This window comes from Phocoena phocoena, chromosome 5 (assembly GCF_963924675.1).
Source record: "Phocoena phocoena chromosome 5, mPhoPho1.1, whole genome shotgun sequence".
In the NCBI taxonomy this organism is placed as follows: domain Eukaryota; kingdom Metazoa; phylum Chordata; class Mammalia; order Artiodactyla; family Phocoenidae; genus Phocoena; species Phocoena phocoena.
In genome coordinates, this window is record NC_089223.1 from 111,417,931 (window position 1) to 111,490,019 (window position 72,089).

The window sequence follows — 72,089 nt, forward strand, 5'->3', positions numbered from 1 at the left end:
GTTCATTCCCTCCCCCACAATTAGGGTGAGAGTAGTATAAATTTTCATTGGGAGATCATTAGATTTGCACCCAATTACATAATTAAAACTAAAAATAATAAACATGTGCATGAAATGTATCTAATGGAACACCAAAGCTGGAGATAAACAGTCTTGTAAAATACATGAAAATATAGGTCCAGAACCAAGGGCAATATTGAACACAGGCCTGAAATCTTACTATATCAAAGGCAAAACTTGAAGGCTGTTTTAGCACTACTGCCCAGAAACTTAAAACCAGCTGGGCACAGAGAAAGCAGAGTGAGGTTTCTTCAAAACCACCTACACAGTGGCTGTCTTCCTGCTCCCACGTCTGCCTGTGGAGACAAGCTTCCAGCTCAAGCATGAGGAGCACATGCATATGGAAAACTGTGAAGTCAGCCAAACTCCCACCCACACCAGTTCCTCTCCTCAGCAGCACCCTGACAACCCAGAGAAACCAAATGGCTCAATGTGATGGCGAGATGAAAGCAGGACCCACTTCTCTTATAAACAGAAATGTTTAGGTACATTGCAGACACTAACCAACCCACAGAGCAGATGAATGAAGTATCAAGAGTTTTAAAAAGCAAAAGCTATAAAAAGATACATTTCATTATAAGTGGAGACTTTAAACATGAAGGAATGGTATTTACCTAATTATAAATGGAAAAAGTAGAAAAGATATTAAGTGATCACATAAAGAAAACTAATATGAGAAATAAAATCCATTTCAAAGGAGTTAGAAAAGGAAAAAAAACTTTGAGTAATGTTATCAAAAAGTAAAACCTTGTCTCTCCAGAATCACTAGTGAATGAATTATGGTGAGCAGAGATTTCTCAAGAGCTGGATGTTTATCCTTCAACTAACACATTTGAGAGAAGTTTAACTATCCTGAATGCAAATCTTTCTAAATCTATTATTTTATTATCTGTTATTATCTATTACTTTGACTCCTTTTTTTTTTGGCGGTACGCGGGCCTCTCACTCTTGTGGCCTCTCCCGTTGCGGAGCACAGGCTCGGGACGCGCAGGCTCAGCGGCCATGGCTCACGAGCCCAGCCACTCCGCGGCATGTGGCATCTTCCCGGACCGGGGCACGAACCCGTGTCCCCTGCCTCGGCAGGCAGACTCCCAACCACTGTGCCACCAGGGAAGCCCGCTTTGACTTCTTAAATTGTTTATTCTTAAAGGCTCATGATAAGAAACATTGTGCAATGATTAACAAACTCCAGCCTGAGATCAGGTTCCAGGTTAACTCATAAGAATCACCTGAGAAAACCTCATAAAAATATGGAGAAGATATTCTGATTTACTAGGGCAGGAGTGAAGCCCAGAAATCTGTGCTTTTAAAAACCTTCCCAGGTGATTCTGGTTCACAGCCAGTTTCACGAACCGAGAGTATGAGAGGAAGAACACTTGCCTGACCGTTAATATTCAGGTAGCTTTATTTCCAAGAACTGTGCATGCATTCAACCACAATGATTGGACATCTGATATGTCCTAAAATTGAGCACCTAATATGGTCTTCGGTATACAAAGATGGATAAAACAAGGTCTGTCAAAGAGTTCACATTCAAACAGGGTAGCCAAATACGTAATTATAGTATAAGTCAGTCCAATAATAGGATATAATGAAAATCCATCACTGGATAGGGAAGACCTCCTCTACCTTAACCTGGGCTTCCTGGAGGGGATGGCATATGAACTGACTCCTAAAGGTTGAGATTTTATCCAAGTGAATTTTGAGAGAGAGTGAGGAGGGAGAGGGGGACAGTGTGCCAAACCCCACCTCCCCTCCATTATATATATAGTATAAGGAGTGGTAGAAAGCAGGGAAGGGCTGGATAGGAGTTCGAAGTTCATCTTGCAGGCAATGGGAAGCTGTTGCAATAAAGTCAGTGAATGTTACCATCAGATTTGCATTTCAGCCAGATGTCTCTGGCTGGGTAAGTGGTATATAGATTTAAGAAGGATCAGAAATGGAAGGAGAAAGATGAGTTAGGAATCCATGGAAGAATTCCAGGCAAGAGATATCAAAGGTCTGATATAAGGCAGTGAAAACTGAAATGGAAAAGGGAATATAAATGTGAGGAAAATGGAGGCAAAAAGACAAGGTGATTGCCTAGGTGGAGATGGCAGGTGGGAAGAATGGGAAAGGTGAGGGAAAGAGTAAAAAGGAGTCAAGTATGAGCCCCTCACCCCCGCTAGACTGAGGCAAGTAACTTACCCTTTCTAAATGTCATTAATAAAATGTGGAGCCTAGACAAGCTTTAAGAGAACTTCTAATTCTAAAAGTCTATGAATCATTTTACAGCACTGATTATTGCATTATTCAATGATGTCCTCAAAGCCTCTAAAAGTTGACCTTACATTAAGTGGCTCCTGGATATTTTAAGTTCACATACCTGCTTTCTAGAATATTGCTAATTTACTTCTTGATGTTAACTTATCAGCTGTAATGGCAGTGGCTGACAGCATGCCTGCATATAGCAGTTCTTCCCTCTTCTAAATTTGCTATTTCAGATGTATACTGTTAAGGAAGTTAGGTAACTAAGTAATCTCCCTCTCTCCTGAACTACAAAGGACTTCGTTTGTAATTCCTTATGACACTTTCCTCATTCTACACTGCTTTATTCTTAGTTGTGTAAATGCTTTATAGGGCTTATTAAGGTTTAACCACCTGAGAATAAGAAGAGTCTCAATATTCTTTGTGCCCCTTCACATAAATCATTCCATACACAACCACCTTGCATACAGAATTTAAACAATATATAGGTGTCTTTTTGCACCAAGATTGTTAGAATGTGAATAGATTGTGAATAAACAGACCCTGAGTAAGGACCCAAGCAGCATTTTTTTCTGAGTAGAGGAACTATAATGCTCAGGAGTCTTTCAGAAGGTCTTTTGTTTGGTTCTTTATTCTCAGTTGTGTTCTCGACAGATAAGGTTATTAAGAGGCAGAAATAGAAAACAGCAAGACATCATTAAAGCAAGAAAAACTGAAGATATTCAAGTACAACTTGAGAAAAGAGGTAACTATCAAAGAAAATAAATATAGGCAGCCCGTACTTTTGCATATAATGGATTTCTGAAGAGCTATATGAAAGTAAGCTGTGTACATTCTCAGAAAACAAATACCGTATGCTAACACATATATATGGGATCTTAAAAAAAAAATGGTTCTGAAGAACCTAGGGGCAGGACAGGAATAAAGACGCAGATGTAGAGAATGGACTTCAGGACACAGGAAGGGGGAAGGGTAAGCTGGGAAGAAGTGAGAGAGTGGCATGGACTTACATATACTACCAAATGTAAAATAGATAGCTAGTGGGAAGCAGCTGCATAGCACAGGGAGATCAGCTCAGTGCTTTTTGACCACCTAGAGGAGTGGGATAGGGAGGGTGGGAGGGAGATGCAAGAGGCAGGGGATATGGGGATATATGTATATGGATAGCTGAGTCACTTTGTTATACAGCAGAAACTAACGCAACATTCTAAAGCAACTATACTCCAATAAAGATGTTAAAATAAAACAAAACTGTACATTCTCAGAAGGCTAAAGACTATAAAAAATGTAGGTACATCTAATTGTTGCAGTTTGAAAATATATGTCATGCAATTTGAAAATACATGTCTAGCAATTTGTATCAACACTTTATTTTTACGTTCCCTGATAAATGAATCTCACAGATAAACTGAACAGCTAAAGCTAGTGTTTTGTTAATGCCAAAATTGTGCCATGACGGACATGCCGGATGATTTTTACCTTTGCCCAACTGCAACTAAGTTTATGAGGCCTATACCTCTTACATTTCAACAGAACTTTTATTTTTCTAGAACACTGCCTCATATCTATAAAAATGTTATGTCAAGATTCAACTGAATACAAATGTAAGGTAGATAGCTAGTGGGAAGCAGCCGCATAGCACAGGGAGATCAGCTCGGTGCTTTGTGACCGCCTGGAGGGGTGGGATAGGGAGGGTGGGAGGGAGGGAGACGCAAGAGGGAAGAGATATTGTTATGGAGCAGAAACTAACACACCATTGTAAAGCAATTATACTCCAATAAAGATGTTAAAAAAAAAAAGATTCAACTGAATAAATTGTCACTGTTGTTCAGAAATAGGTGACAATGGGGCCAAAACTGAGCTATTGGTCCTCTTCCTCTAATGGCTCAGAATAATCATTCTCAGCTGCTGAATATAACAGTACCCATTTTATTTATGAGTGTCAATTAATGATGTGGAAATTAAAAGTTGGACAAAGTCTCAGAAATTATGACTTAAGGACTATCTACAATTTTAATATTTAGGAAGACAAAGAATCATAGAATTTTGATTTTGTTTTTTAGTTTTTAATAGATACTGTGTCTAATGGGTTGCAGAAGTAGAAAGGAGCTGGTTAGTATGCACAGAAGGCCTAAAATTTGCATCTCCAGGGTCTTCCATATCTCTATTCCCTACCTGAATTCTGTCATACATGAACTCTGCAAAAGGGTTTAGTAATCAGGGACTTACTGCTCCCTCTCTATTCTGATTAAAGTTTGGCAAACATCTTTTTGCTTTTAGTTTACTTGCTATAAGATGGAAATTTTCCAAAGATATTTTTAATAGGAAACTAAACAGAGCAGGAGGCTCCAAAATAAGCATAGAAACAGAATAAGCCTTACAGGATAAGGACTTTCAACCCAAAACTGATAAAAATTTAGATATAGCTGAATCAGCTCAAACGTTGACTATGTACCTCCTACATACTTAGCAGTTTGTAAAGCATGAAGGATAATAGTGGATCTTCCTTCTGGAAACTTATATTCCAGTTGGAGAGACAAACACATAAACAAAGGAATTACTATCAATATAATGTGGTAAATGCTAGGATAGACATATGCACATTTTACTGGTTTGCTAACAGCCTTGACGGAATACTTCATTTAAATCTGCTAATTTTTCTCTCTCCTCAGTCTTTATTTTTTTTTAGTGAATTACCATTTTATACCCATCATATTGGCAAAACAAATTTTTTTTAATACAGCAGGTTCTTATTAGTCATCAATTTTATACACATCAGTGTATACATGTCAATCCCAATTGCCCAATTCATCACACCACCACCACCACCCCCCCACCACTTTCCCCCATTGGTGCCCATACGCTTGTTCTCCACATCTGTGTCTCAATTTCTGCCCTGCAAACTGGTTCATCTGTACCATTTTTCTAGGTTCCACATATATGTGTTAATATACAATATTTGTTCTTCTCTTTCTGACTTACTTCACTCTGTATGACAGTCTCTAGATCCACCCACGTCTCTACAAATGACCCAATTTCATTCCTTTTTACGGCTGAGTAATATTCCATGGTATATATGTACCACATCTTCTTTATCGATTCGTCTGTCAATGGGCATTTAGGTTTCTTCCATGACCTGGCTATTGTAAATAGTGCTGCAATGAACATTGGGGTGCATGTGTCTTTCTGAATTATGGTTTTCCCTGGGTATATGCCCAGTAGTGGGATTGCTGGATCATATGGCAATTTTATTTTTAGTTTTTTAAGGAATCTCCATACTGTTCTCTATAGGCTGTATCAACGTACATTCCCACGAAAGTGCAAGAGGGTTTCCTTTTCTCCAAACCCTCTCCAGCATTTGTTGTTTATAGATGTTCTGATGATGCCCATTCTAACTGGTGTGAGGTGATACCTCATTGTAGTTTTGATTTGCATTTCTCTAATAATTAGTGATGTTGAGGAGCTTTTCATGTGCTTATTGGCCATCTGTATGTCTTCTTTGGAGAAATGTCTATTTAGGTCTTCTGTCCATTTTTGGATTGGGTTGTTTGTTTTTTTAATATTGAGCTGCATTAGCTGTTTATATATTTTGGAGATTAATCCTTTGTCTATTGATTCGTTTGTAAATATTTTCTCCCATTCTGAGAGTTGTCTTTTCGTCTCGTTTATGGTTTCCTTTGCTATGCAAAAGCTTTGAAGTTTCATTAGTCCCATTTGTTTATTTCTGTTTTTATTTCCATTACTCTAGGAGGTGCATGATAAAAGATCTTGCTGTGATTTATGTCAAAGAGTGTTCTTCCTATACTTTCCTCTAAGAGTTTTATAGTGTCCAGTCTTACATTTATGTCTCTAATCTATTTTGAGTTTATTTTTGTGTATAGTGTTAGTGTGTGTTCTAACTTCGTCCTTTTACATGTAGCTGTCCAGTTTCCACAGTACCACTTATTGAAGAGACTGTCTTTTCTCCATTATATATCTTTGCCTCCTTTGACATAGATCAGTTGACCAAAGGTGTGTAGGTTTATCTCTGGGCTTTCTATCTTGTTCCATTGATCTATGTTTTTGTTTTTGTGCCAGTACCATATTGTCTTGATTACTGTAGCTTTGTAGTATAGCCTGAAGTCAGGGAGTCTGAGTCCTCCAGCTCCGTTTTTCTCCCTCAAGACTGCTTGAGGCTATTCGGGGTCTTTTGTGTCCCCATACAAATTTTAAGATTTTCTGTTCTAGTTCCATAAAAAATGCCATTGGTAATTTGATAGGGATTGCACTGAATCTCTAGATTACTTTGGGTGGTATAGACATTTTCACAATATTGATTCTTCCAATCCAAGAACATGGTATATCTCTCCATCTGTTGGTATCATCTTTAATTTCTTTCATCATGTCTTATAGTTTTCTACATACAGGTCTTTCGTCTCCCTAGGTAGGTTTATTCCTAGATATTTAATTATTTTTGTTGTAATGGTAGATGGGAGTGTTTCCTTAATTTCTCTTTCAGATTTTTCATCATTAGTGTACAGGAATGCAAGAGATTTCTGTGCATTAACTTTGTATCCTGCAACTTTACCAAATTCATTGATTAGCTATAGTAGTTTTCTGGTAGCATCTTTAGGATTTTCTATGTATAGTATCATGTCATCTGCAAAGAGTGACAGTTTTACTTCTTCTTTTCCAATTTGTATTCCTTTTATTTCTCTTTCTTCTCTGATTGCTGTGGCTAGGACTTCCAAAACTATGTTGCATGATAGTGGTGAGAGTAGACATCCTTGTCTTTTTCCTGATCTTAGAGGAAATGCTTTCAGTTTTTCACCGTTGAGAATGATTTTTGCTGTAGGTTTGTTGTATGACTTTATTATGTTGAGGTAGGTTCCCTCTATGCCCACTTTCTGGAGAGTTTTTATCATAAATGGGTGTTGAATTTTGTCAAAAGATTTTTCTGCATCTATTGAGATGATCATATGGTTTTTCTTCTTCAACTTGTTAATATGGTGTATCACATTGATTGATTTGCATATACTGAAGAATCCTTGCAACTCTGGGATAAATCTCACTGGATTATGGTGTATGATCCTTTTAATGTGTTGTTGGATTCTGTTTGCTAGTATTTATTGAGGATTTTTGCATCTATATTCTTCAGTGATATTGGTCTGTAATTTTCTTTTTTTGTAGTATCTTTGTCTGGTTCTGGTATCAGCGTGGTGGTGGCCACATAGAATGAGTTTGGGAGTGTTCCTTCCTCTGCAATTTTTGGAAGAGTTTGAGAAGGATGGGTGTTAACTCTTCTCTAAATGTTTGATAGAATTCACCTGTGAAGCCATCTAATCCTGGGCTTTTGTTTGTTGGAAGATTTTTAATCACAGTCTCAATTTCAGTGCTTGTGATTGGTGTGTTTATATTTTCTATTTCTTCCTGGTTCAGTCTTGCAAGGCTATACCTTTCTAAGAATGTGTCCATTTCTTCCAGGTTGTCCATTTTATTGGCATAGAGTTGCTTGTAGTAGTCTCTTAGGATGCTTTGTATTTCTGCATTGTCTGTTGTAACTTCTCCTTTTTCATTTCTAATGTTACTGATTTGAGTCCTCTCCCTCTTTTTCTTGATGAGTCTGGCTAATGGTTTAGCAATTTTATTTATCTTCTCAAAGAACCAGCTTTTAGTTTTATTGATCTTTACTATTGTTTTTTTTTGTTTCTATTTCATTTATTTCTGCTCTGATCTTTATGATTTCTTTCCTTCCTCTAACTTTGGGTTTTGTTTGTTCTTCTTTCTCTAGCTCCTTTAGGTGTAAGCTTAGATTGTTTGTTTGAGATTTTTCTTGTTTCTTGAGGTAGGCTTGTATAGGTATAAACTTCCCTCTTAGAACTGCTTTTGCTGCATCGCATAGGTTATGGATAGTCGTGTTTTCATTGTTACTTGTCTTTAGGTATTTTTTGATTTCCTCTTTGATTTCTTCAGTGATCTCTTGGTTATTTAGTAACGTATTGTTTAGCCTCCATGTGTTTGTGTATTTAACGTTTTTTTCCCTGTAACTGATTTCTAATCTCATGGTGTTGTGGTCAGAAAAGATGCTTGATATGATTTCAATTTTCTTAAATTTACTGAGGCTTGATTTGTAACCCAAGATGTGATCTATCCTGGAGAATGTTCCGTGCACACTTGAGAAGAAAGTGTAATCTGCTGTTTTTGGATGGAATGTCCTATAAATATCAATTCAATCTATCAGGTCTATTGTGTCATTTAAAGCTTGTGTTTCCTTATTAATTTTCTGTTTGGATGATCTGTCCATTGGCGTAAGTGAGGTGTTAAAGTCTCCCACTATTATTGTGTTACTGTTGATTTCCTCTTTTATGGCTGTCAGCAGTTGCCTCATGTATTGAGGTGCTCCTATGTTGGGTGCATATATAATTGTTATATCTTCTTCTTGGATTGATCCCTTGATCGTTATGTAGTGTCCTTCCTTGTCTCTTGTAACATTCTTTATTTTAAAGTCTATTTTATCTGATATGAGTATTGCTACTTCAGCTTTCTTTTGATTTCCATTTGCATGGAATATCTTTTTCCATCCCTTCACTTTCAGTCTGAATGTGTCCCTAGGTCTGAAGTGGGTCTCTTGTAGACAGCATATAGATGGGTCTTGTTTTTGTATCCATTCAGCAAGTCTGTGTCTTTTGGTTGGAGTATTTAATCCATTCACGTTTAAGGTAATTATTGATATGTATGTTCCTATGACCATTTTCTTAATTGTTTTGGGTTTCTTTTTGTAGGTCCTTTTCTTCTCTTGTGTTTCCCACTTAGAGAAGTTCCGTTAGCATTTGTTGTAGAGCTGGTTTGGTGGTCCTGAATTCTCTTAGCTTTTGCTTGTCTGTAAAGCTTTTGATTTCTCCATCGAATCTGAATGAGATTCTTGCTGGTAGAGTAATCTTGGTTGTAGGTTTTTCCCTTTCATCACTTTAAGTATATCATGCCACTCCCTTCTGGCTTGTACAGTTTCTGCTGAGAAATCAGCTGTTAACCTTATGGGAGTTCCCATGTTTTTGTTTTTGTTTTTCCTTTTTAGAAATGAGCTTTATTTTCAATGCTCTTTAGTTCTAAGAGCCTGCATATTTATTTTTTCCTCCCAGCAGGTTAACTGCAAGTTAGGATTTCAAAAACCACAACAAACAAATCAAACACCTATAGGATCCAGGCACTGACCACCCAAGTGTCATGTTGGCAATTAAACCAGGACTCCCTTTCAAAGAAGCTTCTATGCAAAATGCTGTATTTCCTCCAATGAGGCTTGTTTTTCAAACTTGAAATCATCCACTTGAAAAGCAGTCCCCAAAACCCAAGCTTTCAGAACTGGGTCCCAATATCACCACATAAATCACTCTCATTCTAAAAACTATACAATTAATGGGCCCAAAAGTTACTTTAATAGAGGGCTTCAAGGCAAGCCAAAGTTTCTCATAAAACCCCCATCTACCCTGCCAACTGCTCTGCACCTCTGTTCCACAGGAACCCATAACACTTCACCCTTCAAGTCCTGGGGACAACCTCAGCAGCATGGAGTGGCCAAGCAGAGCCCATTGGGATAGGGAAGGAATTTGGACACAGACGCAACAACAATGAACTTGTTCATTCCTCACAAATGCAGTCCAATGAGAGGCTGCATCAAACTTAAAAGCCAACCTTTCTGCTTCAGATTCCTGGATACAAAAGATTTTTTTAAATCTGTATAATTTGAACCAAAAAAAGGATGGTTATTAAAAATAAACCAAGAAATACCCAGAAATGGGTTTCCTGTGAAAGTTTGGTAGAAGAGGGATTCTGATCTGATTAAACAATCTAGACACCACAGCCCCTCACATAAACACTCTTCAAACTCTTTTAAGTAGACAGCATTTCAAGGCAGAGGTCAAAATGAAAATATCTTTGAAAAGAAAACAGTGACGTGGCTGGGAAACTGTGTTCATCTTGGCGAACATTTTTTCCACCCACCACAAGCTTGGACTTTCTGGGAAGGTCACTGCTTTTCTGGTAAGAAACATTCTTGAAGTCGTCAGGATGGAGGAAGAGACACTCTGTGAAGGTGTGTTTCCGGTTCTGTACCTGGAGCTCAGGAGCCAAAGAGCACGATCATGCAGAACATCATGAAGACATTCCATAGGGTGATGAAGATTCGAAAATATCTGAGGCTCAGCAAGAACTCCTGGATGTTGTCACCTGTGCTGGGCTCCCTCGACTGCTCCTCAAAGCCTTGCGTGTCCTTCTTTTTCAGCTTAAAGTTGAGCATTGCCCCGGCATTCATCAACAGCGTCCCAAACAGCAGGATGTCCCCAATCATTGTTACTGCCAGAGCGTCCATCAGAACAGGAAGCCCTCTGTATGTTATTTGTCATTTTTCCCTTGCTGCTTTCAAGAATTTTTCTTTGTCTTTAATTTTTGGCAGTTTGATTTCTATGTGTCTCGGCGTGTTTCTCCTTGGGTTTATCCTGTATGGGACTCTCTGTGCTTCCTGGACTTGGGTGGCTATTTCCTTTCCCATGTTAGGGAAGTTTTCAACTATAATCTCTTCAAATATTTTCTCGGGTCCTTTCTCTCTTCTCCTTCTGCGACCCCTATAATGCGAATGTTGTTGCGTTTAATGTTGTCCTAGATGTCTCTCAGGCTGTCTTCATTTCTTTTCATTCTTTTTTCTTTATTCTGTTCCACAGCAGTGAATTCCACCATTCTGCCTTCCAGGTCACTTATCCATTCTTCTGCCTCAGTTATTCTGCTATTGATTCCTTCTAGTGTGGTTTTAATTTCAGTTATTGTAGTGTTCATCTCTGTTTGTTTGTTCTTTAATTCTTCTAGGTCTTTGTTAAACATTTCTTGCATCTTCTCGATCTTTGCCTCCATTCTTTGTCCAGGGTCTTGGATCATCTTCACTATCATTATTCTGAATTCCTTTTCTGGAAGGTTGCCTATCTCCATTTCATTTAGTTGTTTTTCTGGGGTTTTATCTTGTTCATTCATCTGGTACATAGACCTCTGCTTTTTCATCTTGTCTATCTTCCTGTGAATGTGGTTTTTGTTCCACAGGCTGCAGGACTGTAGTTCTTCTTGCTTCTGCTGTCTGCCCTCTGGTGGATGAGGCTATCTAAGAGGATTGAGCACGTTTCCTGATGGGAGGGACTGGTGGTGGGTGTTACTCTGGTGGGCAGAGCTCAGTAAAGCTTTAATCTGCTTGTCTGCTGATGGGTGGGGCTGGGTTCCCTCCCTGTTGGTTGTTTGGCCTGAGGCAACCCCACACTGGAGCCTAGCTGGGCTCTTTGGTTGGGCTAATGGTAGACACTGGGAGGGCTCACGCCAAGGAGTACTTCCCAGAACTTCTGCTGCCAGTGTCCTTGTCCTCACAGTGAGCCACAGTCACCCTCCACCTCTGCAGGAGACCCTCCAACACTAGCAGGTAGGTCTGGTTCAGTCTCCCCTGGGGTCACTGCTCCTTCCCCTGGGTCCCGATGCAAACATTACTTTGTGTGTGCCCTCCAAGAGTGGAGTCTCTGTTTCCCCCAGTCCTGTCAGAGTCCTGCAATCAATTCCCACTAGGCTTCAAAGTCTGATTCTCTAGGAATTCCTCCTCCCATTGCCGGACCCCCAGGTTAGAAATCCTGGCGTGGGGCTCAGAACCTTCACTCCAGTGGGTGGACTTCTGTGGTATAATTGTTCTCCAGTCTGTGAGTCACCCACCCACCAGTTATGGGATTTGATTTTACTGTGATTGCGCCCCTCCTACCATCTCATTGTGGCTTCTCCTTTGTCTTTGGATGTGGGGTAACTTTTTTGGTGAGTTCCAGTGTCTTCCTGTGGATGATTGTTCAACAGTTAGTTGTGATTCTGGTATTCTCGCAAGAGGGACTGAGAGCACGTCCTTCTACTCCGCCACCTTGGTTCTCCTCCAGGCTCAGGGTCTTCTAATGTGGGCCCCCAATTACTCAAGTCCTTACTCTGGGTTGACCTCCATCCCTGACAGAACAGACTGCCTTTGGAGACACAGCGCGGGTCCTTGCTTGGTGTCCAAACACTGATACTGCCCCCACACCCACAGGGAGGACAGGGTGGGAGGGCGGATGCTGCTTCTTGGAACAGGTTTCGTCCTAATAATTGGGGACTGTGGCACCAAGGTGGCACTGCACCAGCAAAGTCAAGGATGCAGTAGGATGTAATCTCTGCAGACCCCCCGCGAGCTCTGGTTAAGAGTGCAAACACTCCTCTGGGTGCAAGAGGAAAAGGGACAGGCTCTGGCTGCCAGCAACCTGGCTGGAGGGAAGCTTCCAGCTCACACGAACGGGCAGAAAATCTCCTCAGTCTTAAATGTATTTACTAGCCAGTTGTCAAGTTCACTTCGCATCCCTGAAACTTGCCTCCTTTGTCTTTCAGACCTAGATCGGAGGGGCAAATACATGGCACTTGTGCCAGTGCTCATATCTCCCGTGCCATGGCAGTTATTCTTTCCCCAAAAGTTCTCACAAGCTATCTTATACAGTGTACCAGGCAGCCATGAAGAGTAACTGGCACATAAGATAAAACCCATCTGCTACCCTTATCTAGTTTTACTTCCACTAGTACCTTGCTGGCAGGTGCTATTTGAAATTTTCAGCATGGGGTCTAATTTCTTGCCCAGCCAAAAACACATATTCTTTCATTTCTGTTTCAGCTCTTTGCATTCCCTTTTGAACCAACCACAAATTTATTTCCTATGTGAGGAAACTCAAGGTCCAACGTCATTAGCAGAGCACAGATAACTATGGTTTCCCACAAGCAATGAAAAATCACAAACATCTCATGTGAGCTCTACTCACGTTATAATACTAATCAATGTATTTAATATTAATACTAAATAATTAATACTAATTAATAGGTGCCAATAATATCCATATTTCACAAATATGAGAACTGAAGATTAGAGAGAGCCAGGATTGAAATTCAGGAAAAGTCAAGACTCTGAATTGTTAGTCCCTACCCTGTACCAACTCTACTTTTCCAGATCCTTCTAAATGGTTCCAGGAATCCTCTTAGAAGTCCTTACTTTTCTTAATACATACTGTTTTAAAGACACATTAAGAATAATAGATTTATTTAGGAAAACACACACAGGAAAGCAAATACAGAAAAATATCAACAACAGGCCAATCTAGGTAAAAGCTCTGCTGGTGTTCATTGTACTATTCTTGCAATTTTTCTGAAGGTTTGAAATTTTTCAAAATGAAAAGTTAGAGACAAGAGAGTAATAGACCTAATTTTCACTGAGTAAAGGGAGTTATTTCATGACAAAGTCTTAAAATTATAGATGTCTTAGAATCATATTAGGACAATTTATATGTTCATTAAAACATTTTAAAAGATTGAGGGGTAGGGAATAGGGAAAATAATTTAAATATGAGTGATTAAAAAAAGATGCAGCATAGGAAAATTCCTTCTACCCTTTTGCTTTTGAGAGTTAACCCCTCTGAGAAGAACAACTTGACCAATTGGAATAAAAGCAAATGACAGCAGCCAAGACACTCAGGTTAGATCTAGAGGCAAAGTCATACAGAAATCATAGAAGTTTAAAGGAGGAGGAGGTTTTTCAAATTGTCCAGTTAAACTTGTTCATTTTACTGATGATGCAATTCAGTACCAGAGACTTTAAATGAACTGCCCTCATTTCTGCAGTCTGATAGTAGCAGAACTACTTCATTTCCTCTGTACCCTAGTTTAGAGCTTGTATCATTCTAACTTCTTTAGTAAGTGATAAAAAGCCAACCCAAGGGCTTCCCTGGTGGCGCAGTGGCTGAGAGTCTGCCTGCCGATGCAGGGGACACGGGTTCGTGCCCTGGTCCGGGAAGATCCCACATGCCGCGGAGCGGCTGGGCCCGTGAGCCGTGGCCGCTGAGCCTGTGCGTCCGGAGCCTGTGCTCCACAATGGGAGAGGCCACAACAGTGAGAGGCCTGCGTACCACAAAGAGCTCATCTCTCAGTCATGCATTCTGCTGGACAGACTTCATTCTCAGGCCCTTATAAGATGGTTCTCCTGTAGTTCCAAGCTCATATCACCACACATCAATCCTGTAGACAAGACTTTGCTTTTTCTACAGTACAAACAAAAATCCCAGAATTGAGTTTCACTGGCCCTGACGGTCCTGATTTGGGCCATGTGCACATCCTCAAATCAGTCACTATAGCTGTGGGAGGTAGGAAGGGTGAAATGCATTTGACTTACTTAGTAAAGGTCTTATTCTCCCCTCCTGGATCCAGGAATAGAGTCATCTTCACTGAAATCACAGACAGAGTGGGAGAGAGTTGAATCAATAAAAAAAGCTGGGGTACTGTTAACATAAGAAGTAGGTACAGATAATAAATGGCAAAATCTACAAATTCTACATCTATCCATAAATAACAGCTGAAAGAATAAAGGCTAAGAGAAGACAAAAACTGCCTTTTAAAAAACATTCAAAAGACTGTCTTGAGGGGAAAAAAAAAAAAAAAGATTTATCAGTTCTCTTGTACTTCAGGAAAGAATTAGGACCAGTAGGCAGAGGAGACAAGGATACAGATTCAACTCAGTAGCTGTAAAGAACTTTCTAACAACTAGAGATATCCAGTAATTGAACAGGTGGCATCATGAAGTAATGAGTTTCCCATAGTTGGAAGCCTTCAAACAGAAGGAGGGTGACCGTCTGTCAGGAATGTTATAGAAGGGATCCCTATACTGGTGGGAGGTTGTTCTAAAATGCTTCTTAGATTCCTTCCAACTTAAGATTCTAAATTATTGAGAACAGCATGAATAAAAGATCCAAACCCATTCAACAACTAAATTATTCAACAAAAGGTAACAACTTTCAGCTATGAAGTTGAGGCAACCAGGCTTTGCGTGCCAGCCATCCAATTTTACAAAGAAAACAGAAACAGATCCTTAAAAATGATTATTTTTAAATTAAAACGTTAAAATTAATTTTACTAGGAAACACACAACCCAGAAAACATTTTAAAAATTTCTCTTCCAAATTTGATCTATATGTTTACATAATTTCACTTCTGTCAGACTTATTCCCTAAATTGAACAGAATTAAGTTCCGTATTACACTTTTTATCTTCCCAGCTCCTGAGATACAGGCTAAGTGGCTCTGCTACTGTCAGGCTGCATTTTTCCACTTAACATCATATTAAATGTGTTTATCACATTGATATAAAATCTTTATCATTACTATTTTAAGGCCTTATACATTTAATTGTGTTGGAATTCCATAGTTTACTCAGACATGTCCCTACTGGAGAGGATTTAGGCTTCTTTCAACTTTTCACTATAGTTTTGCCTTGAACACCAAACAGTTTTGTTTTTTTTTTAACCTCTTTTGAATTTTTTTCTAGGTCTGCAGTTAGTGGCCAAAGAGTATGAATATTTTTATGGTTCTGAATATGTACCACCAAAAGAATGCCATCAGTTTGCAGTGCTACTAGCAGTAATTGAGTTTAACCATTTCTCTAAGGCTTGTCCACATTAGGTTTTATTCAACACTTTAAAAATTGCTAACATATATTAAGTAGCACTTTATAATTGTTTACTTTTCCATTTTTTTCTCTACTAGTGAGTTTGAATAGGCTTCTCAACTCTTTATTTTTTATTTTATTTTTTTCAGTGAAAACACAACTCTTAATCTACATTCCTACTGTAAGGAGAGAACTCAGTAGTACATGTGGATGCAAAGAAGTCACACCAGAAAAAGAGAATAAAACAGTTAAGGTAAACAAATTAGGCCCAAGATGAAGTCACTCATGCTAAACATCACATCGACAAACCAAAACTTAACTAAATTTCGAGCCTCAGAGAAGGAAGGCCTAGGTCAACTGATCAGCCCTTGCCTGCCCAGCACAAGTTACCTCACCAGGCCCCAAGACTTCCTTTGCTCCATATAAGGGGATAACCCAGCATTAACCAATCAGCAAATGCCCAGTATAATTTTCCTGTTCCTGCTCACTTTGGTCTATAACACCCTGTTAAGTTGTACACTTCTTTGGAGTTCCTTTCTATCTGCTAGATTGGATGCTGCCTGATTCATGAATGGCTGAATAAAACCAATAAGATCTTTAAAATTTATTCAGTTGAATTTTGTTCTTTAACAAAAGAGAGAATAGAAATTAATTCCAAGAAGAAAGGTAAATTTTTCCTTCTCCCAATCAGAATGGACTCTCTGGGATGGCTAGAGAACATTGAGAAAGCATTGGTTCACCATGCTTCTGATATAACTTCCTTAAAATAAAGGAACGATAAAGGAAGTGAGTGTTCTCCAGTAAGTTCCTTTTCCTTTAAATTCACATGTTGTCCAGAAATCATAGTTTTTCCTGGGATTTTAGTTAAGATTTCAAACATCTCAAAAATTATTCCCCATACCAAAGGCTCTGCTAAACGGGAAAGAAACAGATTTTTTTTTAAAATGAGAGGCAAAAATTAAAGCACAGGAAGCATATAATAACATCATAGTATGTCAAAAATTAAACTGAAAAATGAAGTTTGGCACAGTTTCTACAAATAACTGCATTTGTTTCTAATATTATATTACTAAATGAGTACAGATCACTCTGATTCGTTAACTTTTCTCTCTGGAAAGTTGTACACGTAAGAGCGGAAGAACGTTAAAAATAAGATATTAAAGGTGTGAAAGTGAGAGAGTTCCCACAGCAACTGCACAAGACACCTTTGCACTACACAGGCCACTCCTGAGAAATGAGTCTGTTTTTTGCCACTTATTAATTCCTGGGAAAACACAAGGTAAATACACTAATAAAATCACAACTAAACTGCATACAATTTGAGACCAACACATTATAGTTGCCTAGGTAATAAGAATCTTATATTTCCCATGGGAAACGGGAAGTAATAGCTTTATATATTTATTATTCATAGTATGCAACAGAGCGAAAACAGTCCTCCCCTCTCATAAGACACACTTGAAAGTATGTTATCTGTGATGTAACCTGAATAATGTCTTTTGTATAAAATGCTACTACTGAGTTTTTTATAAGAGGTGATTCTCTAAATCTTCAGGAAAGACTAAAGTCTCTATAAACAAATGAATAACAGTTCAAAGTGGAAACCCAAGCACTAAATAAAATAAGAAAATGAAGAGGTTCTGACATCAGTCCTAGGCAGGAATCAGAGGATTCTGGCCACCTTTTGGTGAAAGTTCTTGGCTTTTGCCAGGGAAAGCAGAATAGAACTCAAAAGAAAATTAAACGGAAGCTACATGAGAGGAGGGACCTAGACCTGGGCCTAATGCCTAGAGGTGTTCAATAAATATCTGCTAAATAACTGAATGAATGAATACACTTCTCAAAGAATCGAGAAGCCTGACTTTCCAAAAGGCCAGACAGTATGTTCTAAAGCACTTAAGTAAGACTTGTCCCCTAAGTTGAATAAAGCTAAATTCTGTATTATTCTTTTTTTCCTGGCCAGATATATAAATTCTATGCCTTCTGAGTCCTCAAGTATAGAAGGAGTTTCTGTTCACCCTGTAACCTGACTGAAGAGTGCATAGCCGCTCGATTTACCAAGTTAACAGCTACAAGCCAAAAGAGGGTGAACTTCAAAATGTGCCTTAAGCTCCATAGAGTTGGCAGTAAAAAGCGGATATTCTCTGTGCCACATACATAATCCTAAAGTTTTGTTTTAAATATATATATAAGGTCATTTTTTATAAGAAACACTACTAAGAGCCAAAGCAAAATTTCAGGAATGAAAATGTCATTAGAGGAAAGCAATGAGGTCCAACAGGGAATGCTTTTGGGTTCCCATGGTGACATTTGTTTCTGATTATATATATATATATATATATATATATATATATATATATTAAATACTTTCCTCTGGGGTTTTAAAGGCTTTTAAGAAAGGAAATAAACTAAATTCATTTTCTTTCTAATTTGTGATAGCCAAAGGCATATTTTCTAGCTTCTACAATCCTGATTACCAAAACCAGGAAACAGGTCTTTAAAATAAGTCTTTACATTCCCACCTATTTTAATTCCCTCTGGGCCTAGAGACATTTTAATAGAACATCTCAAATAATTCAGTCTTCTCCATACCTAGGCATATTTACTTTGCATTGAAAGATAGCCTGATATTTTACCTATACAATAGTCTATTATCTTTTCAAAATACAGATAAGAGATGTACAAAATTTGATACATTATTTAAGTGCCCTCAACTTCCCTTTAACAAAATGGGTAGGGTAGTCTGATGTGTGTTTTTCAACACCACTAAGCAGTTAACTCAGTTCTGGCACTACCTATCTGGGGATAAGTTCACAGATCTTACAGGCCAAGGACTCAGTTCTGCAAGGCTGCGCCTCCCCCCCACCTCCCCCTCGCTCCAACTCCACCCACCACACACACGTCAGCTGCCAATTGCAACTCCAGGCTGTTACCTGTGCTTCTACCAGCCACCTATATATTGAAGGTTCCTACGATCCCCTCTATGGGTTCCACTAATTTGCTTAGAGCTGCTCACAGAACTCAGAGAAACGTTTACTTACTTTTAGGAGTTTATTATAAAGGATATTCCAAAGAATACAGGGGCACAGTCAGATGAAAAGGTACATAGGGCGAGGTATGCAGTAAGGGGCGCAGAGCTTCCATGCCCTTTCTAAGCTGCCACTCTCCCCCCATCTCCACGTGTTCACCAACCCGGAAGTTCTCTAAAGCCCTATCCTTTGGGTTTCTATGGAGTCTTCATTACAAAGGCATGATTGACTAAACTACTGACCATTGGTGGTCAATTCAACCTCCAGCTCCGCTCCCCTCCTAGGAGATCAGAGGGGGGACTGAAAGTTCCAATCCTCTAATCACAGGCTGGTTCTTCTGACAACCAGGCCCCACCCTTAAGTTACCTAGGGGCTATCAAAAAGTTGCCTCATTAACATAACAAAAGACATCTTTATCCCTTTCACCACTTAGGAAACTCCAAGGTTTTAGGAGCTCTGCGACAGGAATGGGAACAAAGGCAATATATATATATATCTTATTATAAATTGCGATACCACAGGTAGCATGAAAAAGAATTATAAACTAGATGTCTCCCTTACCACACACTGAGTGACATATTCTTACCCATTTATAGAAATATACACAAAGGCAGATAGACCACCAAATGCTCCCAAGGCTCCAACAACCAACACACACCAGGGAAGCACTCAACAGAGAGAGACCTTCAGACCTTCAGAGAGACACAGAGAGGAGGCAAAAGGAACAAAATAGACGGAGAATGTGTATTACTTGTAAAGGATGGACAGCTACTCAGGACAGGCAGTCGGCATCACACCCAGGCACACTGCCAGTGCCAGGCAAGCACAGAGGGGCCCCGCTGGAGTGTGGAGCTCTGTCTGCGTGTGTTTCCCTCTCTCACACACCTACCAACACACGCTCTCCTCTCTCCCTCACAAACGCATACACCGCGTCTTTCACAGTCTCTCTCAACACAGTGCCTATCAGGCTCTCACACACACGAGCTCTCACACACACGAGCTCTCACACACACAGTCTCATGCACATACAATTTCTTATACACAATCTCTCAGTCTTTACGTACGTAGTCTCTCATACACACGTTCTCTCTCTCATAGTCTCTCACACACACACACACACACACACACAGAGCCTCTCTCTCACAATCTCTCACACACAGTCTGTAATGTACATAGTCACACACATATTCTCACAAACGCGCGAACACACACACACACGCGCGCGCGCGCCCCGTTGGCCCCGCCTCTGCCCTGGCCCCTCCCTTCCCCGGGTGGGCTCCGCCCCGGCGGCCGAGGGCGGGGCGAACCGGTGACAGGAGAGGCCGGGCCGGGCTGGTACTTGCGGCGCCCAGGCCGCAGGGGCGCGCTCCGTAGGCTCCTGTCAGCGGCGAGTGTGGCCGATCCCAGGGCGGCTCTCGGGCGGCGATCGCTGCCTCCGGCTTCGTGGCTTGGCCCCTCCGGCGGCCGTCCCGGGCGGCGGGAGTTGGCGGCGGGATGTGCTCGGCCGGGGAGCTGCTTGGCGGCGGCGGCGGCGGCGGCGGCGGCGGAGAGCGCGACGAGGACGGGGACGCGCTGGCGGAGCGGGCGGCGGCGGGGACCGAGCCGGAGCCCGGGGCGAGCCCGCGGCGGCGCGACCGGCGGCCGCAGGAGGAGCAAGAGCAGGTGAGCCAGGAGGGGCGGCGCGGTCCGGCCGGTTTCCCGAGCCCCACGCGGCGGCAGAGGGAAGTGGCCCGGAGGGCGGGCGGCGCCCGGGCTGTGCTCGGCGTGGGGCGCTGGTCGCCGCGGCGTTCTGGGAAGCGGCCCCGGAGAGCGTTTGGACGGAGCCCTCGGGGCCGGGCCGCGGGGTCGCGTGTGCGCTGCCAAGTGCCGGCCAGGAGTCGCGTGCCTGGCGGGGTCAGCGCCGCCCTTACCCACCCGTCGGGCAGAGGCTTCTCAGGCCGGAGCCCGGGGGTCTGTGGAAGTGCCCTCCATAACGGTCACTTATCTAAAAGCCTTACATGTAAACATTCTTCAACTTCGAGTTCATACCCCGGTGCTGTGTTTTAGGGGCCAGTGGCTCCCCTCCCGACTTCCATCTTGTCATTTCTGAACTCACACCTAGCGCCTCTTGTAAGGTGTGGGTGTATTTCTCTAGACATGCAATCAGTATCTGAAGACGTGTAGGAGCGAGTATTACAATAGGTGTCTTGACAGGGACTCTCCGAGAGCAAGTTTTTCACATGAACCCAAAGGGGATCTAAACTTAATTTAAAAACTGAAAAAGCTGAGTAATAATTAAGTTAAAAAAATAATGCCTAAGGCAGAAAGAAAAAAAAAAACTGAAAAAGCAAGGAAATTGCTTTCAGTTGGTACCAAAGGGGAAAAAAGTATGAGTCCAGCCATAATAAGGGAAAAGAGAAGTTGGGTAGTTTTTGAAACTCTCAGAATTTGCTTTCACTAAGTTAAGTATGTGATAATAGGCATTATAACACATCAGTTTATCTTCAAGATTAGGCAAGAAGTTTAATAAAAGAAATTGAATTATATGTGGGATGAATTTTCACCAGCAAATACAGTAATTAGACCTTCAAAAATACCCAAGATAAGCTAGCCTTCAGAATCACAGTAAAGACCAAGAATTAAAATGATTATTTGCCTTTATTACAGTGTATACTGTTGAGATCAGTTGATACCTGTCTCCTCTCATTATCCTTCTGCATCTGTTCTTTTTGTCACATTTCACAAACTCCAACATCATCAGTAAATGCATTAATAGATAAAGTATAAGTTTTAGTGTCTCAGCATTGTTTAGAAAACAGAAATAATTGTGTGGCATGTACAAAATATGCCTTAGCATTAGGTTTGCTCACCATGTGGAAGTGTAATTTTTCATTCTTTTGACAATGTAAGAGATGGTGACTGAAGCAAATAATTGGTAGCTAGGAGATCTTCCTGACTGCTTTCCTGGTAGTTTTCCCCCATTAACTGTACCATGACTCAGTAGCTAAAGGACTGTTTCCTCTTACTTTAGTTGTTCAACTGGAAAAGTGAAGAAAACAGCAACAGGAACTCCCTGGCGGGGAGCGGGGTGTGGATGTATTTGAGCTAAAGGACCCAAAGTAATTTTCAAGTGGTTTTAAGGGAACATGTAAAATACTTCATTTAAGCTTCTGTGGATTTTTCATCATCAGTAGCTCTGGTCTTAACAAAATTGCTTATGGTACAATGACAAGGGATGAAATGAAAAAAGAATGAAACATATAGCCTAGAAAACAGATATACTTTGCATACCTGTTTCTTTCATTGCATGTCATGTAAATTTATTTTCCTGTACTCCTTTGAAAATGTTATCATTTATTTTTATCACATGATTTATTTATGTACTCTAAGTCCACATACACAATACTTGAAAATTACACCTGAGATATGCATTTCCTCCTATATCAGCACCAAAGAAGAACTTCTTATAAAGAAGTCAAAAATAAACAAAAAATTGATACAACCCAACTCATTGGTGTAAAAAGCAAGCTTTTGTGATAAGTCATTTCTTGGTGATAAGTGTAGCTTTTTTTTCAAGTCCTGAAAATGAAATTTAAAATTTGTATGCACTGCCTTGCAATGATGGTAGAGATATAAAGATATTTGAGGGAGAGGTAAATGAAATTAACAACTATAAAACACAGTCTAAGGATTTGTTTTATTTTGTTTTTCTTTAGGCAGATGGTGTGTGTTTGTTTTGTTGTTTTAAGCACACATGGACTCCAAATTACAGAGTATTTTTGAAAACTTGGTTTGTAAACTTGTTGCTTAGAACTTAAAGTGAGCTTTTCCATAGAAACAGTGATATAAACAGAAACAGAACCAAAACTAATTAGCTGGAAATGAGACAGAGGCCATCTCCCTGTTGTCCTTTCTGCTTAGCACACTCACTTAATGTTCCAGAATCTGAGTAGCGTCGCGGAGGTTAAGAGAGAATTGGTAGTAGTGGCAGCGGCAGCAGTAATAGCAGAGGCTCCTTTATATCTGGATCAGGGTTACAGGTGGTGTGCTCTTGAATGCAACAGCTCCAGAAGGCACCTGACTTTTGATCCTCCAGCTCTTTCAAAGATTTTTGTCAGCCCCTAATTTGCTGTATTAAATCCCTTTCTATTTCTAGTTCCTTCACAGTTTGCCCTTACCTGATCATTTGATGAAGGAGCTTTCTTCCTTTGGCTATTCCCCAGCCTAAAGTCTCCTCTACATATATCCTTACCTTCACTGATTTTTCTTTCTATTCCTGTCTGAAAGACTCATGCCCTTCCCTCTACCTGGAAGCCTCTTGCATCAGCTTTGACTTTACAAAACATATCTTTGGCTCATTGTTATTATGATACCAGATCAAAATGGTATTTATTTCCTGTAATACCAAAATACCAGTATTTATATAGGTGTTTTCTTAATAACTAAGATAAGCATCTTTTTTTTTTTTTTTTTTTAATATTTATCCTTAAGTACTACTCCATCTGAGAGAAAACTAAGGTTCCTCTGTCTTTCTGGCCTAAATCTTTCCAGGTACATGATTGACAAGGCAGCCTCTATCCTAGGAAAGGAGGACTTGAAAGACTGGACCAGGTTCCCTAGATGAAGGAACTGTCAAGTCTGAAGTAGGAGTTTGGCCTCTAAGAAAGATAAGCCAGGGAGAGAAGCAAAACGCCCAAGGAACTGAAGGGACAGGGCACAGCTGTCCTACATGTGTGTTGGTAATTGTGTGCATGAGAGATGATCCAAGTATGTTCATGACTGTGAATGCCGGGTCCCTTTAGGTAAGAGGGTCTCTGCCCTGCTGCATACCTGGAAGGTTAAATATCTCCAGTCCTTTTATTACATTTATGTATGTATGTGGCATTTTACAACCTGAATAACCTAAGATGGCCCCCCTGCCTTAGGTGGGATAGAAAGGTCCCATCGTCCTTGGATTGACTTTAGAATCATTATTTTTAGCTTTAAGGTCTTTCTTTATGATTATAAAAGTAATGTGTACTTCGGAAAATGTAGAACTATAAAACAATCTAGGGGGCTTCCCTGGTGGTGCAGTGGTTAAGAGTACGCCTGCTGATGCAGGGGACACGGGTTTGTGCCCCGGTTCGGGAAGATCCCACATGCCGCGGAGCGGCTAGGCCTGTGAGCCATGGCCGCTGAGCCTGCGCGTCCAGAGCCTGCGCTCCGCAATGGGAGAGGCCACAACAGTGAGAGGCCCGCGTACTGCAAAAAAAAAAAAAAAAACAATCTAAAGAAGAAAACAAAAGCATTTGATATCTCACTGAGTAATATTGTGCTATAAAATATGAAACATTTGATGTTACTACATTCATATATCTCTCTGTATGTGTATATGCATATATACACACATATTTTTTAACATGTTTTAATGTAATATTTGGATTTGGTATCTTGTTTTTATCTACTTAGCATGCTGTGTCATTTTCCCATGTTATCAAAATTTCTTTGTAAAAATTATTTTTAGGGCTGCCTAATAATCATTCCCCTAATACTACATATTTAAGTTGCTTCAAACCTTCTTTTATAGATAATGCTGTAATGAAAATCTTTGCTTATAAAGATCTACCTTTTTCTCACAGTTCCACCTTGGAATAAATTCCTAGAACTGGAAGAACTAGGTCAATAAGTCAAACTCTTTGAATCCTCTTGAAACATCCTAAAAAATTGCATTCAGAAAAGGTTGCACCATTGTGCTCTTCTGGCATTAGTATGTAAGAGTGCCGGTTGGAAACCATCCATTCCAGCAACAAACAGTATAATTTATAGATTAATCTTTGCCAACTTAATAGGCAAAAATTATCTTATTGTCGTAAGATACTTCTGGAGAGGTTTACTAAACCATTTGTATATTTATTGAGCATTTGTATTTCTTTTTAATTGTGTTCTTTGACCATTTTTTCTTTTGGCATTATTATAAGATATTAAACTCATATTTCACATTGATTATAATTATTTTCCCTGCTTGCTGTTTACTTTATAATTTTGTTTATGATGTTTTTGACTTAGAAATGCTTTAAATTTTTATTAGCCAAAGGAATTTTTTTGTTAGTTTCATACACACACATCTCACACCCTTATACATGCACACACACACACCCCACACATACATACATTTATCTATTATATTTGTTTAGAAAATTCTTTCTAATCCTACACTTAAACTATCCACCAATATTTTCTTATGTGTGTTTATAGTTTTTTTTTTTTTTACTCTATATATTTAATCTCTTTAGTATGACTTTTTGTATTGTGTGAGGTATGGAGCTGATCTTTTTTGTTTTTCCTAATCATTGAATAATCCACTTTCTCCCTGGCTTTGCAATCCTTTATAGTAGTTATAAATACTGAAGTCTATATCAAGCTTTTACGTTTCTGTTGGCATTGTGAAAGGGATTTCTTTTTCCACATCATGTTTTTGCTGCTGGTTTCTAGCTATTGGTTTTTATTTAGTTCGTTTTAAACTAGCTACCTTTCTGAATTCTTTTGTTAATTCTAATACTAATATATACTAGTATCTCTTAGACTTGATTCTTTTGCATCTTCTAGGTATATAATCATCCACTCTATAGATAAGGTTGATTTTGCTTCCTTTCAGATGGTAATGCTTCATTTCTATTTCTTGCCTTTTGCAATGCTGGAACTTTCAGATAAATGCTGGCTTATAGATATTTAAGTAAATAAATGAAGGAACCTGTATAATGGCATTTATCAAAGAATGTTCCATGAGATCATCTGTAAAAAAAAAAAAAAAAAAAAGATACCAGAGGGAAGCCTTATACCTCCTTTTTGATCTATCATCAAAGATATGATTAGCAGTACATATTCTAGATCCAGAATACCTAGGTTTGAATCCTAACTCTGCCACTTACTAACTGTAACTTTGGGCAAGTTAATTAACCTCTTTGGCCTTCAGTTTCTTCATCTGTATAAAGGGAATAATAGTTGTATCAACACCGTAGAACTGTTATATGTATGTATGTAATATATGTAAAGTGTTTGAGCAGTACTTAGCATATAATAAGCGTGTAAGGGTTAGCTTTTGGACCTAATTTTCAACTAGAACCTAAGTGAAAAGATATCTGAGAAATGTTACTTTTAAGTTTTCCAGACTCTGCAGTTAGAAAGCCACCCTAGGAGGAAGGTGGAATAGAACAGTGCTCCTCAGTTTTAATGTGTAGACAAATTATCTCTTGTTAAATGCAGGTTGTGATTTTGTTGTTCTGGGGTGAGGCCCAAGATTTTGCATCTCTAACAAGCTCCTAAAGCGATGCTGATGCTATGCCCAAGGACCACACTTTGAGTGGCAAGAGAATAATAAGCAAACCAATCCACAGTATTCAACAAACTTGCCCTTGGACATAGTATCAGTAATAGATATATATACATAAGGAAGTTATTTTACTATTTCCCTAGAAGGGTATATTAGAACTCTTGGTAAAGTGTAAGAAGCCAACAAGCCTTGCTTCTCCAGGCCAAGTGATTTGCCCTAGGGCTTACAATTAACTAGTACCAGAGCACACCAGAACCCAGGTCTCCAAACTCCAAAGCCGGCTTTGTTTTTGTTTCAGAAATGCAAAGAGCCCTCACCTATGATGGGAGAACAGTCTGATAAATCTGCTGCTCCCCCTTAGATTGTGTAGTTCAAAAATAGATATCTGTTTATACCCACTTCCTTTCACATCTTTTAAAAGCAGTTTGCAAGCAATACTGTAGCAAGTGCTTTGAGTTTAGATGAACTCAGCCCTAAACTTAAATCTAATTTTTTTCCAATGGGCATCTAGTCACTAACTCAGGGAATAATTTTGTATATGGTAGATATCTTTTGTCCATTTTTTATCATTATTTCAAGAATGGAACTTCTAAATCAGTGGTTCTTAACTGGGGGCAGTTTTGCTCATGGGGGACATTTGGCAATGTCTGGAGACATTTTTGAATGTTAAGACTAAGGGGGTACAGTACCGTCAGCATCTAATAGCAATAGTCCAGGGTTACTGCTAAACATCCTATAATATGCAGAACAGTCGCCTACAGCAAAGCATTGCCTGACCCAAAATGTCAGTAGTGCTGACGTTGAGAAACTCTGCTCAAAATGTATTAGGATTATAGTGGTTTGAGTTGTCAAGAATAATTACTCTGTTGATAGATATTCCAATGGATAGGAAATAATTGTTTATTTTTTTGACACCTACATTCCAAACAGGTAGTCTCCCTACAGATCTTTTCTTGCATCTCTTCTTCCAGCAACTCCTTATATGCAACTTTCTCTATTTTGCTTTCCCTCTTTGTTGGAGAACAGAGGGAACAAAAAGTGCCCACCAAACTGAGAAGTTATCTTGAGACTGAAAAACAAGGCAGGCAGCTCCATATAATCAATGGATCAGTATATTACAGGATAACTTGCTCACAGGGTGGGATCAAGCAGATGATCTGTAAGCGTTTGCAGCTGCACTCCACACTGCCAAGGGGCCACTGAGACAATTTTATAGTTAACATAGGGTATAGGGGTATGTATACCTGCTTGGAAACAGGAAATGCATTCCTAAGTCAATATTTATGAATGGGTAACTAGTCTTGTGGACCAGCAGTCCCCAACCATTTTGGCACCAGGGACTGTTTCGAGGAAGACGGTTTTTCCACGGAGGTTGGGGGATGGTTCAGGCGGTAATGCCAGCGATGGGGAGGGATGCGGAGCGATGGGGAGCGATGGGGGGCGATGGGGAGGGATGGGGAGTGATGGGGAGGGATGGGGAGGGATGGGGAGGGATGGGGAGCGATGGGGAGGGATGGGGAGCGATGGGGAGGGATGGGGAGGGATGGGGAGGGATGGGGAGCAATGGGGAGTGATGGGGAGGGATGGGGAGGGATGGGGAGCGATGGGGAGGGATGGGGAGTGATGGGGGGCCATGGGGAGCCATGGGGAGCCATGGGGAGCAGCAGATGAAGCTTCACTTGCTCACCCACAGCTCATCTCCTGCTCTGCGGCCTGGTTCCTAACAGGCCTAGGACCGGGAGTTGGGGACCCCTGTTGTGGACACAGGGAATAAGTCAGCAAAGGTTTTCATCACTGTTTGAGGATTACAGAGCAAAGAGGCCAACCTGGTCCCAATGATTATTAAACAATATCTATTAGCTACAAAGCCCTTGACAACAGAGATGTGATTTACCTCACAGTACTGTTCTGGGTGGGATCAGCAGAAGGACAAGAGGAACTGTATGGGCCCAGGATGGCATCAGTTATGCTAACGGCCATATACTCTCATACTCTTTTTCTGCTCCTCTGTCCTGCTACCCATCGTTTTTTCATCTCTCCCTACTGTGTCTCATTCTCCCATTGTCTGTTATTCTTCCCCACCTCCCATCTTAGCCACTTTCTCTTTTTTTCTATACGTCTTCTCCACCCCACTGCCCCCTTCTTCTGTAGAAGCTGAGCATTATGGAGCAATGAAAAAGGTTTTGGGTAATGACAGTTCTAAGTTTGAGCCTTGTCATCCTAATAACTTAATCCCTCAGAAACTCAGTTTCCTCATTGTAATGGGTATAATGCTATCCACTTAAAGTTCTTATGAGGATTCAGTAACATTTTGTGTATGAAATGCCTAGCATACAGTAGGTCTTCAGTGAATATTAGCTCCCTATTTTTTTTTTTTTTGCGGTACGCGGGCCTCTCACCGCTGCAGCCCCTCCCGCTACGGAGCACAGGCTCCAGACGCGCAGGCTCAGCGGCCATGGCTCACGGACCTAGCCGCTCCGCGGCATGTGGGATCCTCCCGGACCGGGGCATGAACCCATGTCCCTGCATCGGCAGGCGGACTCTCAACCACTGCGCCACCAGGAAAGCCCCTAGCTCTCTATTTTGCCCTGATCTTCTCTTCCATCTTTTTTTTCTGGTTCCGTTTTTCTTCTTCTTCTTAACTAACCACATCATAGAACTGTATTTTTAGTACATGTAATCTTCAGATTTATAGAACAAATATTGTTTATTGAACAAAATATTAAGATTTACTAATCTAAAATTCAGATGTGTTTCATATTTCTTTAAAAAAATTAACCCACCAACCTAAATTATTAATATGTTGCTTTTTGTATAGATCGCCAGTTGATTTTTTTTTTTCTGTTGTGGATCACTGACCCTTGATGAGAAAAATACCCACCCTCCTCTGTACAAGTTATTCTCAATTTACTATTCAAGAGAAGTGCTAAAGCAAGGTTAAAGAGTAAAACTTAAAGTAGTACCATGACATTAACCTTGCCCTAAGAGACCTAAGTAGAAACTGTATCTTTCCCAGGCCTTCTTTAAGCCCCAGCCACACTAGCTTTGGCTCCCATCATTGTCTTCTCTGGAGTCTTGTCTTGCAGTAACAGCCACATATCTTCAAAAACCCTTAAGAGTCTCCACTAGTCACGTTTTGGTTCATTAAGTGTGTGCTGTGTTCGTGTGCACGTGCGTGTGTGTAAGGCAATTAATAAGATAATCAAAGAGTAGTTTCATCTGAGCAGAGAAACTGAATTTCTGATTAACTTAATGCAGAAGTTACTTTCTATCTGCTGATCTAATTTTTCCCGTATCCAGTGTTTTGGGTTTTTTTTTTTTCCATTTAACATCATTGTCAGCTATGCCTTATCTTGGCTAAGGAAGAGGAAACGGTTGGCTTTATTTGTCGTTGCTGTTTTCTTATAGCAACAACTTGATCTTATCAGATTTCTGATCAAACAGAAAGCATGGTGCAAATATTTTGAACTTTACGGGAAATAAAGGATAAACTAATTATTAATACTTAATATCTAAACAATATTAATACTTAATATCTAATATCTCTTAATACTTAATACCTAAATTTTTTTTAAACAGTATTAAGAAAATTAAATTTCCATTTGTGGTTTTTACTATATTCCATTTGATATAATTTTTTCTAACATCTGTGAAATTTTTTTTATCCCCTCTTCCAATTAATCCAATTAATTTGTCTTTTATCCTCTTGATCAAAATTTTACTGGGATGTATGCAGACCATCTACAGAGGCAGGGAATTTAAGTTTGATTTCCCATGGCTGGCAAATTTCATCAGTTTGATTGAATTCAGAATTCCTTATTCCATGGTTTTCAGAGGTAATAAAATATAACAGAAGCTATTGTCACTGTCACAAATTGAGAATTGAGAAGGAAAGTCATTTTTAAGGAAAAATGTTTGGTTTTGGCTACTTTAAATAAACAAGCGATTCCACCTGTGGTAAAAGCCAGCATACAAGGTACTCAGTAATGTCAGCAGAAACTTCATTTCTTTAAAAAAAAAAAAGTAGATTTTAGAGAAAGTACAAAATGTAGAAATTTTTAATTTGCAGCTTGAATTAATCATATTCTTCACTTCATGGCCTATTATTATCTATCATTAGTTCATGCACATCATTAAATTTTAATTAATTTATATTTTCATTGCAGAACCATTCTCTTCTACTACAATAGGCAACTCTTTTAATATTTTTGGTAGGTATGCCTGAAGATGGTTCCATCTGTCTACGTTTGTAACTATGATTTAAAATATTGAATTCTATTGGTTAAAATGAAAATGAATACAAATTTTAGTATTTCTCCATTTATAATCATTTCAAAGACTTATTCAAAAACTAGCTGATGTTCTCATTGATTTGTATCCCTCTCCCCAAAAGTTTTTTTCCTTTATTGGTTATATGTAGTTTAGTGGAAGATATGTGTAAATAAATGTTATAACTTTGCATTTAATTAAAAAATAACAAACAAGTTATAAATACAATACCTAGTAAAATTTTATATTTAACATATTATTTTTGTACATTTTGTAGGAAATAAAACCTGCAACTACATTTAGTATCCAATGAGGAGGAAAACATGTCCAGCCTCACTAGAAATAAAAGAAATTCAAATTAAAACTATTAGGAATAATATTTCATCTATCAAGTTGATAAAGATTAAAAAGATGAGTGGTGTGGGTTTAAAGAAACAGTGTATGAAATAAGAATACACTAAAGTTAGAAGTAAAATTGATTCAGTCTTTCTGGAGGGAAATCTGGTTTCAACCCTCATGGGTAGAGACTGCTGTTGCCCCTCACTCGAAAGGTGTAAAAACTGCAGCACAGGGATGTTAAGTAACATATTGAAAGTATCACAGCTAGTAAGTTGCTGAGTTAAGATTCAAACCCATGCTTGAAGCCTGAGTTCTTAACAACCAAGCTAGTGTTGGTCCATGAAATCAATTTAGTGGATTGTGAACAGGATAGAATGGGACAGAAATTATTAGAATGCATCACACATGGTACGAATGTCATTTCGTGGAAATTTATATGTACTGGGCCAAGAAACAAAATATCTTATTGTGGACCACAATCAAGATCACTGCACTAGCCCAGGAAGCTCAATTCTGTCTCAAGGCCTCTGCCTAGACTCTTTTCCCCAAATCTTCCCTTGGCAGATCTTCATATCATCGGCTTAACTATAACCTTTCTGAGATCTCAGCTCAGCTCTAATATATAGAAAGAACCTCCAGTCTACACCCTCTTCCTCTCTTCCATTACTCTTTTATTTTCCTCATAGCTCTCACACTATTTGAAAGTATTTTATTTATTTGTTTGCTAACATGTTTATTCTCTGCCACTTCCCACTCTCTCCTTCACAGGCTAACACTAAAACATCATCTCTATGAGAGCAGAGATTGCATAAGGCAAATGCTTCAGACATTTATTTTGGCATCTCTGAGGTAGTACAGAGTCTATAAAAATTTCAATCTAAAATGACACTGCTGGTAAAAACTCAATTGATGTTTTTGCTGAAGCAATGTGGTTTCCCAGGGGAAACTTTCATAACAAAATTTAGTTTTGAAGAGAGAGAGGACTTTGTGTGTAACAGGAACATACTCTATTGTCAGAATCAACAGAAAAGAAATGAGTTGTGTTAGTTTGTGCATTGAGCTAAAGGTCCCTGTAAAACATTTGTAAGAATTTAGGCAAGGATTGTGTTCCTTGATGTGATGTGTTTAAAAACCACCACAATATCAAGAAGGTGAAAGGCTGACAAACAGAATCTTGGAATACTAACTGGCATTAATTTATGTAATTGGTAAAAACTTGCAATTTTGTTTTTAATTTTTCTTGAACTAAACATGGGAAAGACAGTAAATGAAACCCAAAGCTAACATAGATTTAAATTCAGATCAGCCATTTCAATAATGGCAAAATGTTAAAGGATAATTTTCAAAAAGAGGTAAAATTATAGTGCTCATTAAATATAAAATGAACACATGTTAAGGAGTTTATTTAACTCGTCATTAAAGAGGGAACCAGGCAAATGTTACAACTGCTTCAAAGGACAAATTAGTCAGAAATGTATGTGGAGAAAAGGTATGTTGAAATGAATTTACAAATGGCCACGAGACTGGCTTTTTCCATAGGCAGGGAGGAAAGACAATTGAACCTCTACTGGAACAGAATTTGTTTGCTTGTCTATAGATATGAATTATTTGCATTGCTATTGGTAATCTGTAATTTACAGACTTGTAAAATATCTCAAAAGCCATAAAGACCAAACAGTAGTATTATAAACAATGCAGTTTTCCATGGAGACACCCATAATTTTTTTTTGCTTATTCTTAATTTTCTTATAGTAATAAAGAAAAAAAGTAACTTCTAAAATTTGCTACACAGAGTAGATTAATTTGTGGATAGTGAGGGTACTTGATCTCTCCCTTTACAATGTCTCATGCTGCTAGAAAAGATTAATTCTATTCTAGTCTTCTTCCATGGTAGTACTGTATACATACATTCAATGTACATGTGGAAAAGTATGATTTGTATGCATGTGAAAAGCAAGGATTGAGTTATATTTGAAGTTCTTTCTGTTGAGTTATAACTAAAATTAACCTGATGGTCAGATAACTACTAAAAACAAATTTTGATAAGAACAAGATGGCTGCTCCAAGGATTCCATATTCATGTCTATTTTTTATTCAGCACACAAATCCCAATTGCTTGTTCCTAGCATCCTAGCATACTTTCTCCACATGTTGAATGGTTACCAGTTTCACAGACAGCTTTGTCTACTAAGGAGTTTCATGGGAGTGTAGAAGCACATTTGGTTTAAGCTTTTAAATTTAAAGGCGGGCAAGAATGAAGTGATTTCTTCATAGAGAATTAACCAGTTAGCTATAACCATTTTTGATATCAATAAAAATACTCAGTGTAAAACACTTGAGAATAAATATATGAAGAAAAAATTAAATACTAAACTTCTTTCTTTATTATTCAGTATGTAAAGTTTATTTAACAGTAATATCATAAAAATGGTATAATGATTGTGCCATTTCTGGATGATAGTGTTTTCCCTTTGGAGTTTAAATGACTAAGTATTTGGAAATCAGTCTTTGAGTACGCTATGTTAGGCTACTAATTTAAGACTTCAGTTGTGCTAACAACCCGGCCATATACTAAAGATATTTTCCTTATCCATTTGTGTCATATGGAATATCAATTGCTTTAACAACTGATAACAGTCATTGTATTATGGGTGGTTTTCTGTATTTATTATTTGTATTCATTATTTATTATTATTTATCAGTTGTTATTTGTTTGTTCCTTATTTTCTTGGTAGCTTTTAATTCATTCACTCAAAACATTTATTGAGCTCCTACTATTTCCTGGGCAGTGCTGTAGGCACCGGGACACAAAGAAACAAACAGAAACAGGCCAAATCTCTCCTCTCATTAATCTTGCATTGTAGTAGGGAGAGACTACTAATAAATAAACAAGTACATCAGTGGGTTATAAATGCTATGGAAAAAAAAATAAAGTAGGGAAGGTGGATGGGGAGTATGTGTATAGGGTAGGGGTGCTTTTTTAAATAAGATGATCAGGTAAGTGCTCACTAAGGTAAATAGGAGCAGAGTCTTAAGGAAGTGAGAATCACTGGTTTGCCCCCTCCTTTTGCTTTGACTCCATGGCGGGTAGAGCCAAATTTGAGGCTCAGTCTAAGTAATCATGGTAACATATCTTTCCCCAGTCTAGACTCTCAATTCTCTCTCATCCATCCCCCCTTCCAGTTTTCTATATTTTATTACTATTTTATTCATTTATTCCTACTATAAGCAAATTCAAATCCCTTGTGGAAAGATGAAAGGAAAAACCAAATTAATTATGGACTTAAGTAAATTAACTAAAGACTTCATCTTTTAAAAAGTATATTTCTTGGGCTTCCCTGGTGGCGCAGTGGTTGAGAGTCCACCTGCCGATGCAGGGGACACAGGTTCGAGCCCTGGCCTGGTAAGATCCCACATGCCGCGGAGCGGCTGGGTCCGTGAGCCATGGCCGCTGAGCCTGCGCTCTACAGCCCATAAGCCACGACCACTGAGGCCCGCAAGTCACAACTACTGAAGCCCGTGCGCCTAGAGCCGGTGTTCCGCAGTAAGAGAAGCCACCGCAATGAGAAGCTTGCGCACCACAACGAAGAGTAGCCTCCGCTCGCCACAACCAGAGAAAGCCCGCGCACAGCAGCGAAGACCCAACGCAGCCAAAAATAAAAATAAATAAAATAAATAAATTTATTTTTAAAAAATGGTGGGGGGAGAATCAAAACTACAGGAATGTTTTTCCTGAAGAAATTAAAAATATTTCACTAATAATTTTCTCTTGGCCCGGGTGTGATTTAAAAAGTGAGAGTCTTCAACATATAAGCCATCTAAGAATTAATAAAATCATTAGAGTACATGAAAGCTCCATGAAGAGAGACTGTAGAGTAAGAAGAGAAGAAGGCCTATAGGTAAGTCCCTGAGAAGTTCCAACACAGACTCAGAGGGAGATGAGCCCGCAAAAGTCGACCAAGCAAGACAAAGGAGGTAAAGACACCTAGAATGACTAGCAGGCTTCTTGCTTGTACTTCTGGGTTGTGCCATTCACTGAGGTAAGGGATGCGTGGAGGAAGACCAATTTTAAGGCAGATCATTATGAGTTTGATACAGGGCATGTTGAGTCTGAGGTCCTCTAAGACATCTGGGAAATGTTGAACATGCAATTGAGCATACAAGTCTAGAAATCTGAAAAATTGCCTGAGCTGAGAAAGATCAGAAGGAAACTATGAATCTTTTATAAAAGTATGGGTCATTTTAATTGTTAGGGGATTTGAATATGATGATTTGAGTACATATCTTTCCTTATATATTAAACAGCTTAATAGCAAGGAGTATAGGTTATTTGCTTTCTGTACCTCACAGCACTTGCCTTGTTCATGGTAGGCATCCTATTATTATTTATTGAATTGAACTAAATTGCCTAAAGGATTTATTTTTCAAGCCAGACTATTCTGTGAGTCAAGGGCTGTGATTATTAGAGTTGGAGTTTAGTAATCAAAGATTAGTGATACGCAGGGAGGACGTGACACACACTAAGAACCAGAGTGCGGTTTCCTGAAAGTAAGCAGCTGTCAGTCTGGCAAATCAGTCAGGTCTGTGCAGGCTTGCCACAAGTAGGGCACAACACATCTTGCATAAAATGCAGGCGTAAAACATGCTGAGAGGAGAGGATCATAACTTCAGAACATGACTACAGACTTCATTAGAGTAGGCAAAAAACTTGTCATTTTCTCTATATCACTATTCACCCAAAATTTAAATAACTAATATATTCCATTATAAAATAAGGTGGCTTTATATAGATACACTGTTCATCAAAGAATTTCTTCCATAAGAAATTTTATAAATCCACATACTTTTATTTACAAAACTAGATTCCTACAGATTCTTTAATGTCATAAATAATGAGAAGCAATTAAAATTTGTCCCCACTTAGTCCAAATGGTTGATTGATAACTCAACAGGCATTTCATTTCATAAGAATTGCACTGCAGTGGTTATTTCAGAACACAAAGAAAAATATCAGCCAAGTCACTGGATGGGACAAAAAGTGCAGTATATAAAACAAGAAGCTGTTATTGTACAGAACACAATAAACAACTCCCAAACATTATTATGTGAGTGGCATTTTCATAGCTTTCTTAAAAATTGTCCCACTCATAAGTACTGTTAAATTTTCTTTGAGACAAAATCCCATTATGGATCTTAGTAACAAATTAATGATAAAAAGCTAACTTTAAAGGCAACTTAATTCTAACAAGGATGGATCATATTTTTGCCTAGTTCTATTAGACATACCAGCCATATTTATCTTTAACTCTTCAAATATAATATGGAAAAGATATTTAATAGCATAAGCAAGTAGAATTTTCAACTTTCATAAAGCTAAATACTTCCTTTGCAAACCTAAAACTCCTATAATAAAATTTAATTTTAAAAGAGGGTATTCAGGGGCTTCCCTGGTGGCGCAGTGGTTGAGAGTCCGCCTGCCGATGCAGGGGACACGGGTTCGTGCCCCGGTCTGGGAAGATCCCACATGCCGCGGAGCGGCTGGGCCCGTGAGCCATGGCCGCTGAGCCTGCGCGTCCGGAGCCTGTCCTCCGCAACGGGAGAGGCCACAACAGTGAGAGGCCCGCGTAACGCATAAAAAAAAAAAAAAAAAAAAAAAAAAAAAAAAAAAAAAAAAAAAAAAGAGGGTATTCACAAAGTCACAAATGTTGATGATTCTTTCGATAGATATGGTCAAGCAACTGGAACAGCAGTGACAGACCCAGTGCTTTTAAGAATCAGTCCTCACCTACTTAATGCCTCAGATTCTGACCAGTGTCTTTGATTTTGTAATATCTTTGCCTTTCTTGGTTTTGTCTTAAAAGGAAGTGTGACTTGCCTAATGCACAAATGTTCCAGTTTCAATCAGGATCTCTGTTTTGCTTCTTTTGCTTTAGGAATGAAAGTATGTTACAGTATAAAATCCATTTTTGTACTTAAATGTATGGATGTGAGAATTTGGGATTATAAATCTTGGTTAACCTTAAAAACAAACAGCAACACCTCTAAGAAGGAGATGATAGAGTGGGAAAGATTTGGAACAATAAATATTTGGAATTGGATGGATAGTTACCGAGAGGTGACTCTCTCCACTTAAGAGTATAGAAGTAGTACCAAGAACACTGAGAGAACATGATTTTATAACGAGTCATCTGAGCACAGTTTTTACCAACAACAACACTTAGCAGCCTAGAAGAAGCAGCAGGGAAATCGGAGGCTGCTGAAAGTCAGAAAGTACGGGCGAATATGTGGCTATGAATTCGTGGTTGAAATGGTAGACTGTGGGTTCTAAACTGCAAGGAGAAAATAAAGGGCTAAATCTATAACAAATCCAGAGGCTTTTAAATTTTATAACTACTTCTTTCCTAATATCTATTTTCACATATTTGTTTATTGCAGTATGATACTGTCTCTTGATGTTTTGCAAATGTGAGACTCCTGCCCTTTTAAAAGAAAGCAACAAGATCTTTTTCAAAACAGGTCTTTCTTTTGAGAGGTCCAGTGGAATGGTGAGATGGATTGAGAGAAACAAAATTACAGTATTTTGGAGGGGAAGACTTTCAGTCTAAAATCCCTCTGAAACTGACTCCCAGCTTGTTTCTATTGTGGTCCTTCATCTTTCATTTTTGTCTCTCCATAATTATATTCAATCAAAAATTACGTTATTTATAAAGGCAGCCTTTCTATGATCATTGGAGCACATTCTACTATGTTAGAAGTTCATTGTTCATACTATGAAGGCAAGAAAATTTCCAAGGGAAAGAAAAGTTTATTTTATGTCCAAATAAAATATATGTTTCTCTCTTAACTGGATGTAGTTAGAAAAATGAAACCAAAAATCTGCTTCAATAGTGTTCTATGTGCTTAGTCTTTATGCCAGTTTATGTTGCTTTCCTTCTGGGGAGAAGTGGTGGAATTAAGAATTCGATGTTGGTTTGGTTTTTAGTTTTAAAGAAAGAAAAACTTTAAATCCAGTCAAACTGTATCACAATTAAACCAGTTGCTATATTGTACAGTGAGTCAAATGTAACCATCACAAAACCATTTTTAAATGACATTATTTTTACTGAATATAAATTAATCAAGACAAGTGTAACTGTTTGAACTGCTGTTAGAAACTGATATGTTAAAATAAATACAAGGAGGGACTTCCCTGGTGGTGCAGTGGTTAGGACTCCGTGCTCCCAATGCAGGGGCCCCAGGTTCGATCCCTGGCCAGGGAACTAGATTCCACACGCATGCCACAACTAAGGAGCCTGCCTGCTGCAACTAAGACCCCGTGCAACCAAATAAATAAATAAATATTTTTTAAAATAAATAGAATGTGAGCGATTACAGAGTGATTTTATATTTATAAGAAAGCATATAGTATAGGGTTTTAGAACATGGGTTTTAGGGCAGAATGCCTGAATATGTGTCTTCACCAGTTATTAGGTGAACTTGACTAAATTACATAATCCTTCTTCTTCAGTTTTCTTTATGTTTTGAAGGTCAAAGTACTTAAGACACTATCCAACACATAATAGATATTCAATAAGTATTAGGGCTTTTAAAATTAATAAATATATTGTGAAATTCATTAAAAACTTCATTTTAACATTATTTATTGTATTTAAGGCTTATATATCAGAGCATCTCCACAAAGAGCCAGCCTTTGCAATGAAGAGGAATAAAAAGCAAAAAATGAGTCTTTGCAGGTAACTAAATGCTGAAGTAAAGATGGTTTTTGTTTTTGTTTTTGTTTTGAAGTAAAGATGTTTTAACCACAGAATCAATTTGCAGTACATTAGTGCTATAAACCACTATTCTGTTAAATAATAAGACAAAAGCAGTTAAACATGCCATATCATTTTTTAAAACATCATCTAAATATTTGAAAGTGTTGCATTAACTTTTTTTGCCAGCTCTCCTGATTTAATTTTTTGACTATACTGACTCTTTTTGAACTAAATGCCAAGCATTTTGCAACATATCATATTTTTGCCTAAAATATACTTATTTTTTAATAAATGTTATAACCTTTTTATTAAATTGTTAGCTTCTTGAAGTTAAGGACATAGTCTTCCTTATCTAACACATTTTAGGTATCAGGAAAATTTTGTTGAATTGAATTGGTTCTATAAAGCAGAAGTGTTTTTACAGTAAAATAATCTTAAATGTTTTACTGAATATATATGATAGCTTAAGATAGTTTTATTTGTTCTTATATGTATTAGTATATTTATTTCTTTGTTTATTATTTTCTTTCTGGGCTGCCAGAGATTTAATATGGGGAGTTAGGAAGGAGGAGATGATTTTAATGCTCACAAAGCATTCTTGATTTACTTCTGACATTTCTGCAACTCTTAGAAACTTTTCCAGAGAGTTATAAATACCGATAAAAAGTATTTTACTATGCTAAAAATTATTTTAAAATAGAGACTTGGGTGTAAAATTTAATGTATTAGATGCAACTAAAGGGAAAATCAGGACTATTCTGAGACTAGAATTTCCAGTTAACTTTCCTTAGACTTAATTTTTAAAAAATGAGTTAATTGCCAGCTGAAGTTCAACTTTTGAAGTTCCATTTAATCATATGGTTCTTCTACTAACCCTTTTTTGAAAAAAGTCTTTAAATATTTACTTATATTTAAAGCTTAAATGAATAAAAAACAATGGGTTTCTTTTCCTCCTTTCTCATTTCCTTTCATACCAACCATTAAAGAGGCAGTTTTCCTTCTTTGCTTAGCAGAGTCTAGCAAATATGTTAGCTGGCCACAACTACTGAAGCCTGCATGCCTAGAGCCTGTGCTCCACAACAAGAGTAGCCCCCGCTCGCCGCAACTAGAGAAAAGCCCATGCACAGCAACGAAGACCCAATGCAGCCAAAAAAAACCCTCAAATTTCACTTTGTTTTAAAAAAAATAAAATAAACACTCTTCAAAGTGCTTAAGGTCCTATGGATGATTCCAGAAAACTAGCTGAGTACTACCCAGGATCCCCTGGTTCATCCTTACAGGAATTATCCTTCAGTTCACCATCAGAAGTAATTAATGTCCAGAAACAACATGGCAGGACTTCCAGAACAATGAAGTAAGGAACTCAGTAGATTTTATCCCAGCAAAACAACAATTTAACTGGTGAAAATTATTTAAAAATAAAATATCATTTAAAATCTTTGGGAATCACCCTAAGAGCATACAGCAAATGAAGGAACATTCATTAAAGAAAATCTACAAAATCTAGGTAAGAACAGTGAGTATTTGTGGCATTTGAGCCACAACCTAACCCATTACCTCCCCATCATAGTGCTGTGTCATAGAAGCTGCAACCCCAGCATGTGTAGCCAAGAAGCTGAAGTTCCCCTCTCCTGCTAACTCCCAGTCTAGGGCTACAGTTTCACCTGCAAGGGTAGGCCTTCTCATCCCTTTCCTCCCTTCCCCCTCAGCTCCATGTTACAGGAAGTCTATTCCAGGCAGGCATGGCTAAAAGGACCAAGTCTCCCTCCCCCCAAGCAACCCCCACCCTAGGCACAGCAAGCTGAGAACACTGAGGCCGAATTACCCATCCCAACTCACTATAAGGTAGAGATTCCACACCAAGAGAGGCAAGCCATGACCAAGAGCTGCTCCCCATCCCCAGGACCTCCTTATAGAGCCAGATTGTCACTCTAGGAAAATAGGGTCCCTGCCCCCAACTCCAGTGCAATGGTGCAGGTATTCTGCCCAGGAGAAAAGGCAGACCATAGAAGTAAGGAGCTCTTTGGATCTGCCTGAGAAGACTGACTTCAACTGGAAGAAGGACTGGAGGACTCCATGCCTAAAGGTGTTGTTGAAAACAGTACAGATCTTGATGAAGAGCAATTAAGAGGAGGCTGGTAGCTCCATAATGCATCAAAACAACAGAGCAGCCAGAGGTTTTAAAGAAAGAACCAGGGAAAGAGTCGGCCATGAAGAACCTTCTTGGGATCATAGTCACCTGTGAGGATCAGGAAGGCAAGTGTGCATGTGTTAGGCTGCACCCACTCAGGAAAAATTGTAGCAGGATGTGGGGCAGACTTGGAAGTATACCCTAAGCTGTACACAGACCCATCAACACAGGGAAGAAGCCTTACAAAGAACAAGGGGCTTAAATACAACCTGTGACCAAACACTGATTGAACAACTCTGACCCAGGGATAACTCCTAGGAAGCAAGGCTCCAAAATATCACAATCACCTGTGACAGTCGGAAAATTGTATACATGCCCAAGGCTATACCCTCTCAGGGGTAGTAAGAGTAGGACCCTCCAAGCTACTAGTTCCTCGCTGAATGTGGGGCAAAAAGTAAAATCTCTGAACTATGATAGCAGTTTCCAAGCTACAGATACAACCAATGGTAAAGCATGAAAATAACTGGCTAAGGGACCGTAAGCACAATCTCTAACCAAGAAATGGCTATACTAGCCCAGGGACAACCCCTAGGTAATGAGACTAAAAGATGAAAATAAGGGGGAAAAATGTGAGTAGTAACATCAGAGGCTACACACTGCAAAGGAATAGACTTTGCAGAATTAGTTCAGCCAAGTCACTAAACAAATAATCATGAGAATAACAACCACTGTCACCCCCAGAGTAGTGGTAGGGAATCGGTATATAGTGTTGCAAAAATATATCTAAAATGTCCAGTTATTGACAAAAAAAATTATGAAACATGGAAAGAAATAGGAAAGTATGATCCATAAGTAGGGGAAAGAATCAGACAATAGAAAATGTCTTTGATGGGGCCCAGTGATATACTTAGCAGACCAAGACTTCAAAACAGCTATTATAAATATATTCAAAAAACTAAAGGAAACATGCTTAAAGAGTTAAAGTATGATGACAGTGTCTCATCAAATAGAGAATACTAATTAAGAGAAATTGTTTTTCTTTTGAATTAAATGGAAATTCTGGAGTTGAAAGTACAGTAACCCAAATGAAAATTAAGTGGGCAGAAGATAAAAATCAGTGAACCTGTAGATTGAGCAATATAAACTATGCAATCTGAAGAACAGAGAGAAAAAAGAATGGAAAAAAATGAACAGAGCCCCAGAGAACTGTAGGACATGATTAAACACATCAGCACACAAATAATGGGACTATGAGGAGAGGAGAGAAAGGGACAGAAGAAATATTCTAAGATATTTATGGCTGAAAATGTTTCAAACTTAAAAGCATTAAACTACACAAACAAGAAATTTGATGAAATTCAAGGAGGATAAACAGAGTGATCCACATCTAGACACATTATGGTCAAAATGTTGAAAGAGAAAGAGAAAATCTTGAAAGCAGCAAAGGAAAAACAACTCATCACATAAAAGGAGACCCCAGTAAGATCAATAGTTGATTTCTCATCAGAGACTTGGAGGACAGAGGCAATTGGACAACACATTCAAAGGGCTGAAAGTAAAAACCTGTCCACAGTCTTATATCCAGCAAAATTATCTTTCAAAAATAAAGGTAGGGGCTTCCCTGGTGGCACAGTGGTTGAGAGTCCACCTGCCGATTCAGGGGACACGGGTTCGTGCCCTGGTCTGGGAGGATCCCACATGCCGCGGAGCGGCTAGGCCTGTGGGCCACGGCCGCCGAGCCTGCGCGTCCGGAGCCTGTGCTCCGCGACGGGAGAGGCCACAACAGTGAGAGGCCCGCGTACCGCAAAAAAAAAAAATTATAATAATAATAAAAATAAAGGTAAAACACATTCCCAGATAAAAACAGAATGTTTTGCCAGCACACCTGTCTTACAAGAATGATCAAAGGAAATTATAAGGATGAAAGCATCTGATATTAGACACTACTTTGAATCCACACAAAAAAAACAAAGAGCACTGGTAAAGGCAATAATGTAGATAATTACAAAAGATAGTATAATCGCACCATCTTCTCTTGACTGATTTAAAAGCAGTTGCATAAAACAATATGTATATATAATTGTATTGTTGAGCCTATAACATACTGAAATATAATATATTTGACAATATCAGCACTAAATACAAAGGTGGAAACAAAGTTGTATTGGAATAAGGAAATGACACCAAATAGTGACTCACATCCACAGGAAGGAATAAAAAGAACCAGAAAGGAAGGTGTTGAGAAGACAGATTGTATACCAGCCAACAAACAAGAAAGATTAGAAAACTATAAATGCCTGAGATATTTAGGATTTAAACTCAACAGAACCCACTGATAATTTGGATATAGGAAATTAGGAAAAAGGTTTGCAGATCATTCCTGAGTTTCTTACTTGCAGGAATTAAGGATGGATTTTATTCCTGAGAATCTGTTCATTGAATGAAGACCAGTTTTGAGGAGGAAAATCATGGGTTTGGCCTTGGGTGTGTTGAATATTGAAGTATATTCAAGATATCCAAGTGTGAATGTCGAGAAGGCAGTTGAATATATGGGTCTAGAGTGCAGAAGAAAGGTCTGAGCTGGCTATAATACTTAAATAACTGATTTACTGGTGGTAATTGAAACTGTAAAGTTTGGATGAGCTTATTTGGGAAGAGAATATGGGAAGAAAAGAGATAAGGGCTGGGGACTTCCCTGGTGGCGCAGTGGTTAGGAATCCACCTGCCAATGCAGGGGACATGGGTTCGAGCCTTGGTCTGGGAAAATCCCACATGCCACAGAGCAAATAAGCCTGTGCACCACAACAACTGTTCCTGCGCTCTAGAGCCCGCGAGCCACAACTACTGAAGCCCGTGCTCCTAGAGCCCGTGCTCCTCAGCAAGAGAAGCCACCGCAATGAGAAGCCCGCGCACCGCCAGGAAGAGTAGCCCCCACTCGACGCAACTAGAGAAAGCCCGCGCACAGCAACGAAGACCCAATGCAGCCAAAAAGCAATAAGTAAATAAACAAATAATTTTATTTAAAAAAAAGAGAGAGAGAGATAAGGCCTTAAGACCAGAGGTTGAGGATCAATATTTAATAGCTAGGTTGAGGATGGTGAACCCACAAAGCAGACTGAGAAAGGCATAGCCAGAGGGATGAAAATAGAACGAGTAGAACCAGGAGAATGTAATACCATATAATTCAAAAGAAAAGAAAAAAATGGTTATTAATTCTGCTTAGGGTTTGAATAAAATTAGAACTGAAAATCTCTAATTTTTTTTTCTTTTTTTTTGGCCCCGCTGCGTGGCTTGTGGGATCCTAGTTCCCCGACCAGGGATTGAACGTGGGCCCTTGGCAGTGAGAGCGTGGAGTCCTAACCACTGCACCGCCAGGGAGTGCCCCTCCCCCCTGCCACCAAAAGAAACCCTCTAATTTACTGATACGGCAGTTTACTGGTAACCTTTGCAAGAACTGTTTTGGTGGTGTAATAGGAACAGAGGCCACGTTGGAGTAAGTTGAGGTCTGACTGGAAGATTGTGGGGAGCAATTCTCCATGGATCTCTTGCATTGAGAACTTTTGTTTAGGACTGTTTTTCAAGGATGTTTGTTAAATGAACAGACTTGGAAGATCGGAATATTGTCTCCTTTTGGAGCAGAGGGCAGATTGTCTGCTACCCAGTGTAATAAAAATGATGTCTCCCTCTGGGACAAACATCAGGCAGATTTGCTTATAGCCCATTGTAAAAGATGAGAGTTCCCTAAGCTCAGAGTTCTTCAGCTGAGACATAAGCCCACTGCATGCAGCATCTACCTGTGCCACTTTGTCACCCTGTGGGACTTAGGAGGTAAAGGGGACCAACATCAACATGAAACTCAGGCTGCTTCCTGTGGCATGAGGAATAAAGTCCTTTGTCTCTGACCGAGGAGGCTTGTGTCTCCTGCCAGTATCCATGAAACCAAGACAGGCTAACTTGTTAACTTGCAAGTAGGATAAAACATCAGCCCCTTCACAGTTCCTGACAAAGATGAAAATATGGAAACAAGCAGAGTGAATTGTTTCAAACAGTTTGGTTATGAAGGAGAAGAAAAGGCAAGGCAGAGCTAGTGGCATTAAGGGGGAAAAAATCTAAGCATGTATAAACACTGATGAGAAGCAGCCAACTGAAAGGGGAAGGTTGAATATATATGAGACAGAGGGATAATGGAAAAGGGATAAGATATAAGGTAGGAAAGGATGCGAGCCTAAGCATAGGTAAGAGAAATTGGACATAGAAAGAGGAATACGTCCTTATTTCTTTATTTGTAACAAAAGAGAATGAAGAGAAGTTGGATGTAAACTTCGGTAGTTGATACATTTAGTATCACAAAGTTAAGGAAACTCTTCTGACTGCTTCTCTTTTTCCTGAGAAATAGGAGGTCAGGTAATTTGCTGGAGGAGAGGGATAAAGAGAGGAGTAGGAGGCAGTTCAAGATTTTTAAAAGAAGAGATTTGAAACAGCCCTGTGTAGAGAGCAAAAAAAAAAAACCCAAAACAAAAAGAGTAGAGCAGAGAAATGAAGTAGGAATGTACTTGAAGATCTGTTTGGGGTTGTCATAAACTCTCGGCACCCTATGGTGTGACTTTCTCTAGCACCACAGGTACTCAGGTACAGACATAGAAAATAGTTGTTACTCTAAGATTAGGGTTTCCCCTATGAGACAAAGGAGTTTTATTAAAGTTTTTTAAACTTTGCATCATAGAAATCAAGCTGAATGTGAAAAGTGAAGAAGAGGGCTAGTGGATTGAGAGAAGTTAGAGACGGGACTACAATCCCAGTGAAGTTGAAAAACAGTGGGAGTACAGGTATTCCCTGCTTTCGAAAATTTGCTTTCTGCCACTTCACTTTTATGAAAGACCTACATTAGTTTGTACCTGTTTTCGATAAGCAAAAGAAATCCAAAGAGGATTTTTGCTTTTAAGAAAAAAAGGTGTAAAGCAAAAATAGCATTCAGCATTTGTTTTGTAGCAAGTTAGAGAGACAGCACACATCCCAAGTAGCTAGAGTGACAACATCAAGCTCCTTCCCCAGGAACTACACTCAGCATCTCAGCATCAGGCCACCATAGTTTTGAACTGTGTCTGTGAGCATCTGTGCTTTTTCTCAGTTTGTTTTGTGTATCCATTAGCAAGACGTGCCCTAAGATAATTGCTTCTTTGCTTTACACCATTTCGGTTTACGAAAGCTTTTATAGGAACACTTTACTTTTGGATAGCAGGGGAAACCTACAGTTGAGTAAACAAGTTGAAAGGAGAAGAGGTTGCAGCAAGAAGATTTAGGAGTTGTTCATTCATTCATTTGTTTCTTCATTCATTTAATAAACCTCAGTTCACAGACTACTATGTGCTATCCAAAAATACTTTTGCTCAGTATGCACATCTTGATATGTATACCAAAATAAATTTACCTTCCCAGTTATGATTTCCATGGGCTTGGGTTACTGAGGCTGGCTCTGCTTGATAGCTAGGGAAGGTTAACCTAAAGTGGCAAGGAGAAATCAGCATCTTAGTCTTTACTCTGTATTCGTGTTATCTGAATACAATAACCATTTATCCATGTATTCTTATATAGTTTTTAAACACTTTTAGAAAGTTATATCTAAAAATTTCTACTTGCATAACCCCCATTATTATTTTTTAATATTATTAATACATTCTTCATGTTAATTATTGCTAGTAGCAATAAGACCAAATTAATGAGGAAGTTCTTGAGCACTATAGTTAAAAACACAGGCTTCGAAATTAACTAGTAATACTTATTATAATAAATAATAATTAGATGGCATAATGAATGTAAAGTGCTTAACACAATATCTAGCAGTAGAAAACATTCAGCTAATGGTAGCTATTACTACTTTTTTTTTTTTTTTTTTCCTTTGGCTGCATGGCATGTGGGAACTTAGTTCCCCAACCAGGGATCGAACCCATGCCCTCTGCACTGGGAGCATGGAGTCATAAACACTGGACCACCAGGGAAGTCCCAAACCCTACTTCTGCCTCCAAGTTTCAGGCCCTTTTTTTGCCTGCACTGTGCAGCATGTGGGACCTTAGTTCCGTGACCAGGGATTGAACCCGCATGCCCTGCATTGGAAGTGTAGAGTCTTAACCACTGGCCCACCAGGGAAGTCCCTAATGGTAGCTATTACTACTTTTTATCATCATAATCATCATCATCTATAGTCCGAACTCTTAGTTCCAAGCAACAAAAATTCAACTTTTACTAGGTTTTGCAAAATAGGAATTTACTGGCTCATGTTATTAAAAACAACAACAACAACAAAAACAGGTAGATGCCCTAGCTGGATTCAAGTATTCAAACAACATCAACTATGTAATTTCTTGGCTTTACTTTATATTAGCTTCATTCATAGCCAGCTTTCTCCTCATTGTAATAGTGGGTTGGCCAAAAAGTTTGGTTAATGAGTATGTTGTTCAATAAAGTTCTTGGTGAAAATGAAAAATGTGTCTTTTATTTTTACTTAAAACCAAATGAACTTTTTGGCCAACCCAATAAGATGCCCTCCATTTTGCCAGCTAACCAATATCAGTGGGGGGAAAAAATGTCACTTTTTCAATAGTTGCAGCAAAAGTCTCAGAGCTTTCATTGGCCTGTCTTGGGTCACATGCTCATTCCTTAACTAATCATGTGCCCAAGGGAATGAAATGTTCTGATTGTTCAGGCCTGGAACTGGGGAATGGGCACACATTCAACCAAAACACATGAACCAAGAGTGGGTGGGGGAGGGTTTTCCCAAAGTTAAATCAAGGTGATACCTGCAGAAGAAAGTAGCATAAAAATCAGACAGGCAAAAACAGCAGACTTCCAATACTGCACTCGGGAAAACAGCTGAAAGTGAATCTTAAATTGTCACCCACTCAGTGAAAGCCTGTTTATAGAATGTAGCTTGTACTCTTCTTAAAGTAAATAAGCAGGCTCTGCCATACTAATGTGCACAGATTGTTCCACAGGTAAGGATGTGCCATAGAAAACATCCCACCTCAACTTCTATATAATGAAATTGTCGTAACACTTGAAGAGAAATACAACTGAATTTAATTATCACAAGAAAGGTGATCATAAGGTATTAATTATCTCAGGCAGCATGTTACAATAGAAAGAGAATAGAAGTAGAAATCACAAGACATAAATTCTACCAAAACTGTAGTAATAATACTAGTTACCATATATTGAATGACTGTTGTATCTATTCTAAAAGCTTTTTATCTGCTTCCTCATTTTATTATCACAACTCTATGAGGTAGATATTAATATGCTCCTTTCATACCTGGGGAAACTGAGGGTCAGCGGTTAAGTAATTTGCCTTGTATAAGTGACAGAGAAAGATTTGAATCTGTCCACCTTGCTTCTAAAGCCTGTGTTTTTTTGTTAATAAGCTGTGTGACTTAACCTCTTATTTCTTGTTTCTGAAGAGGCTTTGTTTAAATTATCTTTAAGGACCCTTTGCTCTTAATAATCCTATGATTATTTAAGGGTTCACCTTTAATTTCTTTTTTTTAAAATAAATTTATTTATTTATTTTTGGCCGCGTTGAGTCTTCGTTGCTGCACGCGGGCTTTCTCTAGTTGCAGCGAGCGGGGGCTACTCTTCATTTCGGTGTGCCAGCTTCTCACTGCGGTGGCTTCTCTTGTTGCAGAGCACAGGCTCTAGGCATGCAGGCTTCAGTGGTTGTGGCACGAGGGCTCAGTAGTTGTGGCTCGCAGGCCCTAGAGCGCAGGCTCAGTAGTTGTGGCACATGGGCTTAGTTGCTGTGCGGCCTGTGGGGTCTTCCCGGACTAGGGATGGAACCCGTGTCCCCTGCCTTGGTAGGCGGATTCTTAACCACTGCACCACCAGGGAAGTCCCCTGCCTTTAATTTCTCATCACTAATTTTGCATATTTTTAAAGAAGGATTTTCAATCAATTATAACACCCCTATGCACTAATCATGGACAAAAATAATATCACTATTTTGGTGAAAACACTTTTTAATGTGCATGTCATAGTCAGTACTATCATATGGTCATGAAGGAAACTGTACATTTGACAAATATTCTTCCATTGGGACCTCATATACAAAGAATAAAATCTGGCAAAGACACAAAGTGACTAATGTTAGAACAGGAGGGAAATGCCATCTGCACTTTGCATTGGTTTATTTTATGTGTGAAGTGTTTGTGTGTGTGTGTTTGGTTGGTTGGTTGGATTTTTGCCTAATTGCAACTCGGCCAAGCCTATCTCCTCATTCTTGCTTGGAGTCTTTTTTTTTTTTTCTCACATTTGAATCTGAATTCTAATCAATACTGAAAGGGCTATGAAAAATTTGCTAAACTGCTGCAAATAGCTTTACCTTGTTTAAATTTTTATATAAGATGAAAATTAAAATTTGAGCAAGTTTTGTGCTTGATAAACTCACCTTCAAGTGTAAACTGAAAAAAGATGTAATGCAAAAAAGATACTGATGTTGATTTCACTATGTTAAGTGTACTCTTTCTATGAAAAATGAAAATGTGCTTACATAGCTTGTCTTTTTTTGGAGATCAATATTTCTCTCTGCAGCATTAGACAGCTGCTAGCTATTAATAATATAATAATAACTGGAGGGAGTATAACATAGGGATTAATGGTGTTGTCTCTGGAGTAAGAATGTCTGAGTTCATATCATAGCTCCTTCAGTTACTAAGTATAAGTCAATTGCCAGACATTTAACTCCCCTGCAAGTTAATTGCCTTATCTGCAGATGGGGAAAATAATAGTGCCTCCCTCACAGCCTGTTGGAAAGACTAAACAAGAGGATACATGCACAACACAGTGCCTGCCATACAGTAAGCACTGAGTGTTAGCTGTTCTACTATACCGTCAACAATAGTACCACCACTACTATTACTCTGAAAATTACACACATCTGAGAGTGAGCCAAGGACTCAAGAACTCATCCGTTCATATTAGCCTCTGCTCTTAAAATGCAGTGGTTTAGGAATTGAACTGAGCATGTGAATTTTAGCTAACAGCTCCCATATCTTTAAATCTAGAACTTATTTACAAATATTTGAACAAATTCACAACTGTACTCATGGGGAAAATAAAATAATTTATGTTACATGTAAAGTTTGTTTTTATTTTTTGAGTTATTTTTTACCTGATATGTTATTATAGAATATTTCTATTGTTTATTCAACTAATATTTATTATGAGCCTACGATGGGCCAGGCACAATGCACTATACTAAGTACTCATGTTAGTACTATATGATATGGTTCTTGCCTTGAATGACGTGACCTTTCCTATCAAAGATAGTAAGAATAGATATATAAAGAAATAATTTTAAAATTAAATATTGTGGTGCACAGAATAACGGTTTCTCCCCACCCCCCCAAAGATGTCCACATCTTAATCCTTAGTACCTATGAATATGATACCTTACATGGCAAAAGAGATTTTTGTAGATGTGATCAAATTTAAGGACTTTGAGATGGGGAAATGATCCTGGATTATCTAACTGGACTAGACCTAATCACATGAGTTCTTAAAAACAGAGAACCTTCCCCTGCTGTGGTCAGAGGGAAAAGTTAACTACAGAAGGATGGTCTGAGAGCTGCAACATTGCTGGCTTTGAAGACAGAGGAAGGGGACGAGGAGCCAAGCAATATGGACCTCCTCTAGCAGCTAGAAAAGGTAGAGAAATAGATCCTCTCCTAGAGCCTTCAGAAAGAAACACAATCCTGATGACATAACTTCTAACCTGCAGAACTATAAAGTGATACATTTGTGTTGTTTTAAGCCACTAAATTCGTAGTAATTTTGTATGGCACCAATAGAAAATTAATAACAAATACAGTAAATTCTCTCTACTTAAGGTCTGTATGTGGAGAAATAGAATAAGGATCACTTTCCAAAGTTGTATCAGAAGAGCTAGGAAGAATTTTCCCAGAAAACCCACAAAAGTCATCATTCCAAAGTAGATCACATGGCCTTTCCAAAAGCCAGCTTCTAGTAAAGGGAAGGGGATTTTACTCTTAGACCCATCACCTCTGAAGCTGTAGATGGGATTTTCCTCACATAAAGAATGCAGACTGGATTAAGGTTCTAATAGGAAAGAGGAAAGAGTGAATGGATGCTTATTAATATCCACAACCAAAAAGGACTGCTAATTCCATAAAAATTGATACATTGTTTTGAGATTACTATAATAAATAATACTTTGGAAAAATAAGACCATCTTTTGTTTGGCAAAAAGTGGAGCAGGTAGAAAACCTATCAAGATATTGCTTTAATGCTTGCCAGACACATGATAAATTCTCTCCATCTATTCAACAAATATTTACTGATACAGAAAATACTGTAATGAGATTAACTGTAATGCCAGTGATTTAAGAATGCTGCCTATTTTCTTTTCCATGTTTTTAAGTGTCTTTCCTCTAGGATTATTCAAACCCCCATCCAGTTCATTGCTGGATATCTTTGATGTTTCCACAGAACTTCATTTGTGAACATATGCCGCTTTTAGGCATTCTTCTAGTGACTTTACTTTTTTCCTCTCCTTTAGATTGCCCAGATTAAGAAGTGCTTCAGTAAAGTGGCAAATTTTTAGTAATTATTTAATCTGGTTGATAGGTATTTAGGAGTTCATTGTACTATTTTCTCTAATTTTGTGTGTTTGAAATTTTTCATATTAAAAAAAGAAGCAGCAGGCTGCCACAGCACGCCTAGGCCAGTCCTTATTAGGCCTTCTACTTCCGTTCTCAGTCCCCCCAGCTGCTCCCAGGATCTGAGATGATATGATTAAATGCTGCCTCCCCACCAGACCTCTAGGAGTTAACTAAGCATTGCAACACCTACCTCTTCCCCTGAAAAACCCACAAGCAGTTTGTAAAAGAATTCAAAGAAATCTTCAGAAAGAAGCATTTCAGATTAGGGTACTTGCTTTGTACTAAAACCACAAAAATACTGAAAAAGTCTTAAAAAGCTTCAGTAACAACAGAAAACCCCAAAGTACAATAAGTGCATAGATTAAAAGAAATTAGAGGTGGTAAAAAAGAAAAAAAAACTTTAATTAAAAAAAAGAGGCCAAAAATGATACCAGCAATGCTAGACACTGGAGTAGAAGATAGAGTTGAGGGACCAGAAGAATTACAAACTAAATCAAGAACTGTTCAAGTTCTTTACTAAAGAAAAGAAAGCCTTAATCTCAGGAAAGAACAAGATTTTTGTTTTTCTTTTTTAATATAGTATATTATCATGGAACACATAGAAAAGTATGAGAAGCTGAGAAACATAAAATTGATTACAGCACATCAGTGAAGGAAAAGATAACTTAGAAGTTAAAATACAAAAAATAAGGAAAGGTTAACAAATTATAATTCAAGAGGGTATTATCAATATCAAAAGGGGTTCATATAAATCCCATTTTATGGATTAGAAAACTGAAGCTCAGGAAAATGAAGTAACTTGGTCAAGGTCATTCAGTTGAAGTGTTGGGAGACTAAATCTGAACTCTCCAGATATCTCTACAACATTTGGTTTTTCTCTTTTTTTGGTAGAAATGGAAATCCAAAAGTAATTTATTAAATTATATGTACTTGTTAACTCAAAAATAATTCTGGCTTAAACTTAAAATATAGACTTAACAGTGATGCCCCTTTGAGTCTCATTTTTCCACAACACCAATGACACTCTGTGTGCTACACAAATTACTGTTATATGGGAAAACACCACCTTAAAATCATATTGAAAATCATTTTTTCTGACTATTGCAAATAAAATTAGATTTTTTTCACTCTCTTCCCTTAAACTGTATATGTAGAACAGAAAATAAGGCATTTTTTTAAACGAAAAAATATTTTTAGTTATCTACTTACTGATTACTGAAGTGGTTAAGCTTTGGTTCCTACTAAAGGAATCTAAGTTTGATTCATGTGTTTGAAGAGTGCCTCAAGTTAAGCTAATTAACTTTTTTTGGCATAGACAGCAAAATTAATGGCATTTAATACTTACCTGTTATTATGTGAAACACTATACCCAAAGTCTTCTTTTTACACATGAGTAATTTTCTACCTTGCACCTACTATAAGCAAGTATATGTTCAATAAATAATTACTGATTTGAATCATCACTCCTAAAAGAAATTAGGTTTAATAAATTATAATTACAACTATGTCATCTACATGACAGTTTTTCTTTTGTGACTGCATTAGGGGCTAGTGAAGAGAGGGAAACTATACCAATTATTTTAACAAAGATAATCTAATATAAAGAATTGTTGGAAACAACCTAAGTGTCCATCATCGGATGAATGGATAAAGAAGATGTGGCACATATGTACAATGGAATATTACTCAGCCATAAAAAGAAACGAAATTGAGCTATTTGTAATGAGGTGGATGGACCTAGAGTCTGTCATACAGAGTGAAGTAAGTCAGAAAGAAAAAGACAAATACCGTATGCTAACACATATATATGGAATTTAAGGAAAAACAAATGTCATGAAGAACCTAGGGGTAAGACAGGAATAAAGACACAGACCTACTAGAGAATGGACTTGAGGATATGGGGAGGGGGAAGGGTAAGCTGTGACAAAGCGAGAGAGTGGAATGGACATACATACACTACCAAACGTAAAATAGATAGCTAGTGGGAAGCAGCCACATAGCACAGGGAGATCAGCTCGGTGCTTTGTGACCACCTAGAGGGGTGGGATAGGGAGGGTGGGAGGGAGGGAGACGCAAGAGGGAAGAGATATGGGGACATATGTATAACTGATTCACTTTGTTATAAAGCAGAAACTAACACACCATTGTAAACCAATTATACCCCAATAAAGATGTAAAAAAGAATTGTTAAGTAGGCATTGAAGAATAGAAAAGGCAAAAACATTAAGGCAGTGATATTCAAAAGATGGTAAAAAGACAGCATCATAAGCATCCCCTGGAAACTTGCTAGAAGTACAAATTCTCAGACTCCAAACCCCACTCATGGCTTACTAAATCAGAAACCCTGGCAGTGGGCCAGCAGTCCATGCTTTAAAAGCCCTCCAAGGGGTCGTAACTTATACTAAATTTTAAAAACCACTGCACTAAAGTAGGCTAGAGGGCCACAGATAGTAACAGCAGGAAGCAGCAACCACTCCTGGGCCTGAGGGAGTAAAGAAGAGAGGTAGAATACTAAAACTGAGAAGACTGGGGAAGGCCCCATCCCATGCAGCTGAAACTCAGACCTCCAAGAACTGATCACTGCTCACCTGGTGCTGGTGTTTCTGAGCTCAAAGGAGAGACACCATAGGCCTTGGGAACCAGATATCTGAGGAAAAGGAACTCACAAGTTTGATCTGGTGTCTCAAGAAGGCACATTGAGATTGGTTCTGCAAGTGTTGGGAAATCACTAAATTGAGATCAGTGGCTGCTACCGGAAGGACCTACTACTGCCAGAGTGAACTATGACTAGAGACTGACAGGATCAAGAAACCCATGAGAGGCAAACAAGGAAAGAGCAAATCCCTTCCTCCTCCAGCTGTGCAGTGTCTCTAGTTCCTCTGTTGGCAGAGCCTAACAGGGAGACAGATTGTTTCCAGAATTCCAAAGGGTGGGATTGAAGCTGAGAGATAGTAGCTTAATTAACTGACATAAAGACCGTAATTGTAATAAGACTGAGAGGTAACAGAAATAGTACTTAATTTTTGGTATCTGTAATTGGGCACAGATGGACATTTTCTAGGCGACTGATATCTAGGTAGACTTTTGGGCTTATTTTACAAAATGATTCCTATTTGGAGACTATATGTTTCTCCTGATGAGATTAATAAGAAACATTTAGGACATCTATAGAATTTGGACAGGAAACTACGCAAGGACCTACACTGAAGTGTTCTTAGCTCCCCAGCTAAAACTGAAAGATCACAGCTGTAATAGCTGAGGATGGCTCAATAGTAGCAGCAAGCCCTGCTCCAGTCAGCTGAGGCTGGGTTCCTTAAAGTCTTAGTGTCAAAGGAATGGACTAAAAAAGGGGCTTATTTACTAGGACAGAGCAATCAGAGCCTGCCTCTGTTTTTGATGACAATCAAAAGGAACATTCCCAAGTGTTATTGAATAATTATCAGAAGTGTGCCCAGTACATACTTTGGAAGATAAAGAAGAACTGTGAGATAGTCATTATTCTTAAAGACCTTCACCTATTTCTCATTTTATGTTTATGTTTTGTTTTGTCTTGTTCTGTTTTTTTAAGGATATTGAAGAATCACAAAACCCCACTGGCGAGCCTGTTGGAGATGACTACAAAAAGATGGGAACACTTTTTGGTGAACTGAACAAAAGCCTCATCAACATGGGCTTCACAAGGATGTATTTTGGAGAACAAATTGTAGAACCAGTAATAGTCATTTTCTTTTGGCTTATGCTGTGGTTCCTTGGCCTACCAGCCCTTGGACTAGTTGCTATTCTTTGCCTTGTCATTATTTATGTGCAACAGTAAAATATGGCCGAATGAACTACTGACATTTGGCAGCCATATATGTAATTAGTGAAGTTATGTATTTCACCACATAAAGGCTGAAAATTTTGCCTTGTTTCAAATTGTGTGCTGTTTTGTAATTAAATTTATAAGTTGATGTTGTTATAAAATTAAACTCAACTCGATTGTAACAGGGTTGAATATATATTTTGTAGCTTATTCATAACTCTTGTTTAACTACTGTGATCTGTGTCCACTTTTAAACACTCCTATTCCCATGCCAAATCTTGAATAACACCAAAAAGTGAGCAGGGAATGTTCCCCTGTTCACTCTTCTAAATGTTCTAAAACATTTTAGAAGAAAAAGGATGAAACAAGGAGCTAAAAATAAGTTGTAATTGGAGAACTGCTCCCCACCTACCCCCACCAAATAAACCCATATTATCTGGGAAATAATTTGAATTTCCATTGTCCCTGCTTAGCCCAAACCAATATAAATGATAACTTCTATATACTACCTTAATATTTTGATGAAAATCAGTAAAGCTAGCACATTTTCTAAAGATTGAAAAGAAATATATTTATTATTGCTGGGGAAACTTCCCAAGTTAAATGTAACTTTTTTATAATGTAATATTTGGGCTTAGAATCACTTCAGTATGTCATTTGGAGTTTTAGACAGTTTTGGTGCTAATTACTTTTTGTGAATTTTTAAAGTCTCATAAGCCAGGTTCATAGTTGGCTGTACCCCATGGTAATGAATATTTTCTTGTATCTAACCAGTTGTGTATTTTTTTCCTAGAGAGGCATTTTCAGTGTATTTTTTTCAGAAATTTATATTTTTTAGTTCTTTTATAGCAATTATTCTAAGATTTTAAAAATCTATTTCCTATCTTGACATGGATATTTTTCCCCCAAAATTGATTTGTATTATGGCTGAAATTCTTTACTATTTCTTTAAAAAAAAATCATCTCATTTTCTTTGATATCTGTATTAGAAAGTACAGTATTACAGTATAAAACCAAATGCTTAAATTTGGAACTCAGCAGCCAATTGTATAATATTCCTCTAAGGCTAAAGCCAAGATAGTAATTGGCCAGGCATGTTATTAATGTGTCTTAATTCAGCACTTTGGGGTTTTATATTGAAATAAGCATTTCTTTCAATATACTTAGAAAATGAAAATGGCTTACTGATATTTTGGATTTTGTTAGAGAATCTAAAATCTTTACACTTTCATCTGAAAGACTTTCTATGTAGACAAAGGATAGGTAGTTAAGATAATTATCTAGACATTTAAGTTAAATAGAGGAAAAATGGAACAATGGAGCATTTTTATCTTTGGCAGGGCAATAACTAAAGTGTGTAATGTGTTTACTATTCTACTTTATAAAGTTTTTATCCAATACTAGTTTTAAAATTTATTCTATAAGTTCTCAGTGTCTTCCATTCCGAAGCAGAAAAATGATGAAAATGTTCAATTTAGATTTCTAAAATTAGATCATCCTGAACCAACAATACCAGTCAGAGGGCACTAAAAAGTATTGTGCATTTGTATAAATACAGAACTTTTAAAGTTTGACTTAAAAAACAACTTTGTACTATATTATTGTGTTTTTATTGGATTTGTAATATTTTTATAGAATATTTTATAGAACCTGGCATAAGTGCGAGTTATTTGAAAAGGTGTCTTTATTTGTGTCCAGTAGAATTGAGAGGTTTTTAATAGAAGTCATGAGATTTTGTATATCTGCATTCAATATTAAAAAGTGTATTCTTTTCTAATACTACTAAGAATTTTAATTTCCTTTTGGAATGTAAAAAGATATAGTATGCATAATAAAAGCTCTGGTTCCACCAGTGCCTAATATTGAAAATATTTTAAAAGTAAGTTTTAATTGTAATTATTTAGTATACGGTCAAATACTATGCATCTACACACTGCTGTTAATAGAATATATATTAAATTCTATAAAGAAATGACATATTTTGCTGCTATTCTTTTTGCATATATTATTAGAGCAGTATACCATCAAATTATTTGCTTTTATAGGGAAAAAACAAACTTTGCTCATTTGATGGAAATAAAATATTTTCTCTTATGAAATATAATAGAATGCAAATTATACTGATATCTTGAAATGAAAAGAAACTGGTCATTTCTTTGCTTCATGATATAAGGCAGGGGTCCCCAACCTATGGGCCACAGACCGGTACAGTCGGGGGCCTGTTAGGAACAGCAGGAGGCGAGCAGCGGGCGAGTGAGCGAAGCTTCCTCTGCCGCGACGCACTACTGCCTGAACGATCCCTCACACTACCGCCTGAACCATTGCCACCCGCCTCACCCTGTCCGTGGAAGAAAAGGCTTTCACAAAACCGGTCTCTGGCGCCAAAAAGGTTGGGGACCACTGGTATAAGGAATTTGTTCAAAAATGGCTCTCAGGGACTTCCCTGGTGGTCCAGTGGTTAAGACTCCATGCTTCCACTGCAGGGGGCCCAGGTTCAATCCCACATGACGCGCAGTGCGGCCAAAAAAAAGTGAGGGGGAGGAGAAAAAATGATTCTCGATCATTTCAATCTCAGATACGAGCCAGTTGTAGAAACTAGTACTGCTATGAATAAAGAGATAGAAGTTACAAGGCTGCATTACTAGATTAGTGTATATATCACTCATACCACCAGCCCTCGATTCAAAGGGAAACGGTCAAGACCTACAAGTAAACTGACTATAGTTGAATAAATCAATTTTCATTAAGGGAAAAACTCAGTTTTGTAGAATTCAGTTGTCTCATATGTTAAGCTGTCATATACAAGGCATTCTTCCGTTCCTAGGCACCAGTCAGATCATTCTTGGTCCAGTAGTGTGCTGGAGCCAGCTTTCATTGGCTTGCAAGAGCCAACTGCATACATTTTATCCCTACTCTGCCTTTAGTGACATCAAGTTGGTAGCTTGTCATTGAGTATGGGGGCAGTACTTACACTATAAAAACTGGCAAACACAATACATCAGGGCTCTTTTTTCCCAGCAAGCCAGTTGTTAAACATATGCCAGCACATCACTGATTAGCCACTCTAGAGGCCCCATTTCCATTTCTACTCCTACAAATATAAAGGAAGCATATTAAGGGAAATCCCCATGGACCCATCCAAAAACTGTATTTGAATCTTCTCTATGTGGGAACTATGGACCATGATTGTCTTCTGACCAACATATATCTCTGTTTAATCACATTTTGATCAGAGAAAATCTCTCCGGGCTATCACTAATCTGCAAATCCATTAAAGACTATCCAGATGATCAGGAAATAAGAAACAGTTACAGAACTGATAGAGGGCAAATTACAGCCTAAGTAAAGGTCTGTTGTAAAGTATTAACCTCAAAATAATCAAAGCTAGGTATTAAGCAATAAAGGACTGTTTGTTTGGTTTGTGATTATTTTGAGTTATTTTACAAAAGTTTATTGATTTCACTTTATTTTAAATGTTTTCATTGCAAACTAATGGCTTTACAAGGTCAAAGAAGAGAAAAAAATCAAATAAGACTTTCATACCTATTAGGACTTCTAGTACTGGACTTGACCAAGGAGAATATAAACTAATGTACAAATTATGGCTTCAGTATTATTGCTGGACTTAAGTGTATTTTGTAAGTCCTATTTCTCTGCCCAACCCTTAATTTTTGGTGTTTTGACTGTTCTCTCATTACTCTACACCTTGCCCTGGGCAATATCACCACTCCCATGGCTTCAGTTACCATTTCATACTAACAGCTCTCCGGTCTATATCTCCAGTTCAGAGAGTTCCATACAGAATATAAGATTCATACATTCAGTTGCTTGCCCAACATTTGTACTTGCTTATCCCTTAGTCCCCCAAATTTAATATGTCCAAAAAGGAACTCAACATCCTTCTCCCAAACTTTTTCTTCTTCCTATGTTTCCAGTCTCAGCAAATGACAAAATCCCCTCCTACACTGCCCACATTGTAACCAGTCACCAAGCCCTGCTCTTTTACTTCCTAAAAATATCTTTAACCTTTCCACTTCTCTCCATTCCCAGTATCACTTAGTCCATGCCACCATCCATAGATTGCTATCTCAGAATCCTCATTGGTCTCCTGCCTTCGTTTTTCCACTTTATAATCAGAATAATCTTTCTAAAATGTGACTCTAATCTCCTTGGCCTAAATCTCTTCAATGGCTTCCTGTTACCATTATGATAAAATCCTTACTCCTTAATATGTTTTACAAGGTCCTTCATGAACTGGTTCTTACAGACCTCACCTCTCTATACTTCCACTCTCTCTTTCCAAGATTCACTATACTGATTTTGTTTTCAGTTGAGTGATGTGTTTCTCCCTTCCATGACTCTGTGCATACTCTACCTTCTTTCTTTAACTCCTCCCTACCAAACTGACCAACATATCCACGACTGTAAGGCCACAATTTAGACATCGCGTCCCCGGGGATAACTTCTCTGACTCTTTTAAATCCAGTTTTGGTACTTCACGTGCTTTCAGAGAACCCTGTATTTCCCCTATCAGCATTTATCATGCTATTGACATATTGTAAAAGCTTATGGTCAGCTTCTTCCATTAAACAATAGGCTTCACACCGCAGAAAACATGTCTCTCGTGTTCATAACTGCACTGCCTAACAATGCCTGGCATACAGTATGTACTCAAAATCTTTGTCAAATGAATAAATCAGCTTCATTTATTCATGCTCTCCCCAGAGTGCATTAACAGAAGATCTAGAGTTGGTTGTACTTGAGAGTTTTTTGACTCCAAAAATGTACTTATTGTGCATAGAGTGATTGATATATATGTTATCATTTATAAAGTTTATTCGCTTTTGATGGAAGAATATTGCTGTTATTTGCATACATATACAGTATTGCTACTATATGCTTGCCTTTTTTAGGAGAAAATGTATTTTCAGTGCTGTGCTTGGTGGAATCACTGTTTCTCCAAAATGCATAGGGTCACTCATGTTACCTGAGTAACATATAAAAAATATTTCATATTTTTCCAGTATTTTTCAATAGACCTTTATTTACTAAACTTTAATTTTCTAAAAATCTCAGAATTGTGAGCAGGAATTCTCAAGTATGTAAGCTTGGTATTTTGGGCTCCAGAATAAATACTTTGTTATTCTTTCTAATAAATAATACTCTTTCACAACCCTGCATTGAGTCTCCCTTCTGACTCCTTATATTGTGTTCTACTTGTCAGTTAACTGCTGCCACATCAAGTTTGGAAATTGTCACCTGAGACTGAAAACAGCTTATTTTCCTCATCCATATTGCTGGAGCAGAAAGCCAAGGCCTGATATGTGTATAGCTTCCCAGGCAATAGAGTAGTGGGAAAATCTAGATCAATAACAACCAAATTATATTTCTTCTTTCTGTTGACTACTGTGTAAATTAGAATTATTGAATGAGCTTAGCAGGAGCCTGCTAAGATTCAGAACTTGGTCATTCGTATGCTTATTAAATTTGAATTGTTATCTTTTCAGCAGCTAAAGTTTTTTGTTTTTTTTTTTTTGAGGGGAGCTGAGTTCAAAGGTGGGACCATAGCATAGTTTTAACAGGTACCATCTTGGACTTTTTTTTTTTTTGGAATTTTTGAATTTTATATATTTTTTTATACAGCAGGTCTTATTAGTCATCCATTTTATACACATCAGCAGCTAAAGGTTTATCATTTAACCTTTCATCAAGTTAATCAGTTGGAAATTTCTTTGCTAGTTTTCCAAAGCACCATAGAATATAGTGACTTTTACTACAAGACCATGGACCTTTTTTGTTACGGGTTTACCCCTGTATTACAAGAGGCTAGCTGATGGTATATTTTTTAATGTGAGATTTTTTTAAAGGGAAGAATGAAAATTCTATATACAATATAGTTATTTATACCATAGCTGCTTTAAGACAAAATCTTAAGAATTATTTTTGTGGGGCTAGGGGAGTGGGATATGTAAAAACTCAATATTTTAGAATATGTGCCATCTACTGAATGCCCTTCTCTGGTCTGTCATGAGAGCTTGTTATATATTTTCCTGGTTTTACATATGTAATATAAAAAATATTCATGTCTATTATTTAATGTATTTTCAGCTTTTTAAAAGGCACAAGAGTATATGTGTAAACGTAACATACAAATAAAGATCAAGAAGAAACAATTACACTCCTTAGATGTTGGTTTGGAAAGATTAACCTACATAAATTAATCTTGCACAAAACCATAATGATGATTTTTCATATAAGGTGAAACATTGTTTAATTGCTGGATCAGTGGCCTTCAAAGGTTTTAGTTTGTTTTGCTTTAAGTGAAATCTTACATAAATATCCAATATATATCAATGATAAAAGCAGAGCTGCTATAATTGATTTTGCTGTAGGTCCCAGTTCCCTGGGCGGCAGACTCTGGGAAGACATTAGCATGTGAGAAATTTATTAGGGAGTGCTCTGGGATCAACACCTGTGAAGGAAGTAAAAGAAGCAGGATCGGGCAGTTCAATACAGTCACAGCAAGGCCTCAGTGACTCTACCGGGTGCTCCCAAACAGGGATGACCCTTAGGGATTGACCTATAGTTGGGACAAGGGAGCCCTCTTCAGCCAAAAGTAACCGCCAGAGAGGACTGACAGCTGGGGGTTGTCATCTAGCAGCATTCCAGTAGCCATCAGAGAACCTTTGGTTCTGAAGGAAGGGTCTGAGCAGCACAACACAGCATCCACGTAGACTCTATTCTTTTCTCACCTCATCTTCCATGATCCCTGAGCCGCTTCCAAAAACCTCACTCTTCAGAGTACAGTATGAAGATGACTAACTTAAGTAATAAACTCATTGGTCAAGGTAGGTTAAAAATTTTTTAAATGGGTACAACCTTTATTCGGTTGTGTTGCCTGCTTCTATTATGAGATTCAGGTCTCCAATTATGATAAAGTTTTAGTTGACTAAACACTATGCCCAGAGTTCAAAAACGGCTTGAAGTTATTACAAACAGGTGGGCAAATGATTGACAGAAAGGCCCATTACTTAAAATCAGGAGTAGGAAATCTATGAAATTTTGTATATGTAAACTGCTTACGCCAAAATTTATGCTAATAAGTCCCTCAGATAGTGCCTACAAGACATCAGGACAAACCATCAGGGTGTGTCTTGGGAGCTAGGTAGGTTCAAGCCTAGACGTAGGTAAGTGTTTTGTGCTTTCTGGCCCCCTTCCCAAGTTCCAAAGCAGTTTTAATCCTCAAACTTTTGGAGCATGTTTAAAATAAAATTTTCAATGGCAGAGCAGAGCTCACTTGTAAAGAAACCATACTCCCCTTGCCCCCAACACACTACTGCAACTGATTTATGACTTGTGGAGATTTGGCCCAAATCATGGCTTTTCTATTTATTTTTAGCACAAAAGTCACAGCAGCTGAATTTTGTAATTCAGTAGGCACTTGAACTTTCTCCAGTCTTGGCCCAGAATATTTTGGGGGCCCCTAAGAATAATTTTATGTACTATTTTTATCCCTGGAATTTTAGGAGTGGGCAAAATCAAGCAAGACAGTGGCCCCAAGCCAGTTATACACTAAAGCTATAGCACTGTTTAGGCATGATTTCTCTCTTTGGTTATAGAAAAATTTTAGAAAAACGTACAGATAAAAAGATCTCTTTATGTTAGACATGAATTTTAGACATGAATTTAAGACTTGGTTCTGCACTTACTAGCTGTATAATTTGTGTAAGTCACACCCACATCTCTTTAAACTCCAAGATTCTCACCTGTAAAATGGGGTAATTTTATGTAAGGCTGAACAAATTATCGCATATCTTATTGTAGTGCCTTACACATAGCCAGCTTTCAATAAACGACAGTCATTAAATATAAACATTCACACATAAGAGAGGACATTCTTCATTATCCATGGATACATTCAGAGCCATAAAAGATGAGTATTTTATTGTTGCCAAAAGATAGATAAATACAAGCGAATTCTATTACAATGCTATGGTTCACAATTCTTCATGATTGAAACTTCTGTGAATTGTCTTATTAATTTCAACTATTAGTGCTTCATGAATCAAAATGGTCATAAAAATAAGGAATCAAAGAAAAAGAAATAAGGACTCAAGAGCCTAAAGACTTGAATAGAAATGAAATATCCTCTGTACAACCACACCTTCCTTAACGAGATGTTGTTTTCTCGAAACACCTGCTTACCACAATACCATGCACTTTCTACTGCTCCTTTGCCTTAGTAAACTTAGGTGCAGAATCACACTCACCAATGCATACACAATTCTGCTGTGGATTTGCACAGTTTATAAAATGAAATCAATTCTGAAAATACTTTTCTAAGTTTTACTCCATTGCATAGGCCAAGAATACTATGTTATGTTTATAGAATTGCAAACGGTATCTTGCTTTGATTCCAAAGTGAAATTTCAGACTAATCTGTTGGTTTATATGTTATATTACATTTTCAATGTGCACTAGAAATGTTATCACCAAGATATATGTAATTGAACACTAGTACTCTCACATAAAAAATCCGGTACATACATGGATACATTCTGTACACAGGTAGATAGTATAAGCCAGTAAAGATTATTAATATATAGTGTTTAAAAGAGTTTTATTAATTTGTTCATGAAGTCTTATCTTTTTAGTCTGTAAAAACATGCTAAAAGCATATTATGATCTTAATTTCTATTGTAGTAAATCTTCAATTACATTGTTCCACCCTGGGTTTCTCTTTCATACTTCCTTTTTTTAAGTATTCTCCCTACCTGAAAAGTGAAAGTTCCTCAAATCAGATGTTTATGGATATGAATGTTTTATAATAAACTATGGCATATCTTTAGTGCCATCTCCTGGTGCACTTCAAAACTGGTTCTCCCACATTTTCCTTAACTGGCAGTTTATGCTTTCAGATATTTTTATAAGATGCTCAGATAGAGCTAATGTTGGCAAAATAGAGCTCTCCTCAGGCATTTCTTCCTTTTTCAACTTGTAAGAAACATTTCTTGAGAGCTCCATGCCTAGCTACCTAATCATCACAATCTCCTTCCTCTGTAATGGAAAGATACTGTGCTTTTCCTTCCCCTGCCATATCGCTGACACTCAAGTCAATGACAGGCTTTTTTCCACCAGCCTGACTTGCAAAAGACCTAGGCTAACAAAGAAGACATTATTTTTGTAATGCAGAAAGGTTTAGATACAAAAAGGCCTGAACTTCCATGCCTGTTTTAAATTGCAGGTGCTTTACTGATATCACTTACTAGTGCTAGGTGCTGCTGCTTCATCTCTGCCAAAGCAAGTAAGACAAACTGCTGTGAAAACCACCTCTTTACTAGGTGAGTCACTTCTCTCCATCAGTGCCTAGTGGAAGTGGTCACATCAGGAAAAAATGATGCTAGTGAATCCTCAAAGTATTTCTAAACTCTGTACTTCATCTCTTCATTGCCATCTAGTCAAAGAGCAAGGTTGTTGCCCCACCTTCCCGACTCTTCTATTTCCTCTAATGTTGACCGAGCTTCCAGGTCTATGCAGGGCTTTGTGCCTCATAGAACCATGTTTTTCAATACAATCTAATCTTCAGAGGAGGCCTAGAGAATGGACAATAATTTTTTTCATAGATTTGGCACATATAATCATAGCAAGACTGAAAGGAAACTTGCTGTGAGATACCATCTGTTGCTAACTTTTTTCTTTACAGAACAAGGAACATCAGTATGAACTCATGTTTAGCCTAATATAGATACAGATAAATAAAGACAGAAATAAGTATAGATATGAGTATATGCAATGGCTTAGTATTGAAAGAGTTCAGGACATGCCACCCCAAAATATACCACTTTGGTACATTGATTATTTTGAGCCGAAAGCACCTGAAAAGCAGCAAATGCAGAGGAGGCTTTCTCTGAACTCCCCTTATCTGCCTAAAGACAGATCCTCTAAAAGGAACTCAGTCATAAATCCTCTTGACATGAGTTTCATCAACCAGGGAACGTTGACACCTATCACGGGGGAGGTGACTAGTGGACACCACAGCTAGATACACTTTGTCACAAACCATCATACCTCCCATCTCCCATTCTTCTAAGAGCCCATTCAACTTTCCTAAAAATCATTTTCTAAATTGCCTACATCCCCACTCCTCTTCCCCTATTAAGATGGTATATAAGTTCTCAAATCTCACCGATTGGCGGGGTGAGGGTTAATTCGGTTTTTTTCCTGTGATGCTCCCATGCATGAAATATTAAAATTTAATGAATTTGTATACCTTGTCTCCTATTAATCTGCCTGTTGTCAGTTTATTTCAAAGACACAGCTATCCAATCCAGGAGGATAGAGGGGAAGTCTTTGCTCCCCTGCAGCATACACTCATATATTTCCAAACTGAGAGCACCTAGAAGTAAAAACACCCCAGTGGTAATCAGTACACCAGCACCCAGACCTTTGTTTCTAATACCATTCTCTAATAAAAGGAACCCAGGCTTCCTGAAGAAATGGCCGATTCTAGCCCGGGCAGGGAATATACAAGATGAGCCTGGGATATCTAACAGTGCCAGAAAGTAAGGGCTAAAATCAGTCAGTCTCTCTCTTTCTCTCTCTGTGTCTCTGTGTGTGTCTCTCTCTGTATGTTTCTCTCTGTCTCTTTCTGTCCCTGTCTCTCTCTCTCTCTCTCTCAACACACACACACACACACACACACACACACACACACACACACACACACAGAAGGGGTATAAGAGACAACTGAAAGAGTTCCCAATGACCAAAGCTGGAACAATTTGAACAAGAAAATATATGAAGTAGTATTGTATTGTAACACAAAGTATAATATAAATACCCATGAGTTCATCCTGATATAAATAAATTAATGTGGGAGAACAGACAAACCTCCTGTACAGAAGAATTCAGAATAATTAATATAGATACTGCCCCCTCAAGAAGATGGAGCATAACTCCTCACCCCTTAAGTATGGGCTTTTACTTTCCAGAGATTACTGTATGAAAGGGAGATGGGGAAGTAACTTTATAGTCGAGAAGCCTGACTACCTCAGCCATGTGATCAAGCTCAGTATCATCTGTGGTAAGTCATGTTAACAGCACGTACCCTTGATGGGATATGATAAGAATGTTACTTTACATCTGTGATCTTCCTCTCAAGAAACCATATCACCATGCTAACCATGGGGAAAACATCTGACAAATCCAGACTGAGTATCTTTCTACAAAATATCTGACTGGTACTCCTCAAAACTGTCAAGGTCATTAAGAACAAGGAAATTCTGAGTTACTGTTCCAGACAAGTGGAGGCTAAGGAGACATGACTGTTGAATGTAATGTGGTATCCTGGAAAGGATTCTGGAACAGAAAAAGGACATTAGGTAAAACTAAGGAATTCTGATTAATATATGGACTTCAGTTAATAATAATGTATCAATATTGGTTCATCAGTTGTGACAAATGTACAATACTATAAGTACAAATGTAAATGTAAGATGTTAATAGGAGAAACTGGATGCTTGGATAGATAGGAACCCTATGTACAATCTTTGCAACTTTTCCACAAATCTAAAACTATTCTAGAATTAAACGTTTATTTTTAAAAAAGTAATTTAGGGCTTCCCTGGTGGCGCAGTGGTTGAGAGTCCACCTGCCGATGCAGGGGACACGGGATCGTGCCCCGGTCCGGGAAGATCCCACATGCCGCAGAGCAGCTGGGCCCATGAGCCATGGCCGCTGAGCCTGTGCGTCCGGAGTCTGTGCTCCGCAACGGGAGGGGCCACAGCAGTGAGGAGCCCGTGTACCCCCCCCCAAAAAAACAACAAACAAACAAACAAACAAAAAAGTAATTTAATGAATTCCACCTAAACCCTTAGTCATATCAGTAACTGTGTAATATCCCCTTTACTGTAAATTTAATTTGTGTTATCAGACAACATGAGTTTCTGATGATTTCTTTTCATCCTCTTTATATATTATTTTATAATAGCAATATGAAATTCACGCTAATTCACTCTTCTTTGAAAAATCATTGACCTGTAACTTTCCATGTGAGCATCTGATTAATGCTTAATAAATTTCCAGGGGAAGGGAAAAGAATAGGAATCTAAATGTCCTGATACAAAGCAATTAGCTCATACCCAAGAGAGCCTTTGGGTTTGACATATACTCCTATACTTGTAGATGTTCCTTCTGGGTGTGGGGTGTGCTTCCAGAGTGCCCTGGAAGTGGACACACTGTGAATGCAACAGAGAGTCTGCTGGCTCAGAGGTCCTGACGAGCCTCACCACTGTTGAGTGTTCTGACCTGCTCAGGACACACCAAACTGGAACGCCATCTCCTTCCCCCACCAACACCCAAAGAAAAGTCTTAATCTCAGAGCCTACCCAGAAGAGAGTTCCTAGGCTGTAAATATCTTAAAAAGTCTTTCCAGGGCAGCCTCCAAGGTTCATATCGATATGCCCCTGTGGCCTTAAGGGCCCTGGAGAGGAAGCATGCAAGGATGGGTCTTGCAGCCTGGCAACTTCCTTTCACTCATATCTGCATGTCACTAAGAGGCCTTCTCAGGGGAGAATAACAGGTGCTGAGTACTCTCTACAGGGTAAGGCTTTACAAGGTTTGATAACTGCTTCTGACAGCAACGCCTGTTTTCTTCTCATTAAGCGATCTTGTGCTTTCTGAGCGTTTGAAACTATTTCTGCCTGAGTATCTTCAGTATATTCCCTATCACTTTTTGAAGGTCAGCGATTCCAACTATCCAATGGTGATTATGGAGACTATCTGTACATTGCACAGGTGACATAACAGAGAAGAAGGAATTTCACTTGCAATCTATTCTTCACTCCTGCCCTCAAGGAAGCAGGCTGTACTTTGGTTTTCCTGTTTGTAAATGTCAATTTAATCTAACTCTCAAAGGGGTAAAACATTATCAGATAAGGTTTAAAAAACATCTTGACTTTGGTTAAATATTAAATTTAAATTATTGGGTTACAGTTATATATATATTTATTATGAATATTTATTATATTTATTTAATTTTTATATACATTTTCCAGAAGACATAGTAAGGTGTTAACAGTGGTGGACATGTTTTTATTTAATCATTTTTGCTTAATTTATTTTCTACAATGCAGTCCATGTACACTAGTAGCAAAAGGCTATTGTTTTTAATCTATGCTAATTTATGCCTTCAGTACATTAAATTTCTCTACCTTCTATCTACTCCCTGCCTGGCAGAAAAGTGATTTTTTTAAAGGATACTCTATTTAATGAAATAGAAAAGCTGCAAAAATACATACTAACAATGTTAATAAAGTGAGTTTTTATTCATAAATAAAATGCTTCTCGAAGTTTTCCATGAGGTATTGGCCTTCAAGATGGAAATTTCCAAACTGTTTTCACTTGCTACTATAAAAATTGCATGAGTGGTCAGGCCTGAACACAGATGGGGAAACTTGGTGATGTCTAGATGACAAAAAGGATAATAAGGCCCATATGCTGAGCTGTTTTCTGTACACTGCACCTGGTCTATGGGAGCCCAAAGTGCTCCAAAGCTGATGTCGAAATTGGTTGTTGGGAAAATGAGCTTAATGTCACAGAAGGGTCAGTCGTAACACTGAAAACCATTTGAAATAACTTCTTATCACTGTACTTTGAACGTAATTTTTTTTTTTTTTTTTTTTGGCAGTACGCGGGCCTCTCACTGTTGTGGCCTCTCCCGTTGTGAAGCACAGGCTCCGGACGCGCAGGCTCAGCAGCCATGGCCCACGGGCCCAGCCTCTCTGCGGCATGTGGGATCCTCCTGGACCGAGGCACGAACCCGTGCCCCCTGCAACAGCAGGCGGACTCTCAACCACTGCACCACCAAGGAAGCCCTGAACGTAATTTTTATACAGTTATTTTGTTCAACTCTTTGCATACCCAGGACAAATAACGAAAGTTTAAATTCTGGAATCCCTGAAAACATTTTTCAGGAAGTTCCTTACCTCTGCTGCTCTTCCACTCCCATCATAACAGAATGCTAGGAAAGAGGGGAATAATTCCAAACAAGGCCAAGACAAGTTCCTTTTGAAGCCCACTTGGACCATCTGCTGGAGCAGTCCTGTTCTCTCCCTCAAGTTGGCAAAAATGCCTATTTTAATCTAACTAATCAAATAAACAGCAAGTCCAAAATTCTTATTTCTTAAATCTTAATTCTTCCCTTATACATAAACAAAGTGCCTTGCAGACCTGCTTAACCAGGCTTTGCCACATTCTGGATAGTCTGGGAGTTAGGTAGTAGCTGAAACTAAATAATACGGCCCAGCTCTCAAGTGATTTGCTCAAGTCTAAGTGTCTATCTCCCAAACATTATGACTGCTTTCCTCATTTCCTTTCATGTAAAATTGTACAGAACTTATTTAAATATTGCAAAAGTAAAAAAGAAAAAAGTTTGGTTACAGATTTTTTTTGTGTGTGGTACGCGGGCCTCTTACTGCTGTGGCCTCTCCTGTTGTGGAGCACAGGCTCTGGACGTGCAGGCTCAGTGGCCATGGCTCACGGGCCCAGCCGCTCCGTGGCATGTGGGATCTTCCCGAACCGGGGCACGAACCCGTGTCCCCCGCATCGGCAGGCAGACTCTCGACCACTGTGCCACCAGGGAAGCCCCAGTTACAGATTTTTAGAAGATTTTCTTACTTTCTTCAATATTTTCTCAAAACAATGGGCAAAGTAAAAATTTCTCACCTATATGTTATCCAGACATTTGCAGGGAAGAGAACCCTTTGGAAAAGCAGTCTGCGCCTTCACTTGGCATTTGCTTTCTGTACTGAGATTTTGGGGTTTTGTTTTATTTTGGTCTTTTGGAAAAATTTTGGAGGTCTGCTTTTTCTGTTGAATCACTCAACCTGCAAACACTTATTAAACACCTACAATCTGCAAAACAATGCAGGCATGACATGCTATAAGAAATTCAAATTATAAAGCCTGGTATTAGCTGTTACAGAGTTTATAATCTAGCTGGAAGAAATCAGAAATAAATGTGAAAATTTTAATAGCAACAAAAGATAAAAATAGGTTATAGATCCAATTCTGTGGTTGAATATGATAAAGTTAGAATACTATTATATGGGGGAGTGACATCAGCAAAATCGTGGCATAGGAACTTCTAGTGCTTGCCCCCCGCCAAAAAAACAAACCATCAAATTGAACAATTATCCATGCATGAAAATATTTACCTTCACAGAGCCAAGGATTCCAGGCGAGGGATTACAGCACCTGGGTAAAGCATAGAAATAAGAAAAGATGCAGTGAGGAAGATAAGAAAGATAGATTCACATTATTCCCATCACTCCTCCCCCAAGCCCAGGCCCCCGAACATGGAGAGAGGACCCTCCCCGTGGAAGGAGAGTGAAGGGACCAGCCGCCTTCACCTCAGACCCCAGCACCAGGATGACTCCCACAGCCCTAGCTGGCTCCATGTGGGCTTCTGTGAAACCAGGCCCCGGGCTCACCCCAGTGTCTACTGGCTCCAGCAGCCGCAGGTAACTCCTGAGGCCCCAGGCAGCTCTTGTAGCACCAGGCTCCCAGCTCACCCCCGTGCAGGACAGCTCCCAAGCCCCAGGCTCCAAGTTAGCCCCCACTCCTCCCCTGCAAACCCAGGTGCCCAACCGGGCCCAGGGCCAGGCCAATTACCACAGACGCAGGCTTTCAACCTACCCCAGCACCAGGCTGGCTCTCGCAGCCCCAGGCCCCCAGCCCTCTCCAGCACCAAGCTAGACTCTGCAGACCTAGACTCCAGATTAGCTCCCTCCACTAGGAATTGCTCCTTTCCCTCCTTGGAGACACTAACCTTAGTTCCTTCCCCTAATGTTAGAAATTATAGTTTTAGCTGCTCTCCTATGCACTTCTGGAAAGAAGAACCACTGCTTTCCTTGCTTGGACTGGAGATGCAGAACTCCTACATCTGGGTTTAGGTGAGCCTGGAATCACTCATATACAGAGAGCTGCATAAATCAGGATAGAGCATGGACTCTAGAACAAAACAGACCTGGGTCTAAATCTCAGCTTCCCTACCTCCTAATTTCTGATCTCTCAATTTTCTCATCTGTACCTTGTTGAGATGTTCTGACAGCTAGGGATAATGAGTCTGGCTTCTTATAAATACCCAACAGCGCAGTTACTATTTTCTCAGTCCTTGACTTACTTGCTTAGGTCTCTATTAACAGAATTTGACTAGATGTGATGTTTGCTAGCTCCTTACAGCTCAGTAGGACCCAGTCTTGATTCCCTATCTACCAGTCCTGAACTGAGTCTGTCAGGGAGAGAGATTAAGGGCAAATCCTTCCACTTCAGAGTCACAGGCAGACAGAAACCCACTGGGCAGTATTATTGAGCTACATGCTACTGAGGTAACAAAGGTAGGCAAAGAAATTATGATGAACTGGAATTTGTCTTCAGTGTTTGTCTGCCAGCCCCTTTCTTTAATTTCGTCTTTTGTTTCGCTTTGCCATTAGTCATCCTGTTTCTCCCCTGGGATCTTTCTTTTTCATTCTATCAATTTTTTTGAACTAAAATCATGGCCTTACAAGTTGAGAGGGACACTGAATACTAAGTCCATCTGTGTCATTTTAGAAGTGAGAAAACTATGGCTCAGATTAGTAATTTGCCCAAGTAAAGCCAGCTTCTTTGTTCCAGACCTGGGATAACCACACAGGTCTCAAGGCTTCTGGTCACATGCTCATTCCATGCCTCCCTGCTGTCTTCATATTACAACTGAAGTAAAATCACCAAAGAAAAAAGTCTACAATTCAACGGTATGCTTTGGGAGTTCATTTAATTTTTTTTATTTCTTAATATACATAATAAAGATCAAGGATACATTAAGTATGAGTGTCTTTATGCATTTTAATTAAGAGGACATTTTGTTAATAAGACAGACAACCAATAGGAAAGTTTTTAAGTTGCAGTGGGTATGTAAATAATGTGGGAGTTTCTTAAGTCCAGAAAGTGAATATCTAGTAATTTACTCAAAA

General features: G+C 38.6%; 1 protein-coding gene and 1 pseudogene across 1 annotated transcript; one reads left to right on the forward strand and one right to left on the reverse strand.

The window, feature by feature from the left end:
• Positions 1-10,402: 10,402 nt before the first annotated feature.
• Positions 10,403-10,630, reverse strand: LOC136123886 (small integral membrane protein 7 pseudogene; annotated as a pseudogene).
• A 9,537-nt stretch (positions 10,631-20,167) lies between these two features.
• On the forward strand, positions 20,168-57,052 carry FAM241A (family with sequence similarity 241 member A). Its single transcript, XM_065878161.1, has 2 exons — positions 20,168-20,489; positions 54,844-57,052. The coding sequence occupies exons 1-2, from the start codon at positions 20,322-20,324 to the stop codon at positions 55,087-55,089; spliced, it is 414 nt and encodes a 137-aa protein (XP_065734233.1). The 5' UTR covers positions 20,168-20,321; the 3' UTR covers positions 55,090-57,052.
• The last annotated feature ends 15,037 nt before the right edge of the window (positions 57,053-72,089 follow it).

Excerpts from the sequence above, each read along its gene's own strand:
- FAM241A (XM_065878161.1), top strand. The coding sequence starts at position 20,322 with ATGTGCTCGGCCGGGGAGCTGCTTGGCGGCGGCGGCGGCGGCGGCGGC. Across the intron at positions 20,490-54,843 it reads CGCAGGAGGAGCAAGAGCAG|GATATTGAAGAATCACAAAA; the intron begins GTGAGCCAGGAG and ends TGTTTTTTTAAG.